The 72,089-nt window shown below is 40.7% G+C and overlaps 1 protein-coding gene across 1 annotated transcript; it reads left to right on the forward strand.

Moving 5' to 3' along the window:
- The first annotated feature begins 50,116 nt into the window (after positions 1–50,116).
- Positions 50,117–58,575, forward strand: OSR1 (odd-skipped related transcription factor 1). Its single transcript, XM_027898658.1, has 3 exons — positions 50,117–50,442; positions 56,098–56,790; positions 57,341–58,575. The coding sequence occupies exons 2-3, from the start codon at positions 56,144–56,146 to the stop codon at positions 57,474–57,476; spliced, it is 783 nt and encodes a 260-aa protein (XP_027754459.1). The 5' UTR covers positions 50,117–50,442; positions 56,098–56,143; the 3' UTR covers positions 57,477–58,575.
- Positions 58,576–72,089: the final 13,514 nt, after the last annotated feature.

Here is a 72,089-nt window from a genome sequence, read left to right on the forward strand (position 1 = left end):
CATGCTAGACATTGTCCTTTGCCATGAAGGAGAGCAATGGGTTTAGGATTCAGAATGTCTTGTGAAGTTCTTGCTAGACACAGCCCCCACATGGGTTCAAAAAAAGCAAGAAACTTAATTGGCCCAATGAAGAACTGCTTAAACTAAGGGTATGAGCAAAAATGAGGCAGAGAGAAAATCAGACATTAAACAAGCCTTTTTTTTTAACTTCTCCAAACCTTTCCAGATGTTAAGAAAAGTAAACAACATGTGACAACTGTGTTTTATTGTTGATCCTGGTATTAGGGTTAACTTTACTCTGCTTTTCTGACTTGTCTCCTTACTACAACTATTTCTTCCAAATGTGTTGGGTTTAGCTTTCTGTTAAAAGTAAACATGTGGAAAAGGTCCCTTTTGTAACAGAGTGTGTAAGATAAATTTCAAATGTTGTCCTGCCCAAATATAACTGGGAATTTTTATATTTTAACCAAAAAGAATCTGTTCCCCTTTGTGTTGACGTCAGTGGCTGTTCTTATGTGTAATACAATTAACACTGGTACCTGAAGTTCCCCACAAGAAAATGATTCAAGACAGATGATAATAGAAAGCGGTGAAAAATATGGGATGTGGTACAACAGCAAAAATCTCACTTATTAGGGTTATGTCTTCACTGCAGAGTTACTCAGCTGGTGTCCCATTTCACAATAGCATCCTCCAAACCAACTGGAATGATGCCTTGATTTAAGCAAGATGAGTTGCAGAGCTATAATTAACAGTGTGTGCATTAATTGTTCTTCTGGTTAATCTGATAAATAGCTCACTTTGCAAGGAATATTCAGATATCCCTCTTGTGTCTTACCACAGTTCTCTGTTTACTTCATTCGACTCATGAGAAAACAGTGTCTTCAGAACCACAGAGTGTCTCCATGGAAGCCTTGTCTTACACCTGTGACTCTGACCTGGTTATTGTTGTTCTGTCCATCATAATACACTATCATATAACTGAAGTTATTTGTGGAAGAAAATATGGAAAGGGTATTTACATTAGCAAGGAGAAATTAATCTTCCTTCATTGTAGACCTTTATGGTGTGGGGTGTGATCCATAGGATCCATCCTAGGTATCGTCATGACACTGAGACAAAGATAACCTTAAAACTACCAATTAATTGTCTGTAAAGAGAGAGGAGTTAAGATGTAGACTGGGTTAAGATGAATCCCATTGCAAGTGACTAATCTTAGCTGGGAAAGAGCTATCGCTTTTTTTACTGCCTTGATTTCAGATCACCGCCTGTCAGAGTGAGTGCTGGACTGCAGTGTTAAATCAAACAGATTAGCTGAGGTCGTGAGAGATACAAAGCAGGGTAGAGTACAAGCACTTACAGAGCCAGACCCTGGTTGCCTGCACTTTCCTAGCTGAGCCCAGTCACTGCTGGGGTGGGTGCCCCTTCCTTTCTCTTTTCACTGTGGTTTACAACAGTTTGCTCATAATGAGCATCTATCTCATCTGAAATGTTGTGATCGTCCTAAGATTGATGTTTGCCATGAGGCTGGAAGGTTAGACCAGAGATAGTGAAATAAAAGTTGAGTGCTTGTACAGACAAGTGCCAGACAGTAGAAAAGGTCACTACTTGCAGCTGAGCCTGGGGCAAATAGACCTTTGTAGCCCTTTCCCACTATTGTTTAAGCTAAACTGCCTGAATTCACACTGAATGGGCAATAAGAGAAGCACTTGCATTGGCAGGGATCTGTCAGAGCCAAGAAGTAGTGGGTTTAGCTAAGAAATCATAGCTAAGAGTTAACAAATGCGTGCTGGAATTTCTGGAAAAACCACAAGCTTCCATGCAACAGAGATAAAGAGTATTCAGACAGAATTGTTTTCTTACTGGAGGGATCTTAGAAAGTTATAAGACTCAAACAAGAATATAACTAAGATTAGAGCCTAACAGGTGGGTAATTGATAAAATGAAGTGGAAAGAGATAAACCATGCAGTGTCATGACATACATAATCACCAAACTTTAAAGATATGAATATGTAGGTGAGGGATTTCTATTTCAAATGTAATTTTGCATTATGTTGATTCTGTCTACAGGTTTCAGCAATGCAAGTTGGATTTGCCCTGAAGACTTCATCTGGAAAACATAAAGTTTGATTAACCCTCGGATCAGTCAGTCAGCCAGAGAGATGCTCACCAGTTCTTCATTGTATCTTTACATTTTCAAGAAAAAAACAAAATACAGGCATTGGTGAAGACAAATTTTCTAAGTATGATTTTGGAGCTAACAGTGGTTTCTATAGCTAACCATGATTACCATAGTTACTTACCAGAATACCAACCCACCAGACAGATTAGTGGCCTGTTCCTTTGAGGTTTCAAAGGTGGTTGAATCACCATCACCTTTGATGGTGGCTCCATTTCAGGCTACTACACAGAGTTTAGTTTGTGTTACCTTATTTATATTCTCTATTACATACATGGATGCATGTAGAGGATATATGGATGCATAAACTGATCCATTTTGGAAGCCTATTCACTGAATATAAGAAACTTGTTTGTGAAGTTTGTTAACTGCATGTAAGGCATAAACTGTACGAAAATAACTTCAAAATACAAGCAACACTAAAAACAAACTCACCAATCAATACTTTACCTCACATTTCAGCAGACAAAAGCAAGACTATATCAATTCCCACTTTATGTGTGAGTAGACCTCAGGCTATGAAAATCAAATAAGACTCAACTAGGAAAAAGTCTAGGTTAATGAAAAACTTATGTGAGAAATCAAAAAACTCTGTAGGGCCAAGTACACATAGATTTCATAATTTAAATCCTGTAAGCCACTTTTCCATTAGTTGGCAAAGTATTTCTCCAAGCTTTACCTTGACTAGAAAGTGCTGTTTTTAACACAATAATGAGCTTAGCATCAGTTTTCAAATCCTTATCACAAACAGAATTAGAGCTGAAATAATCAGAACAATGTGAGATATACTTGTATCTCCTCTTGATCAGTTAGCAATGATCAACACAGTCTCAGCTAAATCAAATCTTCTCCTGTGTTCAAAGTTATTGTTATAGCATTGCCTGGAAATGACATTGCCTAGAAACTTTCTTTGACAAGTTGGGACATCACATTTCCCCATGGATCCCCTCAAGGCTGATGAAAGTGGTTTAGTCATGAACTCTGCAAGTTTTCATGCATTTTCTGAGTATGATGCATTTCCAAAGAAGTGTGATCAGAAGATCTGTATGGAAACACTTTTCTTAGTCATGAAGAGTTTGATTAACACCTTATAATTGACATACCTGAAGGATTCTGAGCTGTCTTCATTGTGACCTTGGCACTTGAGAATGCTTGTGAAGGTTGACATTCATTTACATTTTGGCATTCAATTACATTGACAACTGCAACAAAACATTGTAATAGATATTTGTCAGTTCCCTTTGCCATGGTTTGCTGATGATCTAGTCATTTCTATTTCCAGTGAAAAATAAAGAAAAATTAATGCTGGTCTATAGTTCATTGGTTTTAAAGCTGAAGACATGGTCATAATTAAAACTGTGTTCTCCAAAATCAAAGAGCTGTAGATTCTTACATATCTATTCACCAAAGCCCATAGCATCAGATTGACCTAGAATTGTTTTGGAGTTGACCTAGAATTTTGGTTGGGGTTCTGCTGTGGGCTTGGTTTATTTGTTTATTCATTTATCTGAAAAAATAAACCCAAAACCAGATTTTCTTTTTTTATCTGGGTAAACTGAAACCTGGATTGGTCAAGTGGCTTTGGCAAAGTCAGTGGACAAGTCAGGGCAGAACTAGATCAGCATACAAACTTGTAATTCTGTATTCCATGTTCTCATTGCCCTGGCATGTGTTCAGTCAGTTGTCTCAGTGCTTTACAAGGTATGTGAGCACCACAAACCTTGTGTGATCTATTCAGAAATCAGGCAAATACACAAAATCTGAGACGTAACTGAGCTCATTCAGTATACTAAGGAAACCAGCAAACCAGTTCAATGCAGCAGCATGAACAAGTGATGAAGGAGAGGAGAAACAAACTTTGATTTACTGAATTTAAATAAATTAATTAGGTATAGCTTTACTGAATGTTATTCTGGAAACCTTGTTTTGTCTAGTGATGTGGGTTTTTTTAATATGGACTCCACTCCTACTCTCATTTCTGGAGCTAGATTAAAACTAGGAGTATATTATTTTCATTGAGATTCCCAAACATTAATACAAGATTTCATTGGTAGTCTATCTCCCATTTTTACAGTTAGAGAGGATAATCTTCAATTCCAGAAGTCTACAAACCAGAAGGCTCTCCAGAAACTTTTGTAACCACCTGCTGAAATCCTGTACTGGGCTTTTGAAACTGAGGCCAAGAGTAATGCTGTTAACCAGACCTATTTTCTTAGTAACCTGACTGCTTAGGCAGAGGACGCAACCCTCTGCTGTTGAATATGAGTCAGGAGTGCCCTGGCAGCCAGGAGGGCCAACCCATGTCCTGGGGGGCATCAGGCAAAGCACTGACAGACGGTCGAGGGAGGGGATTGTCCCGCTCTGCTCTGCACTGGGGCAGCCTCACCTTGAGTGCTGTGAGCAGTTTTGGGCACTGCAGTGTAGGAAACATTTCAGGCTGTTAGAGAGCATCCAAAGGAAGGTAAAAAAGATGGTGAAGGGTGAGGGGAAGCTGTGTGAGGAGCAGCTGAGGTCACTTGGTCTCTTCAGCCTGGAGGAGAGGAGACTGAGGGGAGACCTTACTGCAGTTACCCTTATGAGAGGAAGAGGAGGCACAGAACTGATCTCTTCTCTGTAGTGACCAGTGACAGGACCTGAGAAAATGGCCTGAAGTTGTGTCGAGGAGTTTTAGGTTGGATAGTAGAAAAACGTTCTTTACCTACAGTGTGGTTGGGCACTGGAACAGGCTCCCTAGGGAAGTGGTCACAGCACCAAACCTGACAGAGTTCAAGAAGCATTTGGATAATACTCTCAGGCACATGATGTGACTCTTGGGAATGGTCCTGTGCAGGGCTAGGAGTTGGACTTGATGATCTTGATGGGTCCCTTTCAACTCAGCATATTTTGTGATTCTTTGAAAATTAGTCACCTAAGAAAAGATATGTGGTGGTGATGACAAAGCTGGGTGACTTTTTCAAGACATTTTGTATATCTTAAAACTTGAACTACATCTATGTGTGTTCCTACTCCTTCTACCTTGACTTTTCCTGGATTTGACAGAAGTTTTTACACTATGGGTCATGACTAGGGGTCACAGAAGAGTTCAGAGAGGATGAAAAACTAGTAGAAAAAGTTTATGGAGGCTTTTTTACAAAACCAGGATCAAACAAACAAAAAAATCCATTAGTCCTATGAATAGCGAGTTAATCTGGTTAACATTTGATTAAAAAACAGCCCTTCATTCAAACCCCACAGTTTTTTCCTTTGAAATGCTGTACTCTATCAAGAAATTCAGGAGACTTTTTGAAAGACAGAGAGATGAAAGGGCTCACAATTTTCAAAAGGGAAAATTTTTGGTTCAGCTAATTGTCTCCCCAAATGTGTATGGGGGTTAAATTAAGAGTGAATGCAGTTAGCACATTTGCAGAAAAAGAAAGCCCTGCTCTGTGGGCTATGTTAGTCCAGTCAGGGGACAGCCTACTATCTCATGTGATCACATGAGATTTCAAACTCAAGTTTTTGCCTCGTGTTCAGTTGCTAAAGTAGCCTATAACCTTGGTTTTGTTAAGTGACCAGTAGTGCACTGCGTGAGCTGGGTCTAATTACAATCAAACTTTATTAGATCCAAATCAGATGTGCCATATAAAAATGAGGTAAAGAAAAAGGTAGGATGACCTGGATGTCAAACAGAAACAAAACCTGACAGGTTGACACTGCTTCTTCCATGGCTGTGCAGGAAGGAGAACTGCAAGTCCAGTATCAGTATGATAGCAGAGCAGAAGGGCTAGAGAAAGGGGCCCAGGACACCAAAATCTCTCTGGTTCTGCATGGAAAGATGAGACATTGCCCTTTCTATTTGGATGCTTTTTCAAGCTCATTTTGGTTGCAGATTTAGAGTTAATGAAAGGTGAAAGTCTGAGGTTACCAGAACAGTTAATGAACCTTCTGCCAATTAAAAGTTTTGCCCAAAGACCACACCTTGCAATGGTTGAATTTCACTGCCACCCCTACCAGAATGTTTTCCCTCTGCTACCTTGTTATTGTAGTGATGGTGGCATTGTAAATTATAGTCCCAGCTGGATGAAGAACCCTTCTGAACTGATCCTAGTAGTGTTCCCTATAGTATTGCTAATGATTACACAGCTGCCTAGTAGGCATTCTAGAGCATAGGCTCATGGGTCTGCCTCCAGCACAAGTTGCAATAAAGTTTATTTTCATTCAAAACAATATATATTGGGATTATTGTCAGAGCAGCCCCAGAGGCTTGCACAGGAGGTCTAGCAAGCATTGGTAAGAAAATTGGAAGCCTTGAGGTTATTAATGTTGCTAGAACAGCAAGCTTAGTGGCCAGCAGAGGTATAATTTACCTACACTAGCATCACACACTGGAGGTAAGGCAATCAAGTAAGAGGTCAAGGGACTTTAACATAATATAAGATAGATATATAGCCCCAAGCTTTTTAGGCCAGATTCTCAGCTGCTGTAAATCAATGCAACTTCACTGGAATCAGTGGACCTACACAGTTTTCAGTGTGCTAAGAATCTGGCCTATACCCTTTATGGAAGTTATGCTGAGATCTGAAATGAATGCAGCAGCAAAACTCAATTTTCATTTTTGCTTTCTTTTAAAGCCAACACATGACATTTTTAGCTCAGCTATACATCGGTTTGGAGAGCAAGACTGTAGTTAAACACGTTTGGCAAGGACATATCTCAAAATGGTCATGAAAGAGCTGATGAGGTTCCATCAATACACATTAGCTAATAGAGATAAAACTTAAGTAAATGCAGAAGGAGCAAATATCTATTTTTAACTGGTTAGTAACCAATTCAGGAAACATACAGTCCTTTTGCCTACAACTGGGGGTTGTAGTCAATAAAACAGCAGTCCATATTGCTGTTTATAAACATGGGTTAACATATGTTTGACCAAAAATGTAATATCAGCTTTTTGGGGAATTAAGTGACATGAAAACATTCTGTGAATTCATGCCAGAGGGTAGACCAAGGAAGCTGACACAGATAGCAGAGAGTGTGAGGAAGACACAGACAAGTAAAATGTTTGCACCATTCACTCACAGATATACAAGAGTCAGTGCTTCTTGGTACTTAGAGATCCAAGCCACAATTTTTATTCCTGGATTGAGGTCCAAGTCTATGTCTCACTGCAGTCCCAAAGCTAATGCAGTTTCAGCGACCACAGAGGAGGTTATGTCTAGTGTTTTTGATCAGGATAATTTGTGGCAACTCATAAATATAAATCCTGTGCTAACACTTGAATCTCCACCAGACAGTTTAGCCTCCAGTAGTATTGGTTCCTGTTCTCAAGAAGTCCTCCTATTTACTGACTTATCACAGTTACACATAGTACCTGTCATAGGAAGAAGCTTTTAACACATTTCTTTAATGAAAAATTTAATACCAAGTGCAATGAAATTCAAGAAGCAGGGATATTTTTCTGAAGTGCGGAGATGAACCTGTGAATCAATCAACGTACTTGTCCTACATATCTGTAGGGACTGAGCTACTTAAGTGCCCCACTTTTGTTATGCTCTGTAGTTGTTCTCTGTTTAGACAAAGACTTGACTCCAATTGACCTTTGAGAGGAAGCTTAGCTTCTGTAGTTTGCATTAATATATCAGTCTTTTGAATCTTTGTATCTGTTGGAAGTCTGACTTTCAAAACTGATCTGACATAACAGATTGAGTAGACTCATTAACAGCCTTCAATAGATATGCTCTTTCTTGGTTCTGGAGTTTAATGAAGTCACATACTCGAGGTCAGTAAGGTATTAAAACTTGGAGATACTACTTTACTTGCAACCAGCATACTCACAAAGCTGGACCAGATAGGGATTTTACAGGTCAGAATTGAAAGGACACATAACATTTTGTCCATTTCAAAGCTTCTGGTTAAAAAGAAGAAAAAAAAGTTTAAAAAAGTTTAAGGTAAAATAAACTGACAGGTGATATACTCTGTGCTGAGAGAAGACAAAAGAATAGCAGTTGAAAAAGTGAATTAGAGCTTTCTACTCAGTATTCTCATCCTCTCTCCTTTACTTCACCCTCAGTGTGAATCAGTTTATTTCCAGTTGTGCTTCTGTACAGCTTTTTGACCACCAAGAGCAGGAATCCTCACACCCACATCTCCCCTCTGTTTGCTTTCCCTCCATTTGCTCTTAATAGAAACAAGCAGGACCCTGATGAAGTCTGAGGGAGTCGCGTCCCCTCCATCAAGTCAGCCTTGACCTCTCCTCTCCTACGCTCCCACCTTCAGCACTGCTGGTGGCTGCTCCTGCCCCAGCAGCAGCAGCAGCAGAGCTGCCAGCTCTGCCGCCAGCAGAGTTCACAGATCATCATGCTCATTAACACAAACTGAACTCAACTGTGACTCAAATTGATATACCAGACAGTCAACTGCAGTTGCTGGGGAACCAAACACTCAAACTGTTCTGCCTCCACTGCTGCTGGGCAGGAAACCTCTGGGTAGAGACCTGGGGGCAGAGAGCTGAAGAGCATGACTTTCTTAGGTTACACCAAACTGGACCACCATGGAGTCTTTGGAAGTTCCTTCTGTCACTGTCTGAGTTGCCCTGGAACAGAGCTATAAAGCATGTGTGAGGCCAAGTAAATCTGTTCTGTCATGCTTCTTTGCATGGGTAACTGAAAACCCACAGCCTTGCTCAACCCATCTCCTCAGAGTATTTGTGCTCTCTGGAAGGAGAACTGCCCTGCAGAAGCCAGTGCTGGTGACAAGGGACCAGCTGGCATGCTTGTAACCCTTTACTTTTATGCAGGCAGGCTGCCAGGCTGATCAGAATCTAAATTTAACTGTGCTGCTTCAGGTATTGTGAAAACAGTGTATTTCTGGATCACTAGGGATGCCGGGCAGTGAGCCATCCTGAGGACCAGGAGCCAGAATGTCAACTGTTGGCATGTTCTATGGAAAGCATATAGCTGATTCTTTCTCGACCATTTGTCTCCCAGCCCAAACAAGGGGCAGAAGTTTGAAGTGTTAACCCTTCCAAATATTTAGGAGGAGGTGCCACTGGCAGTCACTGACTATTTCAGGCTAAAAAGTCTGGCCCACTGCTCCTGTGCAAGGATGAAAACTTTACTGGTCACAATACAAACCTTACCTGCATTATATGTGAGGGTTTGTTTTCAATGATCTCAGTAACTTTTTGCCTGTTGATACTTACAAAGAATCTGACCCACAGTTCTCCAGAGCTGTTAGTATGGGATCAAATCCCATACACTATGTTACAAGCATCTCTTGATGACTCCCAAAGCACTTGCAAATACAAAAGAGGATAAAATATGAGATGAATAGGAAGCTTGAATGAAGCAGGAATTGTAAACCTTTAAGCAGAATTTCTCTCTGGAGATTTCAGTCTCCTGTTACTAATAGGTGAGGATCACATGACCACTGAGGATCACAGGCAATGCCACAGCAAGATCAAAACAAAAACATGATTCTTGTGTTATTTTAGCTAAACCAGGAACAAATCTGGCACCATACAACTCTGGCCTTTCATCTCTGAGACAGGGCAATAGCAGTGCTCGTGCCAGCTGGCTATCTGCTCTGCAAGAGTCAACAAGTTTCTTGACATGTGATGTCCTTCTATCTCATTTGTTGATTGGAGCAGTGAAATATTTATGAACTGCCATCAGTGTCCAACTTTGAGTTTTGACCCAGTAAAGGATAAATATGGGACAATTTGCCTTTAGCCTTTCACTTTGGCCAGTGACCAGCTTTCTGTCTGTTTGTGGTTTCAACTGGATGGGGAAACAACCGTCCCCTAGGTAAAACCCTTTCCATATCTATGACTTACTCCAGAAATAAATGATTTTAAAACCAAACACATTGAGTGAGAAACAAATCCCACACAGTTGTCCAATGGCCTTTGACCTCTTAGTGGCTTGATGCCATCTGGCTGCCAGCTGGCTACTTCACTACATGAGGAAATAAGTTTCTCACAGACAACACTCCCTTCCATTTTTAGTCCTACCAAAAAAGAAAAAGCAAACACACCTTTCCTATAACACCATTTCAATCCAAAAAAGGGAGTGATGTGACACAGGTGCCTGTTGAACTTTCAACTTTGAGTGGCACACTACCAGCTAGCTACTGCTGGAGTTCACTACCACAGCAAAACAGAAACTTGTTCAGGCAAATCATTGTACAAGTCTTGCCACATTTAGAGAAGTATTCAAAAATGGAAAGAGAATAAACAAATGAAGAAATCAAATTTAGGGGGAGGTACCGCAGACCTTTTGTACGCATTAAGCCATGAGTAGAGATGTATACTTTTTGGCAGATATGCAAACAGATAGACTTTATATATGGACTCCACGCAAAAGTGTTCTTGCTTTGTACAAAAACAGATGGGATGTGAACGATTTTTACTTTGCAGTGGAAATAGTTCACAGCCTGATTCAGCAGACATTTGCCTGGTTCCTGGAAGTAGAGCAAATGTGTGCTGTCAGGACTAGGCACACAAGCTTCCTGACCCTCTCAGCTGTCTACCAAAATCCAGGACCTAAAAGGCACACAAGAATGTTTTGGAGAGCTGAAGGAAGGAGACCCTGGCTACTCCTAGGGTTCTCAGGCAGGTTATGAAAGAGTCTCCCAGGCACTTCAGTGCTAGGCAGGATGAGGCTGGGCTAGGCAGGCAGCTGAACTGGAAGGTGACCTGATGCTACAGCTCATTTCCTTTCACAGATGGCTGTTGCAATTATCCAACAGTCCCCACATCAGCATGTGCCCTCATATGAGATAGATCCAGTCATATAATAATGTTAGTCATATAATGACAGAACTTTATATAGATTTCTTTCTTTTTCTTTTCTTTTCTTTTCTTTTCTTTTCTTTTCTTTTCTTTTCTTTTCTTTTCTTTTCTTTTCTTTTCTTTTCTTTTCTTTTCTTTTCTTTTCTTTTCTTTTCTTTTCTTTTCTTTTCTTTTCTTTTCTTTTCTTTTCTTTTCTTTTCTTTTCTTTTCTTTTCTTTTTTTCTCCAGTGGTGCAGAAAGCCAGGCATATTTAATCATCATTAGCTGTTTTAATTAAAAAAAATTTTAACCCTGCTCTGACACTAGAATTTCTCAAGACTCCCTTTCCCTTTTCCATTCTCTGGCCCCTCTAGTACATGATGTCCACAGATAGTGAGCGTCTTCCCACTCTCTCTCCCCTCTTTCTGCCCATGAAGAGTTGCAGGAGACATGATTCTCCCACTCTACTTTCTCCGTGACAGATTCTCTTCCATCCTGTCATTTACATTTACAGCCTGACTCCAAGTCTGTTTATAGCAGAGAAGCCTTTTCATTGACTTCTGTGGGCTTTGAATCAAGCCTTTATAAACCACACATGTACCCAACAGGTATTTATTAACATGAGCTGGCCATGTACTGTATGCCATGAGTGTGGAAAAAAACCTAACAATAACCTCACAATTACCCACCTAAGCCCTTTAACAGGCTCCAAAGGCATGTCTCTTTGCCAAGCAAGCATTGAATCAAGTTTGACATTTCTAGGGTAAATCATTCTTGTGTTCTAAAAACCAAAAAAAGGGTTAGGAAAAAGTCCAAAGAGTGAGAACATCCCCATTTTTGGACAATAATATCATTCAAATGTCCTATCCAAATGGCTTCAAATGTTCCAGAAACAAATGTGCATTCTGGAATAAGACCACTGACTGCTAGGTAAAATTTCAGGTGGGTCTGTTTGAGGGGGGGTTAAAATGGGATTAACAGTGCTATCCTTTTTTCTTTTTCTTTTAATTACCTGCAGAGATATTAGTATTACTCTCAGTCTTTCCAGAATCCTCAGACAGCTCCAGATTGTAATGTCTTTATGTTTTCAGGTTTTTTTCACAGGCTTTGCCTTAATTTATCTTAATTTTGAGTTGTAGGACATGAAATCAGTTGTTTTTTAGTGTCTTCTTGAACTGAATGGGTGGAGACAGAACTATCAGAGAGGACAGCCCAGTGGACTTGGAAAACCCCCAACCCACTGTGCGGGTGAGGTGTCACAAAGGACTTTCCACACTTTATCAGATAATAGCTCTAAGCCAAAAAGTTTGGATCCAAACCTAGATAAGAAGTGCCTCCAAGGACAAGTCTGAAGAGCTCAAGGGTTTCCATCCAAGCCAATTTCTAACTGTGATGTAAGGCAAAGATATTTCCCTTAACATTTAGGTTTTGCATCATCAGTTCTCTCATGCTTTTACTTATTCACTTTCAGCAGCAAATCAATCATTGTAATACTAGTAAAAGTTTGGTTTTGACTAGTACATGTTTTAGCTCAGTGTGAATTGGTCCTGGTGAAATATATATCCATGGGAAAGTGTTTGGAGACAGATATCTGCTAACAAGTAGTTTTGTCTTGTTCGCTAAGGCCAAAAGTTTTTAGGGGTAGATGTCAACATTGAAGTTTTCTGAGTTCTAAACAAGAGTTTACACAAGTATGACTGCCTTATTTTTTAAAAAAGAGAGCCCAGTTACCCCATGTCCATCTTTAGCAGTCCCTTTTGAAAGTCATGCCTGAAATAACTCCAAGTATTGTCCACAGACTGTGGTTACCTTTCCTTCATTTGCTGTCACTCTGGAGACATGTACCCTCGACATTTCTTCTCCTACTGCTTTAGATATTCTGTAGTTATAAGGGTTAAATGCAGGATTGTAAGTTCACAGATGTAAAAATACATATTTTTTGGCAGGGCAAATGCACTAGGCAACTTCTGCGTGTTTGTGCTTTGAGTAAGGAGGCCACCTGCTTCTAATGTTACAGGAATATATTGGCTAGTGGAAAGGCAGACACCATTTTTTACTAATTGAATAATCTGTGTATCTTATCCAAATGCCAGGAGATTGCTTCTATCCCATGATTAGCTTGAAGTTTTGATGACATATTTTTTTAAAAAATAATACATACATTCCAAACATCGCTTTTCTGTTTGGTCCAAATCGTTTTATTCATAGTACAGAGTGATGGGAAAATGGGTATTGGATGAAAGAAATGGTAAATAGGAAACAATCGTTTGCTTGGATTACCAAGGCAGTTTCTGGGTAGGGGAATGTTTGATGGGTAGGCACATTCAACTGTTTGGCATTGGTGCATGGAATAGCAAACACATGGAGCAGTTAAAATCAAGCTTGCATTAATGATTTCATTGCCTGAACTAAATTTGTGATGTAAATCATTCTGAGGTGCTCTAAGGCATTTCTATTCTTAGAAGAAAAGTCACCAACTGGAAAGTACGTCACCTTTGCAATCAGCACCCCCTTTAGCCTGTAATGTGGAACACATGGTGGTTGAAGAGGTTACAGTGTTACAGAAATGTCATTACAGAATTTCTCTGTGTTAACATGTATCATCTGTCACACAATTGTTTGTTTTACAACCCATACCTATAATGGGCTAAGTGGGGACTATTTATATCAGTTAACAATGAGTGCCTTTAATTAGTATTTCATGCAACTGGAACATGTTAAGGATTCTGACACAAATCTGGCTTGGGTTGCTAAATTCCATATGAATTTCATTATGAAATTGCTAAGACATTACAGTTGCTCAGGTATTGAGGTTTATAAGTGCACTTCATCTGTTACAAAACTAGAGCAAGTAAGTCATATACATGTTAAAGAAAAATCTTCAAGACAAGAGCTTGGTATCTGACACAGTCAAATGAGAGTTTAAAGCAGGAAATAGGAAAATCTTATTATTTGAAATGTGCCTGTATTTGGTCTAAAACTGCAAATTTGCTAACATCTATGCAGCTGAAGCATTGTATAAAAAGAAAAAGTTATGACAATGAAGAATCAGATTGTACATAAAATCGATAATGAAAATTTATTAAAGATGGATCAATCAGCAAAGAGATTCAAAAGCTGTCACTCAACTGTAGAAAAGATGGTCTTTTGCTGATGGTTGAGACTGAGTGGTTACAAACATATGTCCATATGCTTTCTGATTGATCTCAATAAGCAAAATATTTAGCCTATTTAGCCTCAGACCCTCACTTCCAGCCCAATCTCTTTTCAGTGACTGAGGTGGCCAATGGGATGCTTTGGAACGTCAGTTTACACTGAAGGAGACCTCTAGCTCCTGTGGGACTTTCAGCCATAGCTCCTCATGAATTTTCAGCATGAAGAATGTGCCAAGGAGCAGTGTAACATGCAGAGAGTGATGTGAGAGGAAAATGTGCCTGAGGTTACCATTTCAAAATTTGGGTAGTGTCACGGTCCTTCAAACTGATGAAAAGAACATGCTAGAATCAGTCTTATGTCAAAATTAAAACAGTTCAGGAGATTAAGAGTGGGAGAGCAAAGGATGACAGGAAATCCCAGCAGCTTCATGCCTCCACATTATTCTTCTCAGATGTAAGTGCTGAGGCTCCATTCCTCTGTGTGCCTTAGTTCCTGAGCCTAACACTTCTTTTTTCTTTTCATACCTACACTAGACTTGCAAATTTACATTGTAATGACACAATAACACAGCAACTGTCTCTAGAACCTTCCTCAAAGCATTCTTCAAGATTTTGAGACGCTGAAGTAAGAAGGAGAAGCAGCTTAGGATGTCTCATTTTTCTCCTCCCCACTTGTATCAGCTAACTGTATCAGTATTGTGTAAACCATTTTCTGAAAGGCAACTACACCATAATGAAATTATTTTACAGATGCTTTAAATGGAACATTTTGGATAATATCTGATTTAATAGTTAATATACAGAATAAGATACTTTTATTACTGGAATGCCAGAAACTGGTAGGTTATTCTAAATAAACACACTCTAACTTCTTGTAAAATTACTAATTCAGAGTCCAGCAACAAGCTTTGAAGTTTAGCTGTTTATTTACCTTCTATTTTAATAGACAAAAAAACTTTTGTCATTTTAGTTTTTCCATGCAGAACACGTTAGCTGTCCTGTTCCCTTGGAGTGAGTTTGGCAGTAGGAAAAATCTTCATAGTTTGTTACCTTTTTTAAAAGAAAGGATCTGGTTTCTTAAATGCATTGTCAGTATTCAAGATAGCAGTAAAGGAGGTCTGATCTTCATATGTTAACTATTTTTAGATGATTTTACCAACAATTTGGTGCAGGAATTGCCTTTGGTTTCAATAGTGAGTTAAAAAAATTTGAAAAATTGTTGTTCATTTGCAATCATATTCTCCTTTTTTTCTATTAATCTGATTGTTTGTGAAATATTTTGAAGATTTCTGCCAGTCTTATCACTAGCACTTTGGATAGTCAGAAGAAATCATAAATAATCAGGGGAAAAACCAAGATTGCATGATCCTCATGTGATTGCCTTTAATACCTACTTTTCCTCTGTTAGACTTGCTTAAACTTATATTTTAGTTAAATTTACTCCTTTGTTGAAAGAATAGGGAACATTAAAGAAACTGGTGAGAAATCGTGCAGCTGACTTGGAAGAAAATATTGCAGACCAGCATCAAAACTTGTTCTGTTATGATCTGGTGAAGACTACGAGTGATGAGAAATACACTTGTTCAACAGGGATTTCAGTATAAGCCTCAAAGGGAGTTACACTGGCAAAAAATAACTTCTGGACCACTGTGGGCTTTTCAGATTTCCCTGCTGGTCACAGCAAAGCATTTGTGTCCCAGAGAAAATCTTTAAGATGTGATTCATCACCACATAATATTGTGTTTTCGCACCACTGTCACCTCTAGGAAGAGGAGTTTTTATCCTGACAAATGAGTTGGAACTGTACAGAAGTATCTGGCTTGACACTCCCAAGGACTGTTGCCCAGCTTTAGCTGTGCCCTTGTGAATGGTGGTGTGTTCATCTGAAATATTGTTGTAGCATAAGGCATTTATATCTTTTCATGTTGTCTGCTCTATGTTTTTTTCTCTTTTATGTGTGTGGCTGGTTAGGTTTTTGTACCTCTGATGCGAATCCACACTCTTCCACACATCTCAAAAGCTACTGGAAATCTAATGTGAACAGTAGTTTGTAAATTAAATATTCTTAAGTAGCAGAAAACTGCAGTAACTAAGGGTGATATATGGACTTGGAAGACTAAATCTAACTTTGTGGATTCAATTATAATTACAGCTGCATGAGCTGGCGCATTGGCAAGATGGACCTGCCAAGACTGGCTTACTAGAAACTAAAGGAAGGCTGACCACATCATCAAAGAATAGCTCTCTGATGACATAGTACCTGCGGCTCTCCAGCTGATGGCCCACAGGTCCAACTGGAGACACTAGCCGTTTTTTTGGGAGACATCGAACAGAGAGGATGATGGTTTGCTGTCAGGGTCAGGGGGATATTTCCCCTTAGCAAGTTTAGGGAGAAAACCTAACTCTCCAGAACAAAGAAGGGGAAATTACAAAAATATATTGGATTTTGGAGGTATACAGATATCTGAGGTGTGTCAGAGCCAGGTTATAGTTACTTATTAGGAAGAAAAGTTTCAGAAATGCAGTGTTTAACACTCTCTCCAGTTCTGCTAAACTATTTATGAATAGCTAACTATAATTAGAAATCCAAATTTAAAAAATAGTAAAGCAAAAAATTTACTTTAAAAAGTGGGCAGATGGCCAACTATTTTTACTGAGCAGCACTGGAATGTTAATGTGGAACATATGCAAAGTTGTTATGAAAAAGAAAATACACCTCTTTAATGCTAATACCCAAATAGAATGAATGATAATTGCATTAGGCACGAATTGGGAGTCAGCATAGGTCCCTGAGAACTGGAAATCCACTGTATGTTACAGGTCAAATTGGTACTGACAGAACTAGTTTGACAAAATTTTTTTACAGGAAAAAAAAATGAAAGGGAGGAGAGAACACAATTTGTCTTGCAAAATGAATCAAATTGTTTTGTCAGTTAGTAGGAACCAGAATAATACCTGTCTAATTTTAATATTTTTTTAAAGTGCCTTTGATCTGAAATGCATGTGATGTGTATAGCTTCCTATCAAATAATGGAATTTGTGAATAATCTACATAACTACTTTCCCTACCTGGTTCACCCATTTGGTTAAGGTTTAAGAAAATAGTCACCTAAGTCATCAACCTTATTTTTTCCCTCAACACATACCCACATGGAATCATAAGGAAAATTTATGGTGAGTGGAATGTAATTATCTGACCTGGAACTTGCCCAGAACATGAGGTTAATAATGCAAAGCTTTCCAGGCACGTATTTCACTTACTGATCACTGTTTCTCTATGGTGTTCCTGATGGTGGGTAAGCCAAAATCACTGGGGTGAGAATTAATGTAAAATATTTCAAAACATGAACGCAAAGCTTACTGCTGTACTTTGGCAGCAGCCACATCAGAGAGGCTATACTGAATCAGGCTTCTTGGGCAGTAGTTTCTCCTGAGCGAAGCGGATCCCATTACAAAGAGTTGTGGCACAAAGCCCAGAGAGAAAAGCTTTGCTGGATTCGTGTTACTTCTCTCCAGAACCAGCCTGAGCCTCTCTGCATCCTGCTTCTAGAAAGGACAACTAATGTGAATGACTCTGGCTGGAGTGAATCAGGTCCCACCAATGCTTTTAGCTCTGTCTCAGTGCTGTTATTAGAGCTAAAAGTTAATCTGGTTGTGGCAGGGACAAAGAGGATCTATATGCATGGAAAACAAGAAGAAAATAGAGAGAACGTGGTTTTCAGGTGAGTCAGGAGAACATCAAAAGCTAAAGAAAGAGGGACATCAAACTAAAATTTATTTAAAATGAATTTGTGACACTCCAGATAAAACACTAATCTTCGGCACGTCACTGCAAAAATGCACAGTGCATTCACATCTGATCCATCCTCCACCAAAATCCACAGGAAAACTAAGGTAAATACAAAGGAGAGTAACAGAAGTGATCAGAGGTATGGAATCATGTACTGAAACAGAGAACCTAGAAAAAAACACAGCTGAGAGAGGATATAAAATCGCATTTTGTGTGAAATTTAGATGCATAAAACAATGTGTTCATCAGAAGAGGAATTATTTTCATTTGTATTGAAAAAATAAAAGTATCAGATGAAACTCTCAGGTAGGATATTCAAGACAAATTTTTTCTGTACCGCTCACAATACAACAAGGGAATTCACTGTCATACAATGTCAGCATCTTCTGCTGAATTGGAGATGTCCAGCTAGTTAAGGTTTTCAGCCATAGTGAAATCCAAGGCAAATCTGTAAGCTCTGCTTCCCCTCTAGTTTACCTAAAAAAAAATTTCTGGCAGAAAAAGGAAGAAATGTCCAGGGAACTCAGCCTTAGGGTAGCCCTAGGTGTTATAACATACTTAAAACAGATTAGTGAGCAAAAGTGAAAAGGAAGTGGTGATCTCCAGTCACTTCTTTCTATGCCACGTACAAAAGTAATCGTACATGCTACTAATCCATGTCCTTACAGGATAATCACAGCATGTAGTACACAAACCACATTGCAAACTGAATGATTGGTTTGTTCATATCCATTCCATTCCAGAAGAAGAAATTACCTGGCTCTCATCTTGACGTAAACAAAGCAAGTCATTGCAGAAGTGAAATCTCGTCATTACCTTGAAGCAAACATTAATTATTTATTTCATTTAGAATGTGGCTATAGATTAGTGTTTCAGGAGAGTTAATTTCACAAAATTGATAAGAATGAGGAATTTAAATCACATGTAGAAAGTAGTGTTCAAAAAAGAAGATATAATCAGGAGGTACTTAAAAAGTTTCTTCTCTTATCGCAGGTTCACAACCCTGGAATTATAAGACATTAATGGTGATAAAGAAAAAAATTCTAACAGGGAGAAGAAATGGTGAAAAATATGAAAATTAAAATTCATCTTGAAGAGAGAGAAATAGAATGAAAACCAGCAGCAAAGTATAGGATTAGATGAGGAACTGTGGCAAAAAAATTATGAAAGAAGCCAAAGAATGTAAGGAGGAACATTTTGCCAAATGAGAGAAGTGTAACAGCACCAAGGAAAACCTGTGAGTGTCCATGCCATTATGTAGTTGGAAATATTATTCTAATTACCACTAATGACACAAAGGAAGCAGTGTTCAATGAGTATTCCATCTTTTTATTCACTATAGAGCTAGAGGACACATTCTTATCAAAGGGCAGTGCTGAAAATATTTCCAGTTCTACAGCAAAGCAGGAAGCTGATAAATCACTAGGTGAGGATGCCCACATCTGCAAGAGGGAAAGAGGAAACACATGAGCTGTTTCAAACACTGAAGAAACCTTAGAGGTGTAAAAGAAGGCTACACTGTGAAAGTTTAACCATAAGAATGTCAGCTTTGACATTATTCCCTGGCAGAATAATGTAACATTTGTAATGTCATGAATAAAGAATTAAAAAAATTACATGAATATCAGAATGAAAAATTAATGAAAATATAAAATGTTTAGTGTTTTGTTTTGTTTTCATATTATGTCTGTAGTTTCATATCTTTGATGAAATTAAACATTCAGTAATAATAATGTTGATATAGATTTTTGTGGGATATCTGACTTGGCGTTTTCTTTTACTTTGACCAAGAAATATATATGTGGCGGATTCAGAGTATTGCTCCATTAAATGAAGCACTGGGTAAGGACCCATATGAATTTTGAACAAGGAATCAATTGTGAGACATCTCTCATGAAGTCCTACAAGCTTTAATTCATGATCATCCACCACTTAATGTTTTTATTGATTAACTGGAAGAAAACATAGAATTGTCATATATCTTATTTAGAGATTATATAGATAGGAAAGAATGTTTAATAAAAAAGACAATTAGTTAATTCAAATAATTTGCATTCTGTGGCCAGCTGCAGGCAACTAAAATGGTTTTCAGCAGAAGCAAACTGTATTTACAGACTAGGGAAAAAGTACTTCTGTGAATGGCTTGTGAGTTGTAAAGGATAAAGAGGTGAGCTCAAATCCCCAGTATAGCACTGAAACAAAAAGGATAATACAGTGCCTTTATGTGCGAGGAGAGGAATCTGGAGGAAGGTAGAGGATGTTACATTGGTTCTGGTTGTGGTGATGGCAACCACTACTGGGATGCTGTGAGCTCAAGTTAAGTTGTGCTAATTGTATTAATTGTAGAGGCAGAAAGAAGTTTGACATGAAATTATAAGATGGTGAAAGATATTTTACAGCTAAGTCTTGGGGACTCTGGTCCATTTGTATTATCTATGAATGAGACTGTTGGCAAGAATCAAGTTTTATGTGAGGGGATGAACAGATACTTAGTAGCAAAGGCTCCTTGTCTTATCAGAATTGATGGCTCAAAATAAAGACTATTAAATTCAGCCTTGAAACAAAGTGGAAAATTTAGTCTTTTCTGAGCTAACTGATCACTGAAATTACTTATAAAATTTGACTTCTGTTTCCTCTGCCCCTGGAAAGCATTAAATTTTTATAAGATTTTTCTAGTTGAAATAAAAGTAATCTGAGGAAGATTTATTATATAGTTGTTGAGTCAGTGTAACTAATTATACCATAACATCTCACACAGTAGTGTCTAAAACTAAAAGTTCTACTTTATTAAAATATTTTTCTGAGATATATTCCCAATAATTTTCCCCAGGGTATGGATTCATACCCAGTTTTGAGACTGGCTTATACTTATTTAGGACAACTTTTTGCTCCAGAATGTTTGCAGACAATGTAAACCCGAAGTGATAGATGCTCAAATGAACAATTAACTGAAACAAATCTGCAGTGTGATGTAAACTTGGCCATGTCTTCTTCTCTGAAGATATTCAGTCACCACCTGGGCACAGTCCTGTGCAACCTGCTCTGGGCAGACTTGCTTTAACAGGGCGGTTGGACTAGATGGTCTCCAGAGAGTCCTTCCAACCCCAAATATTCAGTGATTCTGTGATTCTTGATTCAGTGAGCACACAGAGTTCTTGTTAGTGCAATAGCAAATTTAGAATGACTAAGATAGACATCTGTCCCCTTCCTCCTATTCCCTCATGGAGACTCTCCATAGGTCCTCCTAGTGCTTACCCACAGCAGAGCTGAACTAATTACCTGTGAGATGTAAATGTTAACCCTTGTTACTTGAAAGAAAAGTCACATTAGACTAAGATACTTTTGGCAGTTTAGGATTTTTATGCAATTCTGAGTTCCTTTAAAGACTCTATGAAATCGATATTTTCTGAATACCAAAGAGAAGTCAGGCAAACTCTCTGAAGCTATCTGTAGACCACCTCTCAGGGTTTCCTGGACCTGTCTACACTCAGTGAGAGAGGGAAACCATCGAGTAGAGATCCTTTGGGAGGGCAGGGCTCTCTAGCTCCAAACTGGCACAGACAGGAAAGAAAAGGAAACAGAGAGACTCTGATTTTTTGTGTATGGAAGGCACCAGTGTGGGAAAAGAAAGCAGAAGGAAGAGAGGTGCTCTAGAAGCAGGATATAATAGAAAGTGTAAACAAACCAGAATCTCCAGGAACAGACAGTGTTCAGGGATGTCTTCATCCACGTACTTCTAGAAGCTATAACGGAAGCTGAAAGGACTGAATCATCCAGTGTAGCTCCTTAGGCTTTCAAGTCAAGATCAGCTGTATCAGGTTCAATCCAGCTACAATTCCTTTAGGCCAAGGTTTTCAACCTAAGACTTCTGGATTGTGACAGCTCATCCAATTGTCTGCTCCCTCTCTGATCCCGGTCAAAATTCCCTTTATGTCAGTGCAACTGTCTCTGTGGCAATGCCCTCAACCAGGGAAATAACTTGGTTACGGGGTGGAGGATGAATAACTACCTTTTTTTTCCTTCAAAATAAGTTAGTATACAGATGTGTATACAGCTACATAAATAGCTGCAACAGCAAAACAGGATAGCTGATCAAGTCCAGAGGAGCAGAGGGAGTGCATGGAGGAGACCAAGCAGAAAGTATAGGGAGGAAATGGAAAGGGATCTTTCACCTAACTTTGCCATGAAAGGCTTCATAATGTGAGTTTATCTGCACTTAGATTGTTTCTTTCTCTCTCTCTCTCTGACATGTAGATACATGTACACAAATACCCTCCTAAAAAATAGCCAACACAGTCTTTCTTCAAGATATTTCAAATTCCTTAGTGGTCTTGGGTGTGCCTTTGTTTCAGCTCAAATACTGCTATCACATCATAAATGAGCCTGTTTCTATTATCTTAAATGAAGGGTGACGGTCACACCTAGCAGTTCCAACTAGATTTAACCCAGCCTATAACAGTATTAATCCTAGAGCACAACCATAAGCTTCTGCACATGTTTCAAATAAGGGAAACTAGCCTAAACCCAGCACAGTTTTACAAGACGTTGTTCTAGTTCATGAGTGGATAAACTGTAGTTTCAAAAGCTACTTTAGCCTGAACAGGAAACCAAATTGTAATAAAAATGACATGCAAATCCTGTTTTCATTGTAATACTTTCAGTAATAAAAGAATAAACTGGGTTTATCAAAGTACGCTGCAGGTAGCCTTCTTGATAACAATGTCAGCCACCATCCCCACCCAGATCAGGTGAAGAATTTGTACAGTCCTTCAGCAGTCCTAAAATAGCCTTCTGTCAAAGGAGCAGCTTTCTCAGGAGGAGTGGACCTATAGTAGCACCTAAAACAGGTCCCTTGGATAAACAGCTGTGAATAGAGACCTCTGCATTAGACACTCTTCATTTTCCTTGTGGCTAAAATCAGTTATTTGGCAATATCAGTAGCTTATTGGGACTAAAGGTGATTTTTTTTTTTTTAACCATAGACTTCCTCTTCAGTGTACTTTAATTAAAACAGAGGAAGGGCTATATCTTGCATGGCTGTTTTCTACAGTATACACTATACAAAATACAGAAGTAAAGACAACATGGCACAGACATCAGGATTCTTAAACCACATAAGCAGAAAAAATGTATGTTTCTACATTGCATAGATACTTCAGCAAATATTCCCTCTGATTTGGGAATAAGGAAGCTTGTATTTTTAATAAGGGTTCGAGCAACTGTTTGTATCCCTGAAAACAACAGATGAGCAACCCAAAACAAAATGACGCAACTAAAAAGTTTGCAATGATAACACAGTTCAACATAGCTTAAATTTGTCTTTGGTGGAAATCTGTTTGTTTTTTCATCCTTGTTTAGTTAAGATAGCCAGAATCCAGTAAAAGCTAACACATACCTGATAATGAGATGAAGTAGAATTTACAAAAAACTGACAAAGAGTTGGGCAAGGTAAAGTGAGGACTCCATTTATTTCAGGTTTTTACCACTCTTTAATACTGCCAATCAACTGATTCACAGTTTTATGGTAGTCTGGGGTTTAGTCATCTCATGCTTCTTTAGCTGAGGTCATTTTCTGGAGAATTTGAATTTTTCCCACCAATCTAGGTCTTTGCTATTATGTTAAGGTATTGATTTCAGCTTTTAGGTAGTGGGGGAAATGTAAAAGAAATGTATCAATGCAATGATGTTGATTTCCAACATAGTCCTCTCATTTAGAATTTGCTGGATAACAACAGTGACAGTTAAGATGTCTACATTTTTTAACTATTTCATTGTTAGCTGATTTAGCGGGAATTACCTGTCAATGCTGTAATGCTACACTTCATTCACACCACCATCCTCCTTATCCTCAGCATCCCAAACCTTATTCCCACTTCAGTGATGAACTTGTGCTCTTATGAATTCAAAATAGTAAGCAAATTCCACATGGAAATTGTAGGAACAGCATAAAATTACATTTAGTATCAGAATAAATAACACAAGGACTATATTACAGGCTACATCGTTCATTTTACATTTAGTCATGAAAACTTCCATTATTCAATTTAAGTGAATGTGTCACATAATTTCCAGCCTTCTGCTCCAGAGAGCTGAAGAATCCAAGCGACTTATTTCAGAACTTAGGTCCAGCTTCCCTTTCAGCATTTGGGTCCTGGAGCACACAAAAGATCTTGGGCAGTTTGTTGATTCTGTGGTAGCAGACACAGCCAACCAAAAGAGTTTTTTTTCCTTCCTGCTGAGTTTGGCAAAAAGAGCAGAACCTTTCCTGTCACATGTGGTCTCTGCTCAAGTTATCCATACTTTTCTTACCACAAGGTTAGATTACTCTAATGCACTCCGTGTGAGGCTACATCTTGAGGCCATTTGGCAACTGAATCTAATGTGCACGACTCAACCACCTGTTTATTAAGTGGAGCATCATGCAGAGAGGACATAAAAAAACCCAGTCTCCAAAATCTGCAATGGCTGCCAATAAATTTCTGGGCTGAGTTCAAGGTGTTGGTTTTAACCTATAAAGACCTGAGTGGTTTGGGAGTTGGTTACCTGAGAGACTGGGTTTCTTTCCCCATGAAGCACTGCTTTTAAAGTTGATATGAAGGGAGGAATTTGAGTTGGTATCACTCAGGTGTAATAAGGATGCTGGCAAGACTTCTGTGTGGAAGGCCCTCTGCAGTGAATTATTTTAGGTTTATCTATTGTGAAATACCTCTGATCATGGAAGAATTCAAAACTCACATGCCCAGCCTGGGTCCAAAACAGGGTAAGAAACACTCACGCTGAAGCACATTGCTATGCTCTGATCTTCCTGTTTTCTAACTACAGTTGCTACCTACATTAAATGTGACTTGGTAACCTAAGTTAAACCTGATGTTAACAGCTGCTCACCCAGCTAAGGCTCACACTATGTGTTTAGCATCTCTCTCTGAGGTACCCGTCTGCCTTGACTGACTATGTAGGATAGTGAAGTGCCTAAAGAACTGTCAAAATAGAGTAACATACTACAGCAACCCAGGCATTTTTCTTGCCACTGTGTTGGAGTTAAGTTGGATTAGTTCTAACCTTCAGACCTATGACTACATCTCTACTAGTAAAAAGAATGCCACAGTGCCTGTTCTGCAGCATTTCAGTGTCCTGGTAAAGTTCACACCTCTAAGGCTGAATTCCCTAAGTGACTGGTCCCACTCATGCTGTTGAGAGCAATTTCTGGTCGATTAAATCCCTCACAGCCTGCCTGGGCACTGTGAGTCTGGGCTTGCCCGCTCTTGAGTGTGGGCCAGAACCAGGATAGGGATCATGCCAGCAGTTAATTTATGCGTATGGTCATGGAAAAATCCTTGTGTTCAAGCTCTCATGAGTTTATATTACTAGTAGGGAAATAGCCTGGAAATCCTGAAGTCATTGGCCTAAAACAGCCTTCTTTATGACAAAGAACCAGGTTCCCAAATAACAAAGAATCTCAAAGGTTGATATTCCTAACACTGTCCTGGACTGATGAGCAATTGGAAGACTGAGTTTACAGGAGAGGGCAGTCTTGCAACTTTACTGGAAATTTGTTGGCAATGCATCTATCTCCTTAAAGATATTTTTCCTTCTTACTCTTCCTGCTGCAAGAAGGAGGTACCGCTTCATTATATTACTGAGGAAATAAAATACTGCAGAGAGAATTACCCAAATTCATATTGAAAAGTGGATGGCTGAACCAGCAAATAAAACCTCGCCTCCAAAGTTCCAGACTTGGAACATGATCTGTATTGGTCCTTCCAATAAAATACATGTCACTAAAGAATAGGATGAATCAATAGAAGCAAAAAATTGCCTGTCTTGGTGTTTCTGAGGTTGTGAAGTTTCCACTGCTGCAGATCGTAGAGAATACCACATATATTGACAACTCTTCTTTGGGTAGAGGTCTGTTTTAGGTGGCTACCTGAAGTGTCTTTGAGGTGTACAATTCTATAATCACGTTTTGCTCAAGTACCTTTCTGTTACTTCAAAATATGACTGAAGCAATATTAGTGTATCAAAACTTGTTTGCATACTGGGATGAAGGCTGAGACAGAGCCTCAGTCTTCAGGTCCAAGAACAATAGAGTTATTCTGGGGAGAAGACAGAGTTTTTGGGGGAATTTAGTCAGATTGTGGAATTAATGACCTTTGACAATACCTAATATTAATCTCATTAAGAATAATAGATGCTATCAGTGTGTTTCACACTTTCTCTGAATAACCAAAACTCATTATACCTTTCTGAAATTTCCTGTAGTTTGTTTTCAAGGCCCCACCATCATGAAAATATCTCTTAATCTGGATTAATGTGAGAGATCAAAAGTATCCAAGCGAGACCAGATGGGAAATTTTCCATCTTGCTAGTTTTGTTCTACTGGAAAACATCGATCTATTACAATGAAAATTTGTGTCCATAAAAATAGCCATTTTCCAGAAAATTTCTTTGAAGGTTTTTTCATGCAAAGGAATTTCTTAGCCTTAGAAACACAACTATTTACCTCAAGTAAATAGGTCATGGGCTAATTTGTGTTCCACTGATTCACATAGGAGATTTTAGTCTATGAGAAATTGGAGGAACAGTATCTTAATTACTTAAAATTGAAAAGTTTGTCCACATCCTGGAGAATGCAGCAAAAGTTCTGATATGTTTAATTTTTTCTGTCTGATAGAATAATTTCCTTTCCTGATCTGTATCAAACTCATCAGCATTTCTTGGTGAGGTTTATGGAAGATTCAGTCACTGATTTCCTTTTAATCAACATTTAATCAAATTTTAAAGCCCAACTCTGACAGTGACACTTTTATTTGCATTATTCAGGGTCCTTTTCTTACCTGCCTCCACGAGTAGATTTTGTAACTACTCCTAACTGTAATGTTCAGCATGTCATGAAACACTGCTTTTCCCGCTATGTTGTCTTTTGTTTGAGCTAACAAAATGCTGGAATTACTTTGACTCTTAGCTGTTTTCCTCTTTGGAATGGTGAGGTCATGTGTTAAAAGACCTTTTCAAGCCTCATCACTTATCTCATGGTGAGTTCTATCAGCTGTATCAGAGAGGCTCATGGTTTCTGAAATGGGTATTTTTTGGCAATAAGGAGGCTTACAAGTTCTGCCAGCTGTACCAACAGAAAGAGTGATGCCTCTGAGTACCCAAACAGGACATTCAAATACAATGCACTTCAACCATTAATGGTCCAAATGGTGTACCAGGCACACCAGTGCCAGCAAACTTGAGTTTTCTTTTAAAGACTTACAATCTTTAACCGTACACTCCACACTCCATTTCCATGAGACAACATGAGGCACAGATGGGACTCTTAATTGTCCTCACCACTGCTTTATTGCAAACAAGTACAGTAGATTTAACAGGAAGCAGCCCCTGGCTTGCCTTTATAATGTGTTTCCTCCAGCAGTATTCATAGAGCTACTTCTATTTTGGTGATGTGATTGGCTTGCAGATGCTGGCTTAACACTTTTGTTTTCTGCTTTGTGCTGCAAATAATTGGAATTTAATTAATTCAGATTTTAAAAGCTCTGACCGGAGCATGATACTTGGCTTGAGTCTCATCTTTTCATTTACACAACAATTGCACCTTTCTTGCTGTGCACCACTAAAGATTTCTGAGCAGAGGCAAAGTGCAGCTATCATCAGGCAGGCAGGCAATACAGGAGTAGGACCTGTACACCCATATCAATGAGAAGTCACTCAAGCTGAGCAGTGATTTTTAGGTAGTTTGAAGCCATTTGCCTATATTCCCTCTTCATCTTCATTTGTGCTGCTGGCATCTGTAGCTGGAACTGAGATTGGGTCAACAATTCCTTTTTAAGTGTTTTGGCCTGCAAGTTTTGTTTTTTCATTTTGTCAGAAGTGAAAGCTGTCAAGCCACAGTGGATAACAGATAGTTATATTATTCAAATTAATAATAACTTTCTTTTATCTTTAAAAAGTCTGTACCCTAGAACAAAAAATTAAATTTCTCAGATTCTAAATATTATCTCAAAATAAAACAGTTAGTAGGGATTTTGATAGATTTTGGAGGGGATGAATAGGCATCAAGAAAAAATTTTAAATATTTAGTGTTGTTTTGTTACATGTTTTTTCGGCAGAGACTATTTTATTAAATTTATAATTACTTCAGAGAAAATTGTGGTCAGTTCTGAGTTGCATTTTTCAGTCATTTTAATTAACTATTGTCTTAAGTTATTATTATTGTTATTATTATTACTACCATTACTGTTTGGATATTTTGGAATGAGAGGCTGGAGAGCAGTGTTGAGGTAAGGAACCTGTGGGTCCTGGTCAACGGCAAGTCAGCAGTGCCCTGGCAGCCAGGAGGGCCAACTGTGTCCTGGGGGGCATCAGGCAAAGCATCACCAGGTGGTCGAGGGAGGGGGTTGTCCTGCTCTGCTCTGCACTGGGGCAGCTTCATCTTGAATATTGTGGCAGTTTTGGACACCACAATATTAGAAGAACATTAAGCTATTAGAGAGCATCCACAAGGATGTTGAAGGGCCTTGAGGGGAAGCTGTATGAGGAGCAGATTAAGTCATTTGTTCTGTTCAGCCTGGAGAAGAGGAGACTGAAGGAAGACCTCATTGCAGTTACAGCTTCCTTGTCACAGGAAGAGGAGGGGCAGGTACTGATTTCTTCACTCTGGTCACCAGTGATTGGACTCAAAGAAACGGCATAAAGCTGAGTCAGGGGTTGAAAATAAGGAAAAATTTTTTCACTTAAAGGGTGTTTGAGCACTGGAACAAGGCTCCCCAGGGAAGTGGTCAAAGCACAAAGCCTGGAAGAGTTCATGAAGTGTTGGACAACATTGTTGGGCACATGGTGTGATTCTTGGTGTGTCCTGTGCAGGGCTGGGAGTGGACCCTTCCAAATCAGCATACTCTATGATGCTATAATAGGCCTCCTTCTATTCCTCAGGATTTTTTGTTATTGATCACTGAGGTGTCAGCTTCCCTAATGAAATATTTCTAGCACTTTTTCCCTCAGACTGCCCAAACCTTGCTGAGCAAAGCAAAGTGTATTGTCTGGTTCTCTGGTCAACTGTATGTCTCTTTTTTTGCTATTTTTCTACATACTTTTGATTGATCTGGAAATGATCACACTGGCTCTGGCAGTACAGTAGCTTCTTGCATTTTTCTCTCCAATCAGCGGAGTGTTTGAGTTGTGTAAGACACATCCCCTTACAGTGCAGGGGATGTGCATTTCTCTTTTACAGAGCTCTCTTTCTCCCCTACTCTTCCTTCACACCTCTATATAGTTTTCTCTCTATATTGTTGTAGGTTATGTGAATATACTTACTGAGCCACCCATACTCTCAGTGGAGGATTTGCTACTGAGAAATAGAACAGCCTTATCACAAGTGACTGGACTGAACATTTTAAAAGGACTCATTTGGAGTTCATTAGGTGAAAGGAACTTTATTGAGAAATTTTCTTCCTCTCAGAACTGAACCCAAGAAGACTCATTTACTCCTTGATAGCAAGAATAGAGAACTAGTTCATGCGTCTCAGATGAGAACATTGAGACAACATGCTAGTCAAGGTGAACTGTCTCTGTCTTCCTCATGAACATGACAGGAGGTAAAATTTTAAGATATAGTCCAAACACCATTGAATCCTTTTATTTTTGTGAACAATAACTGAGGTCTAATAATGAGAGTCTTTCTTTTTCATTATTATTATTAAATTAAATAAAGAACTTTGAAACATCTGTGTACCAGAATAAAGAACATGTGCATTACAGAGAGGAAAATAACAGGAGCAGGTGAAGTACAACAGATATTATGGATTTTGCCAATGTTGCATATCCCTTGTGGAAGCATCAGTGTAGGGTATTCTTCAAAGTATGGACAATCTCAAGAAAGACAGCCCAGAGGATCCCGTAGGTCCCTTCTGTCTCTAAACTTTCTAAATATCAGACAGATATAATAACTTTACTCCAAATGTTCAAGGAACAAATAATTTTTTCTCCTTTGAATGTGGCTGCCAAGGTCGAAAGACCCTGGTGGGTAACAGCGTGACTGAGAGAAAGCAGGTTATTCACTTCAGATAATTAAGTTTTAAGTTGTGTAGGAGGGATTTGAGATGAAGCATCAAGAATATATGGCAGTAATCTCCACTCATGCACTGCCCAGTAGTCAACATTCTCTTAGGTTCTTACAAGGTTTGCAGTTTATGAAAAGCATTTAAGTGTTTCTGTTACACATTTTGGTTGCCATGTTAACTTGGCTTCCATCGAACTGCAACAAACCCAAAACACCTCCTTACATACTTGCTTTATGACATTTCATTAGAATGCCAATATAACAGTTTTATAGTAAATGTAGGATATGGCAGGAGACTAAAATAACACCCTATTCTCTGAACACTTTAATCTAGCTTTAATAATTTTAAGGTTTTTAGACATTTGTAACTTAACCTGTGGGCATAATCTAGTAGTAACAGTGCTTGAGAGAAGTTATGAGCACTGCGCTCTGAGATTACAAGTGGCTCAAATAACATAGTGGTTCCAAGGGAAACTAAATCTTTTTAAAACCCCTCAAACATCAGTTTAAACTGTTAACTTTAATTTTATTTTAAATTCATGTTAGAGTAATTGCATCAAGCTGGGATTATGTGTGTTCTCTGATTCTGTCTTACAGCAATTCTGCCTCTTTTAACCATTTTCTGTATGGGTGATTCTTACTTGTTACTTATTGATGGAGGTTTCTCCCTCACAGGGTGTATTCAGTTAAAACAATATCTTACCAATGAAAGCTTTTCTGGAGCATTAGTGGCAGCATATGTAATTTATTCATTATGAGGGGAAGCATGTAATGCTTAGTGTATGCAGGAATCCATTTTATTTCGCAGAGGATTTGTCGATTTAAACATAAATGTTCCATATCAGAAGACGGGAAGATTACCATTATTATGGAAATGCACATTTATATAGAAGAAGGTTGCTACTTTTTGGTGCTTTGGATATGTCTTCTTTTTAAACACACATCAGGAGTGGTAAAAGCAGTAATTTTTACGCGTTTTGCATGTCAATGTGTGTCCATGTTTTGGTGCTTAACATGACACACCTCACAGGAGTCCAAGATGCAGAAATTGTTGGGCAAGCACCTCTGAAAATCACACATCCGTTTCAGCCAAAATATTTGTAGCTTGGGGGAACTAGAATTGTTCTGTGAATTACTATAGACCTCAAAATAATCTTACGGAGGAAAAAAAACCTGAACTTTATTACCCTTGTTTTACAGCAGGGAAACTAAGAGACAGGAAGGTTAAAGCCAAAAATGCCACAGAAGGAGTCAACAGAGAATGTGACTTCTTGTTTGAACATTTTGAGCAAAACTTCCATTTCAGGGAAGCTGAGGAGCCTACAGTTGGAGAGACAAGAAAGCAGAGAACTTTATTTGTGTTAGCAGAATAGGAGAAACCCAGTACCAGGAATATCTCCATCTCCGGAGAAGAAGTTTGGCAAACAGTTAGCCCCAATACCATGGCCTAGCTCTGAGAATGTTGTTTATATTTGAAGTAATTAGTTAAGCTTTTGTCAAAATCTTCCATCTGATCTAAAGAGATTTAATTCAACTTGATCTCTCTCTGAGAAGAATTCATATATTAGACATGTCCTTCAAAACAACCATGTAAAATACTGCTTAATGACGAGTTGAGAAAACAAGTAGATACCTGGAAGAAATTTTTCAAAAATCAGTCTGGCTTTTAAAGGAGCCTGAATATGATCTGTATTTCCTTCAGTCCTAAAATCATACACATATATTTATGCCTTGTACATAAAAGTTGGATGCTTTAGATTCCTTGGGCTTTACAGCTTCTAAGTGTTTTCTTCAGCTGCTGAGCTAAGATAGTAGAGGATACATAATAAAAGCAAATTCATTGATCTTCCATGAGTCATGAGTCTCAGTACTTATGAACTGTGCTATTACTGAGGTCTTTATATATCCTAAGCAGTATTTCTTCTAATTAAGGTTGGATAACAAGCACTGTATGATTTAACCACAAGTAATTTGCTTTTCTGTAGAACTTTTAGCCCCAGAGAAAATGCCCATGTGACCCTATACATAAGTAAGTGACTAGAAAATACTATCTTTTGTTTATAATTGCCTGGACTAGCAGAAAAAAAAAATCTAAGAAGATGTTGGTTTCTCCTTCTGTCCTTTCAGGAAATTACATCCTCCCTCCATATCACAACATCAATTTGAGGCTCATCAGAAGCTTGTTTCAAATGAGAAGTGTCATTTCAAAGACAAGAATGGGTGCTCTTCTGAAGAAGAGTATAAAGGGAACTGTACACAAAACAGAGGAATAATAAAAGCTTAATGGCTGGGCTCTGCATTAGAAAAAGTAGGTAGAGTGAACACTGGGTTTTTATCAGTTTTCAACTGCTGCCCTACTCCATCTGTAGTTTAAGTCATCCTTTGGCTTTGCAGCTTTCTCATGAAGTTGTGTCTTTCTCACAAAGAATAACCTAATGGTCTTATGACCTTCAGGGCAGAGATTAGACCAATTAATTGGTCAGTGAGAGCCCCATGTGTTCTCCTCTTCCTGATTTGTAACAGGAATCTGAGTCACAGTATCTCACTCCAGGAAGGAGACACCTTTGCTCTGTAGGTGAGTGTGGCTGAGGCTCTCTCTCTAGCTTGCTTGATAAAAAGTTCTGGTTTGGGTTGTAGGCTGTGTATTAACTTGAAAAATCTCTAGACCCTCCTCCAAAAATATTTATTAAAGAATGGCTGGGAGCTGTATGTGTGTAGAAGACATATTTTACTGATATTGTATGTATGCAAGCACCTTGGAGTTACAGCTGGATTTAAGTGTCTAAATTGTCAGTTAGATACCTAACTGTTTTTCTGGATTTTTCTGGATTATTCAGCACTTTTTTTCCTCAGAGCTTCTCTTTGAACTTCCCCTCTTATTGGAAGTAAGTTACAAATAAGCATATCCCCAGCAGCTGGAAGTAAGTTAAAAAATACTCACTCTGCAGTATTTCAGGTCTTAATAAAGCCACTGACCCAAGAAAAAGAAACCTATAAACTTTAGTGCTGGCAGGTGAAGAGCTTTTCACTGAACCTATCTTTATAGATCATGGGGTTTGGCTATGCTGTGTTTATACACTCCTCAGCCATGATACAATGTATGTATATGGGCCACCCTCTATTCCAGGCCCTGTCCAACCAGGCTACAAGAGAAAAGAATCACAAATTTTCCCCTACACCCCTTAGCCTTGGAGGGTAACGTAGGCTAATTTTTGTCCAAACAGCCTAAACACACACAAACCTCCCCCACTTTCTCTCTAGCACATGCACAGTTGTGTGTGGAGCTACTCCCCTGCCTGATGGAGAGAATTCACCTTGTAGACACTTTTCCTGTCAAAACTTGGCTTTGAGATCTCTGCACAAACTCCCCTGCTAATTGTCTTTGACTCTGCTCCCACCACAGACAGATCTCCTCAGTATGTCCACCTCTTCACTGCCTCTACCAAAGGTAGTCACTGAAGGCAAAAGCTGAGAAGCAAAATAGCTGTTGTGAGATAGCAAGTATGTAAGTGCAAATAGCAAAAGGAAGGGAACAAATAATAAAACTAACAGAAGTCTGAACAGTCTTAGGATTGATGAGGGAAAAGCTTTTCCTCCTTGCTCCTGAAACAAGTGAATACTGATAACAGATAACAAGTGAAGACTGAGAGATAACTGTGTCTGCCTAAGTCTCATCTAAAGATTCTGCCTTTCATAGAATGATTCCAGCTTTCCTAATTCCAAAAACTGGGTAAAACAGTGTTTTGACTTCAGAGTGCTTCTGTAGGTAACAAAGACAGTATCTTAAATAGGACTACTGAGTCCAGCCTATAGACATAATGCCTAGAACTTGAAAGGTAGAAAATCTGAGCATACTTAGCATACCGAGGTGGATGCACAGTCACTTTTCTTTAAAAATAGATGGGAACTAGGCAAGCATCTTTTATTATACTGCTTGTACCTGAGACACTGCTCCAGATCCACCCCAGCCTGAAGATGTTTGAACCTTCTACTCCCACTCTGTGTGAAAATACCCGAAGTATTAGACTGACAGTGGAAGAAGGAAATGTATGTTACTCTTCTGTGCACACACACATATACAGATATACACATACACACACACCAGCACCCGAATGTATCTCTGTGCATCCACAAGTGGTGCTTGGTCATGAAAGTAGATATTGGAACCATTCTTTGGGAACTGTGGAAATCCCTCCTTTTGGTCCTCTTTTTCTAACATTTGTAAGAACATTTGACCTTAAATGGGGCTAAACACAGACCCTAAGTGAATGGTATGGTAATGGTATACGGTGACTCATATGCTGGGAGATACATACATTGAATGCTGGGCTAGTGAAAGCAATGTAGCCCAAGGCTCAGCTCCAAACCTCAGTCATGGCTACAGTCTATCCATTCAGGCTGTTCTCACCTGCTGTGAACACAGCAAGAGATTCCCCCTCCCTCTGACACCTTGTTTCCTTTCCTGTGATATGGTGGTAGCAAAACTCATGTCCCACTGCTTTTGTAATGTGAGAAATACCTATTCCAGAAGGGAATAGAAGATATGAATTAGTATCTCTTATCAAGAGAGCCTCTAACTCCATCCCTCCAGGAAATCTCTACCTGCTTAGAATACAACTGAATAATCAATGAACAGATGGCACAGGAAGGAAATTGAACCTGGACAATTTTTCTTCTTGGTTATGAGGCCTGGCAAAGAAGGTTGACCAGAGCCATTCATCCTCCCATCCCCAACACACAGCCCTTTCAAGAATGAATTCTACACATTCTGCCCTTACACTGATTAGTCCTGTTTTCATGACAAATGAATGGTGGTGATGATCCTTGCCAAAAAGAAAACCCCTTCAAATCATTAATCTTTAATAAAACTTAAAAGGCTCAAGCCTGTTCATATGTTATTTGGAAAAATATGGTTAACAGAAGTCATCGAGTCATAGCATCACCCTCACTAAACTAAACATGAATCAACAGATTTGGTGGGTTCAGGCCAAGTCTTACCAGACAGGACTGTGCATTGCAAAGGCTACACCCTACCCACTGGTATTACTTGGCAAAGCTTGCTGGAAGCATTGACCAAGGAGTTACAGATCAAATGAGGAAAGGATAGGGCTGTGCTTTTTACTATCTTATATCCTGAGGGCCCAAAGACCACAAGCAATATGAGAAAGCGATTCTGTGCCAAATATAGCAGGAGTGTATTCATGTGCAGCAGATGCTAAAGGAATGGGGTTTAAAACAGGGTAGATGAATAGCACACTGTGACTACCTGCTTCTTCCTACTGATTCCAAGGCAGTTTACTCCAAAGGCAAACTCCTACACTGCAGATTTCTAAAACTGGATAGGTCCATGCTCTTCCCTGTTGCTTTTCATACTTTCTCCCCAAGAAACAGAATTATTTCAGTTATAATTACTGGTGACTGCCTGAAACAATCCCTCAGCCTTGGCCATATTGATCATCACCATTGGTCTACCCTGGCCTCCAATCGGGAGGCCTGGAGACACACCATCTATAACGCTGCTGCTGCTTTTGAGAACACACGCAGGATCACTCTCGAGGGGAAAAGCCAACTCAGAAAGAATCGTGTCTTGTTAATATCACCTGGGGAGTCTTTCTGCTGTGGCTTCTGCATCCCGACTTGTCTATCTCGCATTGGCCTTTTTAGCCATCAGCGCGCTTGTAGCAAGCGTGGGTAGAGCCCTTCTCAAATCTTCATTCGTGAAGCCTAGCCATGATGAATTACTGGCGATGAACAGGGATGACTCTCTTGGCAACTCAAGTCAAGAAAGAAAACCACCAAGTAAATATAAACTGAACAAAAAAATTATAGCAGGTTACGGGGGGACCTGCTGCAAGACCCAGTGGCACATTTTGCATGGGAGACAGGACACAGGAGTGTGACCCACAAAATGGCAGTTTATTAAAACCAGAAGACAGCTTTTATACAGGGGAATACAGAAGTTTCGGTAATAAGGTGGGACACCGGCTAGGAACACCAAATCCTGAGGGCTACTGATATGGGAACTTGGAGGGATAGGCTAAAGGCATATGTCAGGGGGGAAGGGAGAGCTGGGGGAACAATGGAAGAACTGTCCTGGGTGCATGGACAGGGGAATTTGCTGAGGGTGCAATGCTGCGGCCTTGTAGCTGAGCTGGTTCCCAGGCAGTTCTGCACAGCTGAAGTTGCTAAAAATCTTCTAGAGAGACCTCTTCTTCTGAGCCTTCCTTGCAGCGCTTTTTCATCTCTCTCCATGCTCTGTAGGCCTCTTCTGGTCCACCCTCGACAAAAAATCTTTTAACTAATTTCCATGTATAATTTGGGGTTTTTTTAGATCATACTAAATCCTATACATATATCAGAGTGGGAAATGCTCACAGACTCCATTACACATGAAATTTAAGTCCAGTGTAATACAATGATGACTACCCTTACAAAGTTGTAGAGACTGAAGGAAAACTCCACTGTAGAAGATTGCTTTGTAGTTAACCTTCAGCCTGACAGTCAAAACGAGGCTGTGTAAATAGTATAAAAATAATATCTGAGAAGAAGCATTCAGCTAAGGATTCTTATTACTTTTTTTTATCATTATATTCTGTAACAATGTTTGTAGAGACTGGGGAAAGTAGGGGTCCTATAAAAATGTCTACAGCTTACATGCCCATGCTGAGAGCTCTAACACAATGAATTGAGTCAAAGTAGAACAATAATATATGATCAGAAATTTAATGAACATGTGAAAACACAAAGCAGTCTCCACTGCAAACATCTTGTGTGTAATTCATTTCCAGATGAAAAATTTAATATGCCATCCATCAAATAATTTAAAATAAAGCCAGATTAGGAAGAGCTTCCATTCAGAATCCACATGTAAAATGTCATGAAGTGTGAGATATAAGAGTTTCATCTGATCTGAAAAGTTAAGCTCAATCAGTTATTACCAAGCATCTCCTTTGGCAATACAGTAGCTCGACTAAATCTAGAAACAGCTGACTTAAACACTGGCTTTAAAAACCTAAAATACTAAGTAGAAACAAAACAAAAAAAAAGCACAGATGTAGTCTTTATTAAAAAAAAATATATATATATATATATAATGAGAAGATCTTTGACAATGACGAAAAAGGTGAAAAGGATACTATAGTTCTGTAAGACAGGAAGTCAGGATTGTATGGTTATTGCAATGCAATACTGTTAGTTCCTGTGAGAAGTAGAAAGAAAACATCTAAACTCAACCACAGCTACAAACAGCTGGATGCTCAGCTGCCCTGTTGGATGAGAGGAAGCAGGTGCAGTTGTCCTCTTGGTTTGAATTAGCCTTTCAGTGTTCATGGCAAACATTAATGGAAGAGGCTAATGGCCCCCAGATGGAAACATGACCAGTCCCAATGCATGGACAGGACTGTCTGGATTTCAGTGGAAGAAATGGAGCTTAGGTACAGTTAACCACAATAAGGATCTCATATTTGAAAATCATAACCTTTTCCATACTGTCTTCCTTGGTAAACCCTCTCCCTTGAGCCAAGAGAGAGATGAGGGAGCTTCAAGATCTCTGTTGAGAAGAAAGACACTCAGCTGGCTTGAGCACAGCAAGGCTGCAAGTACCGAGGTGTCCACTGGCAGGATGTATCTTTTCAGAAAGGAGATTTCTAACCAACACTGTTCAGGTCAAGTGAATGGGAAAAAATAGCTGAATCGTAGAACTATCTGGTTTGTGAATAGCACAGTCTTGCTTCAAAGGGAACTATATTTCAGATGATGTATGTTAACCAAGCCTCTTTGTATGGATAAATGTGGCCCTATATGCAAACACTGCATGCCCATATATCTTGGGTACCAATACCTTTGGCACTTATATTGCTGTAGAGGCTGCTGTTAAGACCACAAATATAAAATGAAGCAGATGCAGAGAAAGTTCACCAAAATGAAGTCAGACGTGGAGCATCCATCTTTCTGAACAGAGTTTGTTTACCTTAGAATAGAAAAGACAAGAAAGAGGAACATCGATGAAAATAAACAGTTTAAATTAGCACAGAACATAAGGGTATAATAAACTGTCCATGAGATGTAAGATGTGGGATGTTAGAATCTGAAGTGGTTTTCTAACTGGGATACAAATATGAAGAAAACCCAACAATAATTCTCAACAACTTTACAATTATGCATAAGAAGTCCACCAGAAGGCAGTTAATCTGGTCTTGACTGGTATAGGGTTAATTTTCCTTGTAGCAGCTAGCACGGGTCTGTGTTTTGGATTTGTGCAGGAAGCACTGTTGATAATGCAAAGATGTTTTCATTATTGCAGAGCAATACTTGTACAGAGCCAAGGAGTTTTCTGCTCCTCACCCCATCCTACCAGCAAGGAGGCTGTAGGTGCAAAAGGAGTTGGGAGTGGATACAGCTGTGACAGTTGACCCTTGGGACCCAAGGGATGTCCCATACCATATGGCATCATGCTCTGTATATAAAGAGAAGAAGGGGAGCATATATAAAGGGGAAGAATAAGGGGGGGTCGTTCAGAGTGATGGTATTTTATCTTCCTAATCATTGTTATGTGTGATGGAGCCCAACTTTCTTGGAGATGGGTGACCACTCATCTGCCCACGGAATTAGGGAATTAATTCCTTGGTTTACTTTTCTTGTGCACTTGTTATTTGTGAGGCTTTTATTTTACCTATTAAAGTGTGTTTATCTCAAGCCATGAGTTTTCTCACTTTTACTGTTCCATTTCTCTCCCCTATTCTACTGGAGGGGAGTGAACAAGCTGCTGTGGGGGTCTGAGTTGTTGGCTGGGGCCAAATCATAACAAAGATACAAAACTTTCCAGAGAGCAGAGGACCAAACTGCCTTGACTCTAGAAAACCACTGGAGTTCAGTTTCTAGCCTCAGTTCATTTCTGTAACTATCGGTCTCAGTTGTACCTTTGGGTTATTTTCCTTCTGTAAAGGTAATGTTGAGGCATGATTCAAAAGGCAACCTCTACAACTTCTAAAGAACATCAAGAAATTTAAGCATTTACCTCTCTTGGATAACTATCCACAGATGTGAAAAGCAGTATTATCTGGTTCCAGCTTTGTCTTTCTTCTTTGGGAGAGGGTGGTAATCATAACAGAGTAGTAACTAGTCAGAAGAAGTCATGCCTGCCCAGAGAAGACCTATTAGTGAAGAGGTAAGATTCAATTTTGAGGCTCCACTCCTATATCCAAGACATGTTATGTCCTCAGCTAACTTTTCCATCAGATTTAGAAAGAGTAGAGAAAGTTATTCATCTTATTCTGACAGAATTTATCTAAAGTATTCTTGGCCAACTACAAATGTTGTAGCAACTATATTACTGTTTACTCTTAGATTTCTCTCTCTGGCATTTGAATGTAGATGGGATGAAGATATGGATAAGTTACCTCGAGGATATGATCAAACAGCTGCTTCTGCTGTTTTGTAGCTCCACTTCAGTGTGCTCTCCTTGTGCTCTATGACATAGATGGGTATTCTGCAAGCAGAAGCATGAAAGTCCGAAATCAAAGTCAAGTTTTTCCCAAGCAGAAAATTAAAGCATGTATACAATTGCTACAGAGCAACTGTTCAACAAACAACCCAGTTTGTGCCACAGTAACTGATCTCTGTGTTCTATCTTCTCATCCAAACCCTGAAACACTTCAATTCTGGACCCTGGTGGAGTTTTTTCAAATGTGGAAGGACATAAAAGCCATTGGCAGGTATCACTGTCAACCATCTCTGTTCTCTGGGCACAACTGCCACCTGCTCAAAAGGCAGATTGCTGTATTCAGCTTGACATGAGACTGATGAGACCTCTGCTTTTCTTCAGTTCTTTTCCCTCATTTATTTATGCTTAAAGTCAGAAACCCATAACTCTGGTCCTGCCCTAAATCTGCCCCCAAAGAGATGCTGGCAGTCTAGAAGCTTACCGCTGCTTTATATGAGAAAAGTTTTTTGAAAACATTCACAATTTAGGAAGTTATTTTGGCAAGCTGACAGTTCCAAACAAATGCTCCTCAAATTGCTTAAAAATTACATTGTGACTAAAGCAGGACAAAATATAACGGTAGCTGAGACAGGTCAAGTTGAAGAAAATGTAGGCTGCCAGCAGCTATTTTCCCCTCTGTGAAATATGATATCTAATATTTTTCTTTACATAATCCCTGGCAGTTAGGTGAGCACTCTTACCCCCCTTTTACAGATGGATATACCGGAGCAGAGAAGTGCTCAAGTGCTTTGAACAAAGGTATAGATAATTTTGGTAGAAGCAGTTGACCTAATTCCAGCCCTCTTTATTCGTAGCTGCTTTTGTCCCTTTTGTCCCTTTCTTCAGTAGAAAAACATGGTTTTAGTATTCACATTCACCATTACACCGGTGACATCCGCTCCTTAGTTGCTTCCATCGCATTTGTTTATTCTACTGCTTTTCTCTGATCATTCTTATCACCACACACTGAGCAGAAATTGTTATTTTGGAGTTCACCTTTTTATGAAACTGCTTTCCTGTTGTTTTCTAAATGAATTCAGAGGAACTTCTTTTAAGTCTTTTGGTTCTTGTAGCCAATATTTCTATTTCGGCTTCTCAGTATCATGCTTACATTTTATGTTATGTTATTGGTTTTTTAATTCTTCCATTATCTCTGCTCCCTACATTTTTTTTAACATCAATGTTTTTGTCATTTTTGTGATGTAGAGTGTTGAACTGAAATTTAAATGTAATGTAAATTGAGAGTAATGGGGTTTGTCTCACCTGTTTCTCTATTACTCTCTTCCAATTTAGAGCTATCCATGTTTTCCTTCTCTTCTCCACTTGTTGGCTGTATTGATAGATGAATTCCTATACCTTACTACACGCCAGCCTCACACCGAGTGCTGCCCCCTTTCCTGGGACACTTGGTTCTGGATGAACTCAGCCTTCACTGCTTTCTCCCTTGCTGGATCCAGAACCTACTGGTTGTGAATCTTTTTTGGTTTTCCTGCGACTTGTGCATTCACAACCCCCATCAAGAAATTGTAAACCAAATATTACAATATTAGCTCTGAAAAGTGTTCTATTGAATTTTGGGTTATTACCTAATGGTTTACACAAAGTAGACTGGAATCAATGGGAACTGTTATCTAGTTTATCTGACTGAGAACTGAGAGTAAGGAAAAAAAGGGGACATGATATACTTGACTTATTCAACTGACAAACACCCCCCCCCCGTTATCTCTACTAAATAATCTAGTGTTGTTAACCAAAATATGAGCATAAAATAAAGGTAAGTCATACAATGGGGAGCTTTAGCATTGAGAGGTGTTCCTTTTCCCATTACAGGAATGAGAACTGTTTCTAATGAAATGTCAAAATCTTCAGTTACTATTTAGTAACAGTAAATAAAAGTAGTAACAGCAAATAAAAAACTCTGTGGCAACACAAATATCACAAAAGAAACCACAGAGATTCCTGATGTAATCATAAGGGAAAGAAAGAGGATATATACATTTTAAAATAGCATTTAACAAAACTCACTCGTACAAAAACATTTCAGCCTCAAGAGATTATTGCTCATGCTGAAACATTTGATTAGTATTATTTTCAAACATCAGTGAAAAAAAGTGTCACATAGAGATGAAAATTATTTTTTGCTTCTAGGCAGAAAATCACAAAATCAAGGCTTTAACTGAAGAGAACATGAACTGTGGATGATTTCAGCTGCTGTGAAATGGTAAATAATGACTTTAGCAAATGTTGGTTGGAGAAGCGCAGCACGAGGAGGGGTTCGGCCAGCAGGTGGCGAGTTTTCTTCAGGATTGCACTTCCAAGAAGAGATTTTTATGGTCCTGTCTCTTCTGTGATTCCCTGTTTTCCATACAAAAGCCTATCTCAAAATAACCTTAAAGTTCGGACCTAAGCACAAATAACCCTTGGACCAGAGTATTGCAGCTTATTTGGTATTTAGGATTACCTGATGGCCCAAAGCCCCCTTTATCTGTAGCACTTCAGCATGGCTGTGTATGACAGAAAATTGTCTTTCTGAGCTGACTCTTAACTTCCTCTGCTTTTGTGACTTTTAGTGGATCCTTTAGCTTTATTTCTATGTAGTTTCAAAGGGAATTTATACCTTTTTTGAAAGTTAATACTAAATAAAAAAAAAATTTATTGTGGTAGTACATATTTAGAAGCTGCTAAAAACAGGAAAGCTATTGTGACTGATTATACAACTAAAATCCTGGTATCTCCTATATTATCCTAAATAAACCATTTTAGTTTTGTTCTAAACAATTAAATTCTCATAAAATCAGAGTTTCTACATATTTTAGCCAGAAACCAATTCTGTATTACTAAACACAACACTTAATGTTAAAATAACACCTTTCCACTGAGTACAAGCCCAGAAATTGAACCTGCAGTTGTTAGGTATTAATGTCACTGGAGTCAGTCGTAAAACATCATGTAGTTTTCTGTATGGGAGAAAAAATACTGGAACTCCATGGCTGCTTCAGCATCACACAGTCATGTCAGCAGAGTACATGTGGCTGGGGACCAACTGGCCTCTGGCAGTCATACTGTTATAGAAGAGAGGTGGTACAGATGTGGTTTAGAGGACCCAGGGCTGAAGTAACTGAATTAAAAATGTCCTTGTCCCCTGTGGAGAGCTGGCCATTGTGCCTACCAGCAGTGTTGGTGGAAGAGCTGCAGAGCTGCAGCCAAGGCAGTGGGCAGCAGAGCTGGGATCAGCAGCTTTGGACAACATATTTGTTTGTAGTGGTGAAGGTGACCCCAGCGCTTGTGTCTCTCAGTGGATTCCCATCACTCTACAGGAGCTGAAATAGTGGCAGTTCCAAATATTTGCTGAAACAGTGAATGACCCAAACCTGTTTTTAAAATTGACTCCCATTGGCTACTGGGCCAGGTTCTGCCTTTCTTGGATGGCTTTTCAAGGCACAGGCCCAGGATATTTAAAATACCACCCATGTTTCTGAGCTGTAGGCTGTGACTTCAAAGGCCTGACCCTACAGAGCTGTCTCAGGAGCCTGTCCAAGTCTGCAGAGTATGTTTGCACAGGAGCTAGCCAATCTTCAGCACCTCTTCTCCCTGTTTTCTGTGCTGAACACACGTGGTAGCTGGTGTATCAAAGGCATGGAAAGGACTGCTGGGAAAATTTTCAGAGTTCTATGGCACAAATGCTGGTCAAATCTCTCCTCATGCTATTGCACATGGGTTGAATGTGCCTTTGGGCTCCAGTGTCCAGTCTGTTAGTGTGAGGGGATACTAGTATTGGCAACTGACTGAACTTACAGCATTGTTTCATTACATGTGCCAGGATCTAAACAGTGGACAAAGGCAGAACAAGATCCCAGATAATTAGGATATAAAGTCTGGAGTCCTGTCCTGTTTGTATTGCTATCTCCAGTCCTGCTATTCCTAGAGGAGATGCTGAACTGCTGCCATGAAATGTTGCTGATTAAGTGATTAAGTCCTAGGAAAAGCTTTTCCAATCACCTCTTGCACAGAAAACATTTTTTTTTGTGGGTTTTTTTTGTTGGTTTGGGGTTTTTTGGTTTTGGTTTGGTTTGTTTTTTTAATTGAAAAAAGGTTCTTGTTTCATAGGTGTAAGATCCATCAGCTACTGCAGGTATATACTTCATTAAATTCTGAAGATAAAGACTGATGAAAATATGGAAATAGAAAATTCTTGTACCCATCCTCTAGCCTTCAGGATATGAATTGAGATGCCTAAAATAGAGACCATTGGCTCTGTGTACGTGCCGGCATATGATCAATCAGAAGAAAATTAAGGTTTTTCTGAAATGTGAATCAGATCTCAGCAGGGGTTGGTTTCACCTTCACTATCTGAAGAATCTGGGAGCTAACACTCCTAAATCAGGTGCGTTACTTTAATTAGAAGAGTAACACATCTGGACTAAGTTATAGGTACAAGTGAAGTCAGAGAATGAGTTTCCCCTGGTTTCAGGAAGTGCTGAATCCAGTGAAGGTTCCTAGCCCAATGTCACTGTGAAGAAATCACTCAGGAGAAGACAAATCTTGTGGAATCCTGATCCCAGTCATGTGACTGACAGACCACGGCAAGCAAATGTTGCCTTTTTCACTGAAAGTTATGGAGTCCTCCTTTAACTGTTAACTACAGTAAAGCCACATAAAATTACATGTTATTCAAAAAAATTTCAAATTATAAAGGTGACTGACATCTCTTCAATATATGTCCCCCTACTTTTATTGGGCATACTGTAAGACTGTGTTAGTCTATATCTACATATGCATGCAAAAGTTATTTCCTTTTCTAGAGTACATGTATACTTCTATATACATATGTTACTCTTTACATACCTTTTGTTACCACCTAGAAGTCACTGTTTCACCTCTATGAGATATTGGTCTTGGTGATCCTTTTTCCTGGCCATACTAGAGCTGGATGAGTTGGAGGATACCCCTGCTGAGTTTCCAGGCTTGCAGAAATGTATATTTTACAGCAGTAGAGAAAGGATTTCTCTTTAAAACATGTGACATAGGCATAATCTACAGTAAAATGATGTGATGTCCAGGCTTCACTGGCATTCTACTTCAGTGTCCCAATTCACACAGGTCTTTGTCTCATAGGCCTCTTTGGAACTCATGTCACCAAAGCCTTCAGTTCCCGTGGGATCATTAAATCCTTACTCAATTTCCAGCAGATATGGGAATTGGATGTGAATGAAGGTCATGTACACAAATCATTCTAGCCACCCTTGTATTAAATGAACTTTTTTAAGAAGCTGGTTTTGACCTGATAGAATATAATGGTTTCAAGGGAACCATATAGCCATTACAATCCATCATATAAATGAATACTTAGGGACATCTAAATCCAAAGATTATTTGACTGTTATACACATACTTTCTCAAAGGGGGCTAGAGGATAGACCGTCAAATCTGCAGTGAAAACATCTGTACTTTTAAGAGTTTTTCCTTAAAAATGAGCATACACAAAAACTGTCTCAGATTTCCAAAATGATTGGTTCATTTTAAATCAAAGTGACCCCTAGCATCAAATTACATTTTGGATGTATTGCTAACAAATTATCAGTTTAGAAAAGCAAAGAATCAGAATGATAAAGAGTATTTTATATGACCAATTCTGATTGCGGACTCCAGTGTCTCTATAACCTGCTAGTTTTTCATGTGTTATTAATTATTGTGTACTGTACTCCTTTAACATCTATGGCTGATCCTGTAAAGCTGAGGAAAAGCAAGCAACATAAAATACAAAAATGTTCTGCAAACGCCGCTTTTGCTTCCTTTTGTTGCTCTCTTGCAATGTAAAAACAGATAAATGGTTTCCTCTTTCAAATACAACAAAAAGAAATGACTCCTGGGAGGAGCCCTAGGATGCCAAGTTAGAGCCTGGATTGAATTTTATGACCACTGTAAAAACTCCTGAAAATAGGAAATTATAATGGAAATGCTGACTCTCCCTGCACCAGTGTGAGCAGCACCACCACGGCATTATTAGTGATCTAAAGGGGCTGGAAGTTAAAGTGGAATCATTTACACAACCGACTTCACACCACTTGGAAAACAAGGGGTGTGTGGGGCGCGGGGCTGGGGGTGGGGGAGATTTTGCACTTAATTAGTTGCTTGCAAAATCCATTGTGATTCTTGAAGAAGACAAATCCCCTATCGGTCTATTCCGTGCTCTGGATTTTCTTTCCTACTCCGCAGAAGTTGCTGGCAGAGGGCTGTCCCCGCCGGCTGCGCGGGGCGCGGAGGGACAGGGACGCCGGAGGGTCAGCTGGGACTGAAGGACCCGCGGGCGGATCCCCCGCCGCAGTAGCTCTCTAGACAAGGGCAGCAAAATGTTAAGGCGCTGGGTCACAACTCAGCATCGCAATCAAGCAAGAACGATTTCCCCCTTGCTAACAAAATGGAGATGTTCCAAAGTTTGTTTTTTTATTTTCAGGGAGCCCTAGAAGTTTGGAAAAAAAAAAAATAGGGAGAACTCAAAAGTTGGCAGAACAACGGTATATCCGTCTCTGCTCCGATTTTCTTTTGGGGGATGGAGGCGGGAGTTGCTATTTGAAGAGCGTTTACTCGTACCTCGGGAGCAGTTTCCACCGGCGTTGTTTGCCGCTATTCTTCCCTTTCTTGTCATTAGCAGTTATTAAAATAATAAGGCTGCATGGGACTTGAAGAGAATAGAGAGGTCGTGAGAGACGGGAGGACCAGTTCGGGAAAGGGTGTGCGGGAGCGCCCGCGCTGCCTCCGGGCCCGACCCCGCGCCCGCCGCCACCCGCAGTCCTCGGACACGCTCCGCGCTCGGTCCCCGCGGGATCGTGCCCCTTCCTGCCCCTTTCTGACTCTGCCTTTTCATCATCAGGGCCATTCATGAGGGGGTAGAGCCCGCACACTCTAATCCTTCACCACGGCCGCCACCAAAGTCAGAGGAAGAGGAAAAATCAGGCAAAGAGAAGAGAAGCAGAAAAGATACATATATATGTATATCCCCCAGGTGCCACCGATAGATAACTGGGGGCCTGTCTCTGGGGGGACACCTTTCCCGGGGAGGCGTGAGTACAGGGAGGGGGACGCTGCAGTGCACTTGTGCCTGCTCTCCGCTGCGTGTCTGCCGCCTGGGCTGCTCCATCCTCCCGGTGAAGCTCCGGGAGCGAAGAGGCTTCGGAACCGCTGCCGAGCGCTGTAGGCTGCTGTGTCCTGCTCCCGCTTCATTTCCCCGGCAGCGCTGGGAGCTGCAGGGCTCCCGAGCGGAGGCAGCTTTGCCCAGCCATCCCCCCACCCACCGCTGTTGCGTTCGCCGGACTCCTGGGGCGATGCAGCCCCTGGACTCGCCGAACACACCAAGCTCGCCCCTGCCCCGCCGCACACGCTGTTCCCCACAGTCTCAGCGAGGCTCCTAAGGCTGATGCTTTGCGAGTGGAATGGTTGTTTCTGCTCCGTAAAAGAATTTTTAAGGGACAAGAGCAGTTCCCTGGCGGGGAGAAAGTCCCACGGAAGCGAAAGGGAGTTTTATCTTGCCCGTGGCTACTGAATGGGGACGGGAATCGTTATTCTTGCAAAGGTTAAGTTGGGTGCCGAAGGTGAAGGTGGGCACCCCAGCTGCAGAAGGGAAGAGGAGCAGCAGTCAGACTGTGCAGCCCTCTCCCTCTCACAAGCGTGTAGGTGCATCCAGGGATGCCCTGCATCTACAGCAGCGTAAACCAGAGGAGGCGCGATCCCCAGTAATACTCGCGCTCCGCAGGGTTAGCCCTTGAGCCCAGAACTCGTTAGAGAGCAGGCGACAAACGCTGCTGGTTCCCCACAGGAGAGACGGAGAAATACCCTCAGATGTTCTCCATGGGCCCCCTGAGTCTGCTCCGCAGCGGTCACGAAGTCACTCGCCCCTGTACGGGCACCGGCACCGACGGCACCGGGCGAGGCGGCAGCGCCCGGCGGTGGCACCCGGTGTGGTGGACGCCTGGTGCTGTCCAGGATAGTGTTACCCAAAAAAGGGGGACATAGCTCAGAGTACCCTTCACCTGCAAATACGTAGGACAAGATAGGGACGGGGATGGCTTTGGAAAGGGAATACAGGTGGGAAATAGGGATGGGGGCTCCTGTCTCCCCAGTCACGCTACAGTTTTCCCTTGAAACGAATTGGGTTTTGCTGTCACGTTTAAATCCTAAAAATGTGGCTCGCTTTGGGAGCAGATGCCTTCACTTTTTACGACTCTCTTGAAGTTGTAACATTCCTAATCGACAGCAGATCTCCACTGTGGAAAAAGTGTAGTGTATTCCCCGCGTGTCAGTGCTAATAGTGGGTTTGTATCCCATTCCGGTTATTAGGTTGCCCACCGTTGCAAGTTGACATAATCCAAATTTGCAGGGGACATCATACAAATTGATCCCAGGATAAAGGTTTTGAAAAGCATACCCTTCATAACTTAAAAATACCACATATTTGAAACAAATGCACTTGACAGTTAACCCGAAACTTCAGTTCTATCGCCAGTGGGTTGACAAGTCCAAATATTTTTATTATTTAACGAATATTTAAATATCAGACGACACATTATCTAGGCAGTTTTCAGCTACAGTTTTCAGGAATATTCTGAAATAAAATAATACCTCAACGACCTGCTATAATTATAAAGTATTTTCAAGTGGTAATCATTTTTCTGTGTCTCCTTATCCCGTAGAGAATGAGATCATTTACTGCCTTTTTTTTCGATGTTTAAGTATTTATTTCTGAATGATGGGTTTGTAACTAGAAGTGCATGGTTTTTATTTTGTTTACATAAAGGCAGCACGTGCAGGTATCATTGCTGTTGTTGTGTTTACCGTCTTAACTAATTTGCTACTTCTCCGAAAAGAGCTGTGATTTTTGCTTTGTTAGTGCATGCACTCACCCCTGTGTATACCAAGATTTTTCCTGTAGGAAAAGAGAAATGTCCAGTTAGAAGAGCATATCTGCGGTCTGTGTCTTGGTCTGGGGACACATGGGAATACGACATTCATGTTCTGACAACAGGACTTAAAACTACATCTGAAAATGCAAACTTATTCCAAGATGTCAACTTACAGCATCGAGCACATGATCACACTCTTGATCGGAATGAAAATACGAGGTTTGGGGTTTTGTTGGGTTTTTTGTTTGTTGTTTTTTTTTTTTTTTTTGTGTGTGGTTTTTTTGTTTTGTTTTGTTTTGTTTTTTTGAGGGGGGAGGATTATAAGAAAGAAAGAGGGAAAGAAAGTAACATCATGAAATGCGAGAGAACTGAAGAAGCCTGGATGAGAAAACGTCTTTGCTTCTCCTCTGCCTCATAAAAGTGCCACTTGTTTACAAAAAGAGGGAACGAAAATCTCTTTGCCTGCCTAGAATAGTGAGCAATGCTGGACCCCAAACTCTCCGCGGAAATAGAGAGGATTTGGGAATGAAATGGCAGTGCTAGAGCTTACTTCAGCACGCTACCGTCGTGTTCGTGAATGTAGCGTTTTCTAGTTACTGTTCTGTTGATTTTATTTTTATTTGTTTGCTTCTTTTTCCTTCAGAGATAGTAAAAAATCAGTATAACAACGGGAGTGGCATGAACAATAAAAAACCATATGCGTATCCCTGAGCACGATACTGTGTTATCCTGACGGATCTGTCTTCGCTCTTGTATTATGTTACCCTGGCTCCTCGGTACAGTGTAATACACTCAAGCAATTTTTCCCCCTTCACGGATCTAAAGGAGTGTGAATGGATGGATGAATAGAAAAACAAATAACCGAGGAGATTACGGCCTCAGGATTAATTATAAAGCACGTTTAACCTTTTTCTTTCGAGGGTTATTTTGCTTTGCCTGTGTCGCCCGGGTAGTTGCTCCTGGACCTATGCAAATCTCTGGGGCTCCCAAGCAGCGGGGAATCCGCGAGGTTTCGCACGCTGTGGAACCACTCCGGCGTGCGGAGAGAGACCGTCCCGGTCCGTTGGAGGAGGGACAACAGGAAGGCACCGAGGTCAGGGGCGCTGGGGCGGAAAGTGGGGACCAGGAGGGGTGATGGGGCGTGGGGAGGAAGCGACTCTAAGCCGGGGGTGGACACCTCACAGGTAACCAGCTCACGGGATCCTCTCGAAGGATCTCCTCAGAGAGGCAAGAACAACTTGCTATCCCCAAAATCCATTCAGCGGGAGCAGATCCCTGCCTCCAACCTCTCCCCACTCTTTTTTTTCTTTCTCTCAGCCTTTCCCCCCGTCCTGCCCTCAGGGCAGGTCCCGGTGAGTCCTGTCCCGCGGCTCGACGGGGAGGGGGCGCAGCGAGGCCGGCCGGGAGCGATGGGTTGCGGAGCCGTGCGGTGCGGAGCGGTGCAGGACGGAGTGGTGTAGAGCGGCGGGGCCGGGGGAGAGTCCCCTCCACCGCGGAGCTGCGCCGGGAACCCCTCACACCCCCGGGAAGACTCTCGGCCGCGGGGAGCCGCGCGTAGCAGGCCCTGGGGAGATGCTCCGGGGGAGGCTGCGGGAGCGGGGTGGGGGGCGAGGTGAAAGGTTTGCGGGCTGCGAGCCCCGGGCTGCTGCGCCTCCGGGAGAAGAGAGTTGAAAAGTTGGTTCTTCCCAGCCAGAAACTTTCTCCCCGCGTGCGCATGCCCGGAGTGCGGTGGGAGGTTGAGGGGGGAGCTGGAAGGGGGGGTTGAAATAAGGAGGAGGCAGGAGGGAAGGGATCGGTTCAGTCTGAGCGCGACTGCTCCCGGGCGCGTTCGCACTCCAGCGCACGCAGCCGGCGCCGGGAGCAGGAGCAGGGAGAGCACCTCCGGCTCCGCCGGCCGGAGCACCTGGACACCTGGCCCTGCTCGGATCTGCCTGTACCCGTCGAAGGAGCAGTGGGGTGGGTGGGGAGAGCTGTGCCCCGCAGGGCCAGCGCAGACACTGACCTAGCCCAACCTCTTTTTTTTTTTTTTTTTTTTTTCCCTCCCTATTTTTTCCACTATTTTATTTTACCAGCTCCAATTTAGCCCAGGATCTTTTAACTGCTGCCAGCGGTGGAGCACAGATCGGGAATAGGTAAATAAAAAGAACAACTAATTCTGTTTGGTTTTTGTTTTGCCAAGACTCGGGGGTTGGGGATATCGATCCAAAAACTTCCTTTACTCTACCTCCTTTATTTGTTTGCCCCCATCCGCTCCTACCGTCCTCTGGATGGTGCAGAAGAGTGGAAATAGTGGTTCACGTGAGGAGGACTGTTCTCCTCGGGGCGGGTGGAAGGCTGGGGTAAGCATTCACACGGATCTCGGATATTTTGATGCTATTTAAAGATTTGTCCTCCCCTTTCAAAGTTGTTTCTCCCCCCTTGCGGAGGAGCTGTGTTTTTAACCCGAGCTAAAAATGACACATACGAGCTGCAAAACAGAAGCCTGCACGTCCTTTACGGACTTGAACTTTCAGCTTTTATTTTTTCTATTATCGGCTTTTCTTTCATTTTCTTTCTCTTCCTTCTTTATTTACACGATGCCACTTCTTTCTTTTTCTTTTTCTTTTTTTTTTTTTCCTTTTCTCTTCTTACAACTCAATTTTCAGTGTTTTAGGATCCGAGAAGCCTTCTCTGTTTCCTCCGAAGGCCGTAACAGAAATGAACCTGATGTTTATATTTGTCTGAATGGATCGAAACAAGTTCAGCGCAGGGAGAGACTAAGCTTCTTTTGAGGTCGAAACTATAAAGTCTCAGTGCAAAGCCGAGGATTAGGGTATGATTGTTATAGTTGGCTTTTGGGAGGGAACCTATAAAAATCGAGCATTTTTAAGATTATTGAAGCGCCGCGGGAATTGTTCAATAAATCGCGAGCCGCGCAGGACGATGAGGGCCGAGTCCCAGACAGGTGCACAGTCGGTCCAGTTGAGTAAGTCCGAGGTCAGCTGAGAAACAGACCCTTGAGACAGCGTCGGGCTCGGGGCCCCAGAGCTGCGGCAGCCCCGTGGTAGAGCCCGGCTGCGGGAGGCCGGGCCCGGGGATGCACCGCCGTACCCTGCCTGTCCCCGGCGCTGTCACCGCAAAGGTTTGACCCCCCACCCACGGCCGCGCGTGCTGTGACCGTGGGAAGCGAGCAGTACAGGGAGGAGAAATCCTCCCTGTCTTGGGGAGAGAAAGAGGGAGGACGATTTACTCGTGTACACGGGACGTTTCTCTGTGCCTCCACCGGACTGTTCTCTAGGGAGAAAGCGAGGGTGAATCTTGTGCTGGAGACCCTTCTACACCCGATAGGGGGATACAAAAACATATACCAAATACCTTCAAACCTACCTAAAAACTTGTTCAGGGAGAGGGTGGAGGAATTTGGCCCCTATGGCCGTCCCACGGCTGTCACCCGAGCCCGCCTTGGGGCTGTACTCCAGCCCGTGGCCTCGTAACTCGCTGTCCCTCCAGGGACCGGACCCGGGGATTTTTGCTGTTGTTTTGGATAAAGGCTGCCCCGAGCAATGTAGCTATCGCTGGTGCAGTAGGACCCAGGTTATTACTTATTATTATTATTTGCGAGACTAAAACTCACCGCATTCACCCGCGCTCGCAATGGTGGTCTGGGGAGACTTGTCAACACCGATTTCGTGATAAAATGTGAATGATGATTTTATAAGGATTGAGCAGAGATATCCAAGGCACATGCTGACTGAGTCCTTCCAGTCCTCATTAATGTTAGCAATTAACTCTTTCACGCTCAATTAGCCCCGAATAAACCTGCTTTAATAGATTCTGCACACTTCATTAATACTTCGAATAAATCGGTGCTGAACAATGCACTTTATTCCTCAAGAGCACCACGCTCGAATAATGTGGAGCGAAAGGGCAGTTTTATTCCCTTTCCAATTAGTTTCCCAAACACAGATAAATTGTAAGCTCTATTTACTCGCTTTAACTTTAGGAAGGGAAAGTTTTCCTTCCTGAAAGGAGACAAAATAAATATCCGACCTAGTGGCAATATGCCGCACCAGACTTTAAAAGATGCAGGCGAAGTTGGGGAACTTTTTTGACAGATGAACCTGACTGCTGTAGTTTAAAGCTCTTGCAAGAATGCATCATTTTATGTCCGCTACTTTATCATGTTTGTAAAAATAAGCAACGTTTTCAGGGTAATTTACCTCCTCCATTCTTCCATGTGGAACTAATTAGCAAACCTCATTATTTATGAGTAAGGTATTTAATGTAACAAATATCCCTTTCAAAGGACACATCGGAAATTGACAATTCAATGTAAAAAGGAAAAATACCGAGTACCCACAAGATTACTTAAAAATCCATTTAATTTCGCCCCTTGCTATACTACCAGCAGAAAGCTGGGTAGATTTCTTTTTATTTTTTTTTCATTTCTTTTTTTTTTTTTTTTTTTCCCAGGCATTTAGAGTAGGTAGAATTTAATCTGGAAGGTTAAGATTACAACGGTCTTAAAACAATGGCAACTGGACAATAGCATTACCGTATCTTAAAACAGGACAAAGGGTAAGAAAGCTGGAGACAGATGTAGTCTTTCAAGTTTATGATCCTATTTTGCAGGGTAAATTTATCTTGGCATGAGTGGGTTTTGTTTCAGTCAGAACACAAGTGGTTTGTTCTTAATTACTCGCTGAGCGACTTTGTGTTAAAAAAGAAAAACCCGCACACATTTTTTGCGATAGGGGAATTCAAGCAGAGAACTCTCGGGGTCTTCTTCTTGTTTTTATTTAAAAAAAAAAAAAAAAAAAAAAAAAAAAAAAAAAAAAAAAAAAAAAAAAAAAAAAAAAAAAAAAAAAAAAAAAAAAAAAAAAAAAAAAAAAAAAAAAAAAAAAAAAAAAAAAAAAAAAAAAAAAAAAGAAAAAAAGACCCGATAACGATCTGTTTACATGAAGCAGAATTAAAGGTGGAGGTGACACCGAAATCAAAGAAACATTGATCTCTCTGCTGGCAAGCGGGAGACCAGAGAGTTACTGTGCTGTGAAACACGTTTGCTTTGATGTCGCGGAGCAAGGGGACTTCTTTATAAAATACCCTGCTCTTCATCTGTGTTTTTGACTATCCTGGTCGTACAGAGCAAAAGTGTAGCTTACATTTCTGGAAAAGTGCCAAGAAACGTGTAGTAACGTGAAAACTCTGCACCTCCTCTTTTCTTTTTCTTTTCTTCTCTTCTCTCTTTTTTATTTTTTACCTTATTCTCTTTCTTTTTTTTTCATCTTTTTTTTTTCTCTTGATTTAACAGAACCGCTTTAGCAAAAAAAAAAAAAAAAAAAAAAAAAAAAAAAAAAAAAAAAAAAAAAAAAAAAAAAAAAAAAAAAAAAAAAAAAAAAAAAAAAAAAAAAAAAAAAAAAAAAAAAGGTAACAAACAAGAAAATTCCATGGATGCTATTATGACCCAACTGTATTTCTCCTTGGTTTGTGCCCCACACTTTATTTGGGGAATTGATCAAAGGAGAATTTTTTCAGTGTTATTGATCAAGAATTTACCCACATTGACATTCAAGATTTTTTGCTTATATGTTTATATATCCCATATTAAATAATTTCTAAGGATATGAAGAAAAAAAGAGGGATAAACTCAGAACTTTCCTTTGTTTGCAATAACCTGTTTCATACTTGAGAGATCTAGAGCTACCTAGAGAGGAACATAGGCAGAGAGCCGTTATGATGGACAGAAATAGACATTTTCAGATACTCAGACAAGGGAGTTTTCTGCGCGCTTTGTTCTTAGGGTCATCGGTTGAGGCATTTGTGCTGTGATGTGGACACACTTAGCGTATAGGCAATACGAACTAAGTAAAAATATATCTCCTGTAGAAAACCAAAACAGTCTGGTTGGTTTATCAGACTTAAATTGATTATTTAAAAAAAAAAAAAAAAAAAAAAAAAAAAAAAAAAAAAAAAAAAAAAAAAAGGAAAAGAAAGAGGAAAAGGAGGAGAATTGAGAATATAACGGATGCATTTTTCAATCAGTCAGTATCCAAAATCTATCCAATTGAAAAAAGGAAAAATGACACAATCTTTTATTCTGGGTCACTGCAGTGGAATTCTTCTAATGTTTGAATCTCTCTTCCTGCTGCTGATTTATGTAAAGCAGTGTGAAAGGTGGTCCCAGAGTACAGAGCTGCTCAGAGTAAGCTTCTCCCTCTCACACTGTCCCAGCCGCAGCTCCTCTGTCCAGGCAATAGCCTACATATAAATCAGATTTGTTTCCCTGGTCTTTAGACCTCTTCTGCCACCAGTTTCTACCCCCACACTTCCAGCCCAGAGGGGCAATTGCTGCTCTGCAGTACTTTGCTGGCTCCATTTCTCCAAAAGGGTATTGCTCTTCACATGGGCATAAATTCTAGTCTGAGTACTGTGTGGACCCTGACAGGATCTTGTGGGGAACCTATGGTCACTCAGCAGAAAGCCTATAGGGATTTCATAAAGATCCTATGTGGATTCTGCAGAAATCCTGCAGCAAACCTGCGGGGATCTTATGACCATCCTGTGGGGACTTCATGGGGATCCTGACAGAAAACAGCCCTACTGAAGGCAAACTCCAGAGTTCCCCAGGGGGCAAAGTGAGTATAGCCTGTGGGCTGTGGAGTGAGGAGAAGGTTCCCTGGGCTGCAGCGATGGGATGCCTCCAAAAGCCATGGGTGCTCTCTTGCACCCTCAGAGAGGAAGCTGCATCCCCACCAATAACCCTCGGGAGGCATCTACTACCAAATAGTTGACAGCAGTAGGGGCTGCATTCTCAAGCAGGGCCAGATGTGACTGAATGCTGCTGCCCTGTAGCATTTTCCCCTCCGCCTTGTGGGGTGGGAACGGGTACAGATCTGGCCCAAAGGAGAGGCTGGGGTCTTGGCAAGACCCTGAAACACAGAGCATAGGGGTGGCACTCAGCCCAATGAAGGGCTGTGGCTCTGCAGCTGCTGGGCTGGGTGTTCCATGGGAAGGGTCTGTGGAGCCCTTGCCTTTTTGCCTTTTGAAGGCTTCTAATTAAGCGATTGCCTAGATTAGGATGTGGGCTTGAAGCCAGGCACTTCCCCCTGGGGAGAGCAAATGGCACTTCAGATTCATCACCCAAACTCAGCATTTTCTCATTTCTTTTTGCAGTTCACAAGAGGGAATGTTGTTGGCTGGTATTTTCCCCATAATGTTTTTTTCCCTAAAATTATTCCCTTTTTTTGAATGAAGAAGGACATGCAGTTCTGAGCACCCAGCTGCCTACATCACCTCAGAAGCTTGGCTGAGGCCAAACTGCAAGGAGCTGAACAACCCAGGGGCAGCAAACTCTGCACCCCCATCCCACACCATCTCAAGAGTCAGGGTTAAGGGCAGTTTTTGTGGACAGACACAGTGGGCAGTATCCCACTATTTTCTAAAGGCTGAGGTCACCCAGAAAGGGATTTTAAATTACATGGGAGAAGCCCGAGCACTGTGGGCCAAAATGGCATTTCTTGGCGATCTCATGCAGAGGATCATTGGAGTCTGCATAGAAAGGGATGCAGCTGAGCAGTGAATGATTGTGTATGGAGTACAACTTCTGTGTACACGGGAGAGATGGGGAGAGGGAGAATTTGGGGATACACTCATAACCAAGATTTGATTAAGCCTCTTTAAGTCCCACGCAGCCCCCTGCTGTGACTTTAGAGAAGGATATTAATGAGAGGTGAAGCAGAAATTTCCTCTGCTTTTATCTTCATATAAATCTACCTCTTTCTCTTCCCCCTTCCATCTTTATTTTACAGATATTTTCCTCCCCTGTTCCCAAGATCCTCCTCCTGAGCAACCACCATGGGAAGTAAAACCCTGCCAGCCCCGGTGCCTATCCATCCTTCCCTCCAGCTTACCAACTACTCCTTCCTGCAAGCATTCAATGGGCTGCCCGCTGTGCCCTCCGACCACCTCTCCAACCTCTATGGCTTCAGTGCCCTGCACGCTGTGCACCTGCACCAGTGGACTCTGGGGTACCCGGCCATGCACCTGCCCCGCTCCTCCTTCTCCAAAGTTCCCAGCGTCTCGAGCCTGGTGGACGCACGATTCCAGCTGCCGACCTTCCCACTCTTTCCACATGTCATCCAGCCCAAGCAAGAGGCTACCAATGTGACCCTCAAAGCCAAACCCCGCTTTGACTTTGCCAACTTAGCAGTGGCTGCCACACAAGAGGACCACTCTAAACTGGGACAGGCAGACAGTCAGGGCTCACCCACAGGGCTGGGGTCTTTGCTTGAGGTTACTAAACTCTCTCCAGAGAAGAAACCAACACGGGGAAGGTTACCGTCCAAAACCAAGAAGGAGTTTGTGTGTAAATTCTGTGGCAGGCACTTCACTAAATCCTACAACCTTTTGATCCACGAAAGAACCCACACAGATGAACGGCCCTACACATGTGACATTTGTCACAAGGCCTTCCGAAGACAGGATCACCTGAGGGATCACAGGTAAATATTTTTCTTCTCCTTTCCTTTCTTCCTTATGTGTTTATACTGTCCTGGTTACCCATCTACACTCATGAAGATGTTTGTAAGAAAAGTTTAGTCCCTGTCCAGACAACAGCGTTCCCTCTAAGTTTTCCTCTGCCCACTGCTAGTAGAGGAACTCAGGCAACTCACTTTGGAAGACATACCTCACTCACTTTACAAAAACAACTCCCACAGCCTCCTTCTTAGCTTCCACAGAGTTTTTCACCCTCCATTTACATCATGTTGTGTCCTCTGCCTTCGAGTTCATCCAGAAGTGTCAGGAAGACACAGCCTAAGGATCCCAAAGTAAGAGAGAAACTCTTTATCCCTAAGAAAGGTACCCTATAAACCTCTAACAACCCCCTCTCCTCTTGTGTATACACATACAGACAATTACCCAAGCTCAGCACACCAGCATTCTCTGTCTCAGCAGTAGGTGTAAAACATCTCCAGCATGTTCTTCCTTACATAACTCACTGCTGAGTTTGGCTGGTTATTTCTGATGTTTCAATTGTTTTTCTCTCCCTAGATATATCCATTCTAAAGAAAAGCCTTTTAAGTGTCAAGAATGCGGGAAAGGATTTTGCCAGTCCAGAACACTAGCGGTCCACAAGACACTGCACACGCAAGTAAAGGAACTGAAACCTGCCAAACTTAAGTGTTGAATATCCAACTTCTACGAACTTTTCTTTCCCTTCAGACTTTACACCAAACCCAGAGGAGAAACAAAACTTTCAGGATGGGAGCACTGGACTTTGTGCTTTGTTTTTGTTTGTACTTTAAAAAGGGCAAAATCTGCACCCCTGCAATCCCCCATCCAAGCAATTAACTTCTTAAGTCATGGGTGAAAAGATTATTTTGCATTTAAAATGTACATGAATGATACAGAGAGTGCTAGCTGACTTCTGTGGCTTTGATAAACTTTATGCCAAAAGGTGGTGCTCATGTGTTGGACAGGAATCTTTTTCAAGCCAAACAAAACCCCGTAAGACACCCCTTCCCACTCCCTCTCCCCCCAAAAAAACCCAAAATCATAGCTTCCAAAAGTATTACTTAAAAAAATCCAACCTCTTATTTTATATTTTTTTTTTTGACTGTATAAAGCTTCTTATTTTTACACTTCAGGAAATACAGAGAATTCCAGAAGACAATTAAGAACTGAAATGGTGGTTTCTCATCACAGCACCATTAGGACTAGCAGAAGGGCCACTTGTAAATCTCATTTGCTGGTTTGTTTTCAGAAAAGGAGAAGAAAATTAATGTTTGGAAATAACCTAAGTCTCTCTAGTGGGGAATCCTATTATGTGGTAGAAAATGCATCTAGATCTTAGACCCACAGGTCCCTGGTGTTCGTGACGGACCACTGTTGATGGGATATGGAGACCTCTTTTATTACTTTGTGGTCTAGTGCGCTGTGAGGAAGTTTGTAACTTGTGGACTTATTTAAAAAAACTCAGAAGAAAGAAAGATGGCAGTACATCAAACTGACGTTATGCACAACGTGGTTTTAGTGGTACTTTAAAGTCTTCGTGTGTCCTGGTGTGAGAGAACAAATCTCAACTTGAGAGCATATTTTTTTAAATGCTGGCTTTCTGAACAGTGTATTCAAATTAAGAGACATTCCAATAAGTTTTGTTTATTAAAAAAAAAAAAAAAAAGTTGTATGGCTGTTTGGCACTTTATGCTGATTATTGATAATTGACATTTATCACTGGATTGTGTGTGGTTTTTAAGTATTAAAATAAATTGTTATTTTACAGGCAAGTCTTCACGGACTACAAATGTGTTCATTTGGTTTCTAGTCTCTTCTGGGGCAAACCCTCTCTGTAAATATTAAGAACTTATTTATTTTCCAATTTTTTTTAATTTTTTTTTTTTTTTAAGGCTGACAAAAGGAAGCAAATCTGCAGAGTCAAATAATTTTGCCTGTAAAAAGGAAAAAAAATCGTCTTGGGTAACTAAATCTTGGGTATTAGCTGATAAGATTAGGTGTCAGAAGTGTTATAAAACAAATCAGATGAGTAATGGGTGAACTGTTGCTGCTCTCAGAGTCTGAAGGCGCTGCGGGGAGAGTTGCCTTCGCACCCCCTTCCCTGCGCTTGTCAGGAGCGGGCATTTTTCAGTCACATCTTCAGCCGGTTCAGGGCTGATTGGGGCGGCCTTTGATTCCCGGCAGCTGTCTTAGATCAGAGATGTTTATTCCACTGCGAAACCTCTTTGGATCGAGACGAGGGAGAAAGAGCTCAGTGCTGGGGCATCTGCCTAAGCCTTTGAAGCGCCTCTTGCCGTCCTTTCTCGTCCCCTCGGCAAACCCTAAACCTTCTTCCTCCTGTTACAAGTCAGTGCCCCCCGCGATAAGAGAAGCCTCCTTCTTTATAAATTCTCAAATTAGGGCGGCGACGAGGTCGGGGTGACGCCGGAGCTGCCCGGCGGCTTCTGTGTGGCCGGGGCGCAGATGTTCCTGCACCAGCATCTCGGTCCAGTGCGGGTCTTTTCCCCTTTTCCCCTTGCCGCTTTTAGAAATTATTTCTTTATTTGTTCAAAGAATCCTGTCAACGACAGGGGAAAAAGTTGCGGCTGTAGCTCATTTAATGTAAGGGGAGGCAGGGGAGAAACCTTTCTACCCTTCTTATTTATTGAACATCTATTTGAGTGCATCGTAGCTAATGTAGAGGCACTTGCAGGACTGCCTGCAGACCCATCCCTAACGTGGAAAGGCCCTCGGGGAGCGCGGGATACGAGGTGCTACCTGCACCCACATCCAGCTCTGGAGGCTGGGAGTGTGGGCAGCGTTTGAAGCCGGCTTGCTTTGGCTTTGCTTCGGCTTTGCTTTCCATCCCGCCACTCCCCACACCAGGAGAAGGCGTTTGATTTTGCATCTGAAAAAAAGGCATCTGGAAAGCAACAAGCGAGGAGTGCAGGGTGAAGTCAGCAGTAACTCGCTGGTAACCCGGGCTGGCCCAGCGCGGGACTAGCGCGGGAGGAGCTCGGAGCCCTGCGCGCCGCTCCGCCGGCACCTCCTGGGGGGAGCCCCGCCGGAACGAGGAGCATCCCTTCGCGGCGCTGGCCCCGCGCGGCCAGCCCGGGACGGGATGCGTTTGCACGGTAGCCTTTCTCGGAGGCGATTTGAAGGTGTCGTCCTCCCCAGCTCTCTACTCCTCCCTTGGGGGGTTTAGAGGCATCGCCTTGCCCTCCACGGACACCCCTGGCAGCGTGGCGGGCGGGCTATTCCCAGCTGCCCCCGGCGTGCTCCGCTGCGGGGCCAGGGGCATCGCATCCCGTCCCTCGCCGAGGGGGCACCCGCAGACCAGAGCACTGACACGGCGTTAATAGGCAGCCCAAGGGCTGGGTAGTTCATCCTCCGCCATGCACTTCTAAAGGGAGATTCAGAGAGAAAATCCTCGATGAACTTCCCCGTCCCTCTTGTGTCGCTCCTGGTGTCGCTCCTGGCACCAAGTAAAGGAACAGGGATGCTTCCGGGGTTCTGTCGCGGAGGGAGAAAGTAAAGGGCTCTGTCGCTTGGAACTGGTAGGTTTTCAGGGGTCGTAACTACGAGGCAGAAATCTGAGTCGGGTCCACAGGGAGGGAGGAAGAGATTCAGGGAGGGTCACTCCATCGTCTCCTTAACATCGGGATGCTGAAACACGCGTGGCGAGGTAAGAAACCGTGTGGATGGGAACCATTACAGCTGCGGGATCGCGAGGGTGGACGAATCACTTTTTCCCAGTTTGACATGAGAAGCATTTTATTTGTAAGGCTGAAACCTAGTGATATGACTGCCAAAAATTACTTAGGACCTGCATTTTTATGTGCAATAAAAAAAACCCAAACAAACAAACAAACAAAAAACCCAAACAAAAAACCAAAAAAAACCACCAAAAAACACCCCAGAACTGACACATTTGGAAATACAGATGTATTAAAACTACGTGGGCATACCGAGCACAGGATGCATGCACAACCTCTTAATGTCACTTGTGCTACACTTATACGTGTGTGTATTTCCTCTTCCCAGAAGGAAACTTTCGATCTCGTGCAAACAAAGGCTATCTATCTGGTTACGCTCTCAGCTGCACTGGGGAACAGTTTGCCTGTTCCCTCCAGTGTTTTGAAATTTGCTAGGCAGTGTCAATTCAGCGATTCCAAGGAAAGCAAAACAGAGATGAAATCATGACAGTCAAAAGAGATAAGTCGTACTAACCCCCAAAATAAATGAAAGGAATAGATGAGAAATGTGCCTTTTGAATCAGGATCACAAATAATTTAAATTATTAATTACCTTCCTTGTCTTTTTTTTTTTGTTCTTTTCTATCTTTGCATGTGTTTTAATCTGATGTTCATGCAGTGAATAAAACTTAGGCCTCTGTCTGCCAATTGAGAGCTGATTCTGTTTTCACAGTTGCTTTAAATTCTGCATTTTCATCATAAAAACATCACTAAATGGGAACTTGCAAAAGTAAAAAACTGGACACCTGACTCTAGCTGCCTCCTCCTGCAAGATTTACGAGGGAAACACAAATTTTTTTTTGTTTGATTATTTTTTTTAACCATTTCCAGTTACAGAAGGAAAATGTAAAGATGTGTTGGCACATCCCTCTCTCTTTCCTGCCGTTTGCATTCCAGTCATTCTTCTTCTGCCCATAAACTGTTACTACTCCACAAGAGCCTGATTCTGCACAGCCTGCTCTGCCTGTTTTTTTGTAGGTTGCAGGAAGAAATCCTGTCAGATGGGGTCTTCAGTGTACACTCACGAAACAGAGCAAAAGTGTCTCTCAGAATGCGCACTGAGACAGTAAATAGTTACTTTTCAGCTGTGGATTGCATGTGCCTCTGAAAACGGGACCACAAATCATTGGGTTTTTAAAGGTTTTGCATGAGTTGTATATTAATCCCAGTTTCCCTAGGGATGAATTAATCCCAGCTTCCCAGTTGTGTGGCTACAGACAATGTGGATGGGTTTTGGGGCAGGGGAGAAGGGAGACAGGGAAAGGAGGGGCAAATTAAAAAGATATATCACAGGAATACATGGCCTAAGTGGAGAAGAGCCATAAGTACTTAAGTTTACATACCTTCTCTACCTCTGTCACCAAATGTGATCTGAAGCAAATCACTTCAGCTCCCTGTTTTGGTTTCTTTATCTGTAAATTGAGGGTAATGCTGCTGATTTTGCTCCCAAAAGACTAGGCACACTGATGTAGAAACTCCTGCTCAACCCTCAGTAGTGAAACGAGAAACTCTAATTCATACCTGGGCAACTGAAAGCAGGGACTAATCTGGGAGATCTAATGGAGTGTGCAAGACAAATTTATATTCATATGTAATTCTTTTCCAGCCCTGGCAGTTTTGTTGAGAGATGGAGTCCTAGAGCCTCGTATGCTTTTCTTCTCTACATTCCTATCCAGTGACTACACAGGAGGAATGGCATGGGCCAAATTCATCCCTGGTGAGACTCCAGTGACATCAGTCATCTTTATAGGAGTTTTTTGAATGAAGTCAATTGGGTTTTACGAGGACCAAGTTTGGCCACATATGTGTTTAACTGCTCAGAGAGCTACAGGAGTGAAGGAAGCTGCCCTTGACTTAGGAAGAATCACTTCTGATCTGAGTCTGAGAGACACAAGCAAAGCCATTGACTTGTTTTCCACAGTCAAGTTTACCTTATTTAAACTCAAGGAGCAGCAGAAGTATTCTCAGCATCCAGAACTTAGGAAAACTAGCAACCTAGAGGTCTCAAAATGTTCATAGCTTTTGATGACACTCTATATTTGTCTGTGTGGCTCGGTTCAACACCGTGCCACGGATACCCAGGAGATATGTTTACATGACACAGGGCAGCACCCTGCAGGAATACTGGCAGGAGGCCTTTGAGCAGAACAGTGGCTTCAGCACAGTGCGCTACTGGGGCTGTTTGGCTCTGTCTTTTATCAGACCTAGCTGCTCCAGGGTCCCTGTCATGCTCATATGTCTCTGCCACTTCCAGTTCACATTTCCCTCTCCACTGGTCTCTGGGACTGTAATGTTCCACTGCCAGTTACGCCTGATGAGAACATGATAAATCACTAAAGAGGTGCATTCTGTCCTCCCCCTGTGACTTAGCTGCTGGTGTTGACTCCACCTACACCTTCTGCTTGAGCTTAATTGGAGTCTGATACTACACCAAGCATATACAAAAGTTTATATTAGCATTATGGTTCCTGACTCAGTGGCTACTGAAAAATAAAACAAATCAACAAATTGATCAGTGTCAGTGCTTATCAAGTTTGTCTACAGAGCTTGTCACCACTAATTCGTTAAATTATTTGCAAGATCTATTCATTCTGTATTCCTGTTGTATCTTCTAAGGAACAAGTTAACTTGAACAGCTAGAGAACTGTCTTGCTAAGTCTAAGTAGCAGAATTATGTTCTGGTCATATGAGGCAACTTAACTATTTCTCAAGGGATGAATGTCATGTCTCTTTTCCTGCTTTTTAACTTACCTTCTGTCTTTACTAGATCTTTGGGTGGTGGGACTTACATTTAATTTTCAATATTTTTATGTTATATGTGTAGAATACTGAAATGTGAATTTATGGGCTTGTTCATCTCTTTTACAGCAACTTGACTGAATCAAGTGGAGCTATTCTAGTTTTACAGCAGAAGTTGTGAATTAGACCTAGGGATGGTTTTGCTGGAGCCACAAAATCCATGTTACTGAGACCAACTATCACTTTTTCTCCCCATTTAATTTTCCTAAGTTTATTTTATCAACTTGTCTTCTGTCTGTTTGTCCATATTTCATACTAAGGACAAACTGAGGAGAGAGAAAAAAAAGAAATTGTTACTGGCTTTTCAACAGCCAGTGCTAGAGACTTGATATCAGTTTTCCTCCTTTATGTTTTCTTCTTCAGTCCTAATTTCTCAGGTAATGTTGCTTCCTTTTTTCTCCCCCTTCACATTTGTTAGTACTCCTTCTTATCTTTCTGCTTCCTCAGTGTTGTTAGAGTTCCTGCCTGCCCATCTCATTTCTCAGTTTGTGTTTCTCCCTCTTGTTCATCTCTGTTTTAATTTGCCCACACGATGCTGCAACTGTTTTGTCACATCACTGGACCTGATCATTCTATTTTAATCTGGACTATTTTGGCTACCCTTTGGCCTTCTGCATCAAGCTCAAATTAGTGTCTTCCAGAATGAAACTCACCACAGACCTGTCTTTTTCCAAATCTCTGAATTAATTCATCTCCTCACCCTCTTGCTTTCTTCACTTGTTTCAAACAACCTCATAATTTCTCCTTTCAATCATCATGACACCTTTTCTTTTTGTGGCTTTTTGGTTTTTAGCTGGGGCTGCTCAAATCACATGTTATGGATGAATGATTAGTCTATTTAACAACATTTTTTTCCATCCAAGAGTTGTCCAGACACAACATGGCTTTTTTCCAAATGTATGTGAAGATATTTCAGTTTATATATGTCTTGTAAATTCTTTTGAGTCTTACTCTTTATCTGTTCATTCTCCAGGAGTTCAGCACCAGGCTAAAAAAAAAAAAAGTCTCAGGTACATTTTCAGAGAACAGAGGAGAAAACTTCCCATTAAGGAAATATTTAAGTAGGTAAAAGCAGATCTCGTCTCAAGTTATATTAGGTAGGAGGGGTCTATGTGCTTAATGCTACCCTCAGGGAGTAACTCCACACTGATGAGTGTGTTCATGATCCTGCTGTCTTTCCTCACCTACCATAGCCCTTGAGGTTGGTCACAGATACATCCAGAGGAAGGACTACATTGAACGCCAGAGAACAAAGCAGGATGACAGCAATAACAACTATATAGGGTTGTGGGACTCTTCCTCTGCTCAGAAAAATTCTCTTTCAGGCTCTTCCATCCTTTATTATTCGAATTCTCAAATCTCAAGAATAACAGCTCTCCATGTTTCTTCCCAAAGATACTCTTGCCTGGTTGTCTCTGCTGCTTGCAGTGAGCACCTGCAGCTTCATGTTGGTGCCTCTTCCAGTCTGGCATTCAACTGGTCTCACTGGGATATGCTCAATGGTTAATGTGGTTGGTCATACTGTCATGAAGCTCTAAGGATACTTCTTTTCTTGTGGGGAGAGCTTCATTTTAACGAAACATGGTGACAGAACAGCTAATTACACACTCATATTTTTATTTCAGAATTGTTTGATCTGAACTTTACCAACATTCCTTATTGTAGCCAAGATGATTTTTTTCCACTTCAGATGGGAAATTTTGTATTATGAATGTAACTATATTGGCCATGGGCCTACAGATTCTTCTCCCCATCTATTTCTTTGCACAGGTAGAACTTGGTTAATGTAAGTGTTCTTGAAAGGACATGAAAAATAACATCATCTGTGGTAGAAGGAGAAATCACAGTCCATCAAGAATGTGCCACTTCCCACCACTTCCCTTAAACTGTCACTCTCAATTCTTTTGGTGCCTATTGTGTATTTCTTTTTATGTTCTTCCTTAAAATGCACTTCTCTGGGAAAACAACTTTTCTAGTACTTTAGAAACATCTCTGGCTTTCACCACCCCTCAAGTGTGTGGCTATTACTGGTATGCCAAATTTCGACTCTGTGGAGAAGACTGCCATGAACATCTCTGATCAGAGTGTTGGCTGCTGGTCTTAGCAACCAATAAATAATTAAGAAGCTGGATATTTGATGATCCTTAAAGAAGAAAGACTCACCCAGCCCTTTACTGTTGATTTCTTCATTAACACAGACATAGAGTCAGGCCAAGAACTGGTTTTCTCTTATGCTTTTATTTGGTGACTGCTTGGATATGGCTTAGGAAACAATGTCTCTGCAGCAGTTGGGAAATGTTTATTTCCAGCTGTTTATTTCCCTTGGTGGATTAATGAGTTTATTTCAAAGTGCTGCAAAAATGAAAACTAGATTTTCAAAATGGGGAAGGGAGGACATTCATAGTGACACATTGGTTTTCATCAGTCTCTTTTTCCTGCACCTCAAAGGAAATATTTAAATGAATGACTTGGTTTCCTTCACTTTTCAACGTACTTAATCAAATATGTAGACTACATAAAAGATAATAACAGAAATTACCTCTCTTAGGGAAAATGGAAGGGGGAATCAAGTGGAGTCATCAATGTCCTGAAACAGAGCCTTTCTACTAAACTGGTATCAGCTTGATTATTGCATTATGGAAACAAAACTAAGTTCCTGAGAAGGTTTCATTCAGTGTAAAAGAGTCAGCAAGGAGGACTCAGTGCTTGGTGCCACTTGCTCAGAATCTCTGTGATGCACAAAGTCCCTGCTGTTTTCCTCTGACACAGGGTTCAAGTTTTAGACTAGGTTTAAGACTTACCTTGTTTACTGAGGTCTTCTATTATCTTCCAAGTGGGGATTTTGTGTCTTTTGAGTTTGGGGAAAATATCTATTATGCAGTTATCATGATTTTAATAAGACAGGCTTTTCAGTCCGAGGTGGATGCAACATACTGGCCTGTTCCAGGATGCAGTAGGCAAGTTCTCTTCAATAGCAATCTAGCAAAAGTAGAATGAGAATGGATAAACTTGATCATAAGGATAAAGCTGTCATTACTTCTGACAGTCCTGTGAGAGTAATGAGATGCATCAGAAGTGACTGGACAGTGAACAAGAGAACATGCCCCTCTGGTGGGCGTGCCAGTGAACATGCAATCCCGTGGCCAAGCAAAGAAGCAGAAAAGCTGGATACAGTCTGTCTGGCATTGGCATATTTCTCAGACCCACTTCTGCCACTGTGGAGAAAATGCAAGACAAAAGACCAAGAGAGGCTTGTCTAAACCTGGACATCTGAACTGGGATCTGAAAGTCAGAATTCCAAAGTCAAACTTCTAAACTTAAGTAAGCACCAAACTCATGGTGCCTCAGTTTTCAGAGATACAAAGTGCCAGAAAGTCACAACTGAAGTCTTTGTTGGCTGCAAGTGCTTAGCACTCACAGCATTGATTTTGGCACTTAAATTCAAGATTGAGAGTTGACTTTAGTAGGGTACCCAGTTTATAAATCACCCCTTGCATTTGGCCCAGTGTTTGCAGATCTCCAGATGGAGAAGAGTGTGACCCAAAGGTGGATTTGGCAACTCCAATATGCTTTAGGTCAAACATCTGTAGAGAACATGTGTCTGATTTCCTTACAACTTCATTGTTTCAGTAGATGCTGTATTCAATGCAATGTTATATCTGCTACTGAAATAGCTGAATGCAAATACCAGGAACCTCTGGGAAATTTTAGTTAATAGGAAAATAATCTAAAACAAATTCATCCAGTTATACAGCCAGGAGAAAAGAAATGAAAATAAAAGGAATTACTGATCCAACCAAGTAGGCACAGAAATGAAACCTCTTTAGGATTTTCTTTTTAGTTTCTCCAACTTCCATTAATTTAATGAGCAAACTAGGTCAGCAGCCCAGTCTGGTTAGGAATAAACAAATGACATAGACTCACTAATGTTAAAGGGTCCAGGCATTCAGCATCATTTGCTGCTCTGCTGAGGGAGCTGTGGCACAGCAACTCTTTATTTGGCTTCAATCCTAATTCAGATAGTCAGCCCTATGAGTCGGTGTAGTGCAATTGCTATAATGAAAACCCAGCTATAGAGAAAGCAAGCTGCAGTATTACAAAACATCAATTAGCCCCAGTTTCAAGCTAGGGTAAGAGAAGTCATGTAAACTGCATTTTAAGCTCCTACATTTGGGTCTTATGCTGATAAAAGACTGGGAGGTCAGCCTGAGACAGAGAAAGTTTTATATCTCATTGTCATTACAATACTAATGTATTTTCTTATGCTCTTCAGTAATGTTATAGAATCCAAAGAAAGCTCTCAGATGCTGTTTCCTCCATCTACTGTCTCTTGTTTTGAGGAAGGAAAGTGTATTCACTGCTTTAACTTGTTATCAAAGATCTCAATAGCCCACAAACTGATAGAAGTACTTCATACAAATAGTATTTTTTTCTCACATGGTGGGTGGAGATCTCCATGGGGAATTCACTCCTTTTTTTTTTTTTTTTTTTTTTTTTTTTTTTTTTTTTTTTTTTTTTTTTTTTTTTTTTTTTTTTTTTTTTTTTTTTTTTTTTTTTTTTTTTGTGTCAAGATACAAAGGAAAAAAAAAAACAAATAAGCACATTTGACTTAGTATAACCATAAATGTCTTGGGTTTAGACCTAACAAAGGCTGTTTTCCTAATCCAGAGTCAAAAATTCATTACAGAATAACTTCTTGGAACACAGGTAAGACATTTTACGTAACAGATTGAAAGGGAAAAATTTACAAAAAGTTCAAATATTATAGTCTTTAGAAGAAAAATTTGCATATTTATATAAACAAAAATGCATCACATAAATGAAAAAATATGCAGAAATATAACTTAAATACATTTAGGATGAAATTATTCACTTTATGGGGATATTTGAACAGTACTTAGAATAGTGTAGTGTTTCTTTTGTTTGTGTTGTAGGCATAAAAAGGAACTTTAAAACAACTTATCCTGAATCCATAACCCGTCTTTCTACTGTGGGGAAAAAAAAAAAAAAAAATTACTGGGCACTGAAAAGTGGTTGACATGCTAAGTCTGGCTCCTGATTTCCAAAATATTGTGTATCCATCTTTGAGGTTTCTTCATGTTGTTGCTGTCAGAAGCCAGAGTTACCAAGTCGTGTTGTGAGTATGTTCCACTCCTGAGATTGGCACTGCTGAGGGTCATAATTCCTGCCTGAATATGCATGTATAAACGGGTGCATGCATGTTTCCTTGGGTGCTGCCATGTACCGTTTTGTGATATGTGGGTAACTTCTTGTCTAGATGATGGAGTTTACAGTTTTTTCTCAACTGTTTAAGGTAGAGTTTCTTGACTTTTTGGATATTGGGAAGGATTAATCCCTCAGAATGCTGACAAACTAATTGAGGGAAGTAATTTGAGGTATAAGTGTTCCACCCTTTCTGCTGATGTGAAATGAGGATTGATTTCCTGAATGGAAATTTACCATTGCCTTTAAGATAGTGAGTTGGTTGTACTGAATACTTGATCGCTTTCTGGTACAGACTACATAATATTTCAAACTGAGAACTTTTTCTTTTTTTCTTTTCTTTTTAATTTATTTGTCATGGAAACAGTTCACAGTGACAATTTAACAGTCATATATCTGCCTACTTGAGCTAATTTTTTTAGATAGAGTGTCTCTTGAAGAGACAACAAAATCAACAGCATTTGTGATCTAGGATGAATTGGAAAATTAATCAAAGCCCTTAAATCAAACCAGCCACTGTTTTTACTTAGCACTGATGTTTCTATATGCACAGCATATCAAACCACACACTATGTTGCTTGGTGTTTAGGTCTCTAACTCAGATACACCAATCTGTAACCAAAGTTTGGCAAAAGTTGAGAAAATAAAAATATATTCAGAATGTTTGTTTAAATCATAATACAAAATTAGTCAAATTAATGGACAAATATTTGCTATATGAGAGTATTATAGTGTTTATGTTGTCCAGATGATCTTTGATACGTAAATTGTTTGTGGACAGCCAATATTTGTTTTTCAAACTATCATTGGTTGGACTGGTTATCTGGCAATGTTCCATTTCCCTGATTAGATGCATGAATAGTATTTCCAATTAATATTTTTGCAGTTCTGGGTTCCACAAGTACTCACATATCTGTCCTTTAAATCTGGTGTCTGAATTTACTGTGCCAGAAAAAAAATCATGGAAATTGTGGCTTAACGATATTAATTAATGAAAAAAAAAACAACAAAGGAACATTTCTATTAAAAATTAATTGCAGTATTTTCCCCAGACAAACGCACAGACACACAGACACCCCTTCTCTGGAAATAGAGAATGCAGATACTTATAAAGAAATAAATATACATAAATAAAACAATTGAATTTTATTTCCTGCTTGCAAACTGTGTGTGGGTGGCAGTTTATTCTCTTCTCTTATTCCAACTGGGTTAGATTCAAGTTGGACTTGAACATAGTTTGCGTGTTGCCCTTTTTTCTTGTGAAACTTGGGAACTTGTGGAAAAGGGTCATTCATCAGGAGGAAGTATAGTGTTTAGAGTTAGACTTTGCAATAGTAGTGAAGTTTAACTTATTGTATTCATATGGTGGCTGGATGGTGCTTGGTTTCTCCTCTCATGTCAGCAAATCAGAAGCCAGATGCCTTACTTTTTTTCCTTTATTTTCAGACACAGAGCAGTGAGTGTCTTACAAGGGTCAAACAAATATCCATGTACTCAGAAGCAAAAATCATGACCATGCTGAAGAGTTTACAGCCAAGCTGGGATGTTTCAGAATTTATTTTTGAGTCAATGTCCACACCCAAGCTTTTGTTGCAAAAATTGGTTTGAAAATAAGGGATAAAATACTTTAAAATGGATGAAATTTTCAATATAAGTTTTTACATAAATACATAGATATTTTCAAATGTTCATCTACATTATATGCAAATACAAGTAGTTTTACTTAATTTTTTAATAATATTCTGTAGACATAATGTCTGCGTAGGCTGACTAGATTGTGAGTTATATGTTTCATGTATAAATTTCTTTTTTTTCCCTATAGCAAAGGTCAAGTGATAGGTCTGAGCTCTAGAGAACCGAACTTCAATGTCTTGTATTGGCTTAGGGTAACCTTCAATTTGCTCATGACTGATAGACTGTTATCTCCTTAGATAACATGTGTCGGAAGCTACATTTGTGTCAGCATGTGCAGTGGGTCAGGGACTGGTCTCTGATTGAGACCAACTAGAACTTATGAATACACAGTTAAAATGAACAGTTAAAGTTTGTGTTTATACAATAAAAATGTCTTATCTCACATGCTGTTAAAAAACAAGCAGTGTTAGGGATGTGATTATTTCAACCTTTTGTGATATCCGTAGGGCACTGCTTAAAATTGGGAAGTACAGGTGTTATATCGTGAATATATCCCTTAGAAAGATAAGCATCCTGACTTTAAGACCTTCATGCTAAAAGGAAGTCTGGTGAAAGTTTCATTTGGAGTCCTATCTGTGATGGTTTGGTGTGGTTGTGGAGCCAGGCTGATCCAGTATGCAGGAGCAGAGGCTTCCAGAAGTGATGAGACAGAGGAAAACAAAGAAAGTCTTTTTGGAATAGAGAACTTAAAACAAGCAACAGATATGACATTTGCTCAATGAAAAAATCACCCAGATGTAGATAATCACTGCAGCTTATCTGGAAAAGGCTTTGTCTCACTCTGCTAGGCAGAGCTTCCTTTTCTTTCTCCCAGTGACTAGAAGATTTGAATTAGAAAAGCATCACCTCCTCATCCTTCCTAGGCAAATATGCTGTCAGAAAGTGTCCTACACCTAACAGTAGATCCACTTGGACCCTAATCTTAGCTCCCTGGCACTTCTGTATTTTTCTCTACTGATGTGCTAGGTATATCCGTCTATACATCTGAACACTTGTTCAAGAGTTTTTTTGGGGTTTTTCTGGTTTCCTTGTAAGTGTGGTCCTATCATTTGCACTAGCAAATGACTTTTGAAGTTCCTTGCTTGATCAGAGCTGTGTAACTACCTGAACACTGAAGTCCATCCGAAACCTGGAGCATTTGCTCTGTTACCTGGGAGTCTGAGAGCACTATTAAGAGATTAGATAAGAGAGTAGTGGGAGAGGAATACCTTGTTTCTAGAGAGTCAGAAATAATCTTTGAATGATATTACCCTACTCATGCGGGCTATTAAGACATGACTGATCCCAGATTTAAAAACTTTTGCAAAATCTAGCCTTAGCATGTTCACCCACTGGGAGAGAGAAAGACCTCCTTCCTAGAAAGACACCATACACCACTGTAATTGGCAACATGTGCATTAGATGCATAACCTAAAATTAAATTGACATGTCTCAGGGATTCCATCTGCTGTCAGATCTAACCTACCACAAAGTGAGCAACAGATCTAGACTCACTCAGAGCCTCTGTCTCTCCCCTAAAAACTTCAATGATATGATAAAGTAGGAGTCAAGGTACAGGATTCGTCACCATCATTCTGTTAAGTATCCTGAAGAAAGATACTATCATCAAGATGAGTAACAATGGCCAAAAAATTATGACTCCACTCTGTCTTGTGTGATTTCTTTCCATTTCTTACATCTCCTGATGCATCCCATGCCACTCGCTGCTGAGGTTATTGGACAACTGATTCACCAGCTGACATGATTTTTCCACACTAATTTTTTCCTAGAAATAGACCTGACAACAAAATCAAATAAAAAAGGTTATTAATGAGATTCAAGAGGATGGCTGGCAT

Source organism: Empidonax traillii, unplaced genomic scaffold (genome assembly GCF_003031625.1).
Source record: "Empidonax traillii isolate 1590-97213 ecotype Southwest subspecies unplaced genomic scaffold, ASM303162v1 scaffold612:size571257, whole genome shotgun sequence".
Taxonomy (NCBI): domain Eukaryota; kingdom Metazoa; phylum Chordata; class Aves; order Passeriformes; family Tyrannidae; genus Empidonax; species Empidonax traillii.

Coding starts and splice junctions, on each gene's coding strand:
- OSR1 (XM_027898658.1), top strand. CDS start 56,144: ATGGGAAGTAAAACCCTGCCAGCCCCGGTGCCTATCCATCCTTCCCTC. Junction 56,791..57,340: donor GATCACCTGAGGGATCACAG/GTAAATATTTTT, acceptor TTCTCTCCCTAG/ATATATCCATTCTAAAGAAA.